This window comes from Hyla sarda, chromosome 12 (assembly GCF_029499605.1).
Source record: "Hyla sarda isolate aHylSar1 chromosome 12, aHylSar1.hap1, whole genome shotgun sequence".
In the NCBI taxonomy this organism is placed as follows: Eukaryota; Metazoa; Chordata; class Amphibia; order Anura; family Hylidae; genus Hyla; species Hyla sarda.
The window spans coordinates 67,726,576-67,798,664 of NC_079200.1; the positions used below are offsets into that span (position 1 = coordinate 67,726,576).

The 72,089-nt window shown below is 45.0% G+C and overlaps 1 protein-coding gene across 3 annotated transcripts; it reads right to left on the minus strand.

Moving 5' to 3' along the window:
• Positions 1–3,408: 3,408 nt before the first annotated feature.
• On the minus strand, positions 3,409–43,584 carry KCNK1 (potassium two pore domain channel subfamily K member 1). 3 transcript variants are annotated; one of them, XM_056548479.1, is made up of 4 exons: positions 43,564–43,584; positions 31,760–32,139; positions 20,872–21,267; positions 3,409–4,154 (listed from the first exon to the last, which is right to left on the minus strand). In XM_056548479.1, exons 2-4 carry the CDS (start codon positions 32,124–32,126, stop codon positions 3,883–3,885), a joined length of 1,035 nt encoding a protein of 344 aa, XP_056404454.1. In that variant the 5' UTR covers positions 32,127–32,139; positions 43,564–43,584; the 3' UTR covers positions 3,409–3,882. The 3 variants fall into 3 exon arrangements, with proteins under 3 accessions (XP_056404454.1, XP_056404453.1, XP_056404452.1); XM_056548478.1 differs by lacking the exon at positions 43,564–43,584 and adding an exon at positions 42,302–42,430; XM_056548477.1 differs by lacking the exon at positions 43,564–43,584 and having other exon boundaries at positions 31,760–32,674.
• Positions 43,585–72,089: the final 28,505 nt, after the last annotated feature.

The following is a 72,089-nucleotide window of genomic DNA, read 5'->3' on the forward strand; positions in this document are numbered from 1 at the left end:
AAACTTTTGTAAAGTCAAATAACCCTGCAACTGCAAATGAAAGATCAGTGTAATTAGTTGTGGATGCAAGTAGTACAATGGGCACTAGAGGGCGATGCACAACTTTATAAGGTGACCTAAACAAAGAGCCAGGGTATAGGAAGTTATATGACATCATGACACTACATAGGGCTTTGTATAAAAGAAGTTATTCAGTCTAAAAAAAAAATGTATCCCCTATCTGCCATCTGCTGGGATCCCCCGTGCTCTCCTGCCCAAGGCCGCGGCTCTCCCCCTGAATGAAGTGTGTTGACCACGGCACAAAGTGGTGACGGCCCCTCCACCTCCATGCATTTCTATGGTAGAGCTGAAGATACACGAACGCTGTATCTCTAGCTCTACCTTAGAAATGCATGGAGGTGGCGGGTCGGTCACCACTTTGTGCTGTGGTCAACACACTTCATTCAGGGGGAGAGCCGCGGCCTTGGAAAGGAGATCACGGGGGTCCCTACGATCTGACACTTATGGACCATGTTGGTCAAACCTGGGCATCTTCTGTATATAATTATAAGTCATACACTCAAGATTTTGTCTGACATAATGATAAATCTGGACCAATGTAATTATACTAATAAAATACGAACAGTTTTACTATTCATGTTATATTTAAAGGGGTACTCCGGTGAAAACCTTTTTTCTTTTAAATCAACTGGTGGCAGAAAGTTAAACATATTTGTAAATTACTTCTATTAAAAAATCTTAATCCTTTCTGTATTTATTAGCTGCTGAATACTGCAGAGGAAATTCTTTTCTTTTTGGAATGCTCTCTGATGACATCACGAGCACAGTTCTCTCTGCTGATGTTATTATATTAATAATAACGCTTTATTTATTGCTGTCCTTAGTGGGATTAGAGATGTCAGCAGAGAGCACTGTGCTCGTGATGTCATCAGTGTTCCAAAAAGAAAGGAATTTCCTCTGTAGCATTCAGCAGCTAATAACTACTGGAAGGATTAAGATTTTTTAATAGAAGTCATTTACAAATATGTTTAACTTTCTGCCACCAGTTGATTTAAAAGAAAAAAGGTTTTCACCGGAGTACCCCTTTTGTAGCACATTGGGTAAACATCCACAGTGCAAAGAGTAAAAGCAAATCTCTATTAGCAATGTATACAAGAGTTGATTGGTAAACTGGAGAGAGATGTAAAGTACAGGGCTCACATGGTCTTTACCCATTACAGAAAGGCACACAAAACTTTATTGCTAACAGATCTGTTCTCCTCAAGTAACACTGGTTATTGTGAACCATGCATCAATAAAACAACTTTCAGAAGGCCTCAGAAGTTGTGTAAAAAGGCTAAAGACATAGGTAGACATCAATCCCCAGTTATAGAAAGTGTTTTTTAAACTCTATAGCAGGCATCCAAGAGCACAATGGGTGATACTGAAAAAGTGACAGCAAAAGACCCACAGAAAACTACAGACTGCAAAACCTCTGTCCATGTGCCCACTAGGCTAAGTTTCCCCACAGGTTTGCTTTTTTGGATACTGCCACTGCAGTTTTTGAGCCAAAGCCGGAAGTGTATTCAAAAGGAATGGGAAATATAAAGGAAGGACTTATACTCTTCTTCCTGCTGGATCCACGTCTGGCTTTGAATCAAAAACTGCAGTGGCAGATTTCCAAAAAATGCTGGAAAATAACCTGTGTAGAAACTTAGCCTTAAAGAAACACTGAACAAGAATGCTGATCATGTGAGGATGACAAACGATGTCACTGCTATTAACACCCCCCCCCCCCCCCCAAAAAAAACCAAAACATATTCTTAACAGAAGATCTTCTCTTCCAGAAGATCTTCTGTCCTGAAGGTGTTTTTATTTTATTTTATTTTTTTGGGTAAACAGAAGATGTTTTTTCAGGGTAAACAAAAGTGGAACTCTGTATCGCAAATGCCCAAAACCTCATCCTATCCGTGAAACACGGGGGGAAGGGGAAGCATGTTTTGGGGCCACTTTGGTGCTTCAGGGCCTGGACAGCTTTGAATTCATTGTCCCCTTAATGATCAAGAGGTGGCTGAAAACATTTTAAGGGTAGCGTCCCACGTAGTGCATTTGCTGCATTTTTGATACTGTGGATGTGTTACTGCCCATCCCTAGAGTGTGCCCCCAGCTTTTTCTCCCCCGCTCGCAGCAGCTACGAGCAGACACAGATGGAGCTGCGAATTACACTTGATGCACAGATCTCCAGACATCGCGGCCACTCCCCCTGCTCCCTGAGCTAAGCCGAGAGCGACTGTGATGTCTGGAGTACACTGCACATGTGCACATGCGACATGCAGCTCATTCTGTGTCTGCTTGTAGATGTGGATTGCTGCTGCCAGCAGGACACGGGTAAAACAGCTAAAGGCACACTCTAGGGACAGGCAGTAGCGCATCCGCAGTGTCAAATACGCAGCGGATGCGCTAAATGTGACCCTACACCTACACTAAAGGAGAATATGAGAAAGGGCATCCATGACCTCAAGATAAAGAGACCATATGTAATGCAACAAGACTATAATCCAAAGTGCACAAGTAAATCCACTAAAAGAATGGATGAGTAGAAGATTTGTGTCTTGGAAAGTCAGAGTCATGACTGTAACCTAAGAAGATATTATGGCCTGACCAGAACAGGGTACTGCACACAAAGCATCCAAAAACATTGATGAACTGAAACAAAATTGCAGGAAGGAATGGTTCAAAATTCCTTGTACGAATCTTATTCACAACTATTTGGTTAAGTTTCAGGTTTGTTTGTTTTTTTGGTGTTTTTGGGAAAACTGCCACTGCAGTTTTTGAGCTAAAGTCAGAAGTGTATTATAAAGGAATGAGAAATATAAAGGAGGGACTTCTACTTCTACTTCCTACTGGATCCACTTCTGACTTTGGCTCAGAAACTGCAGTGGCAGATTTCTAAAAAAAACACCAGGAAAAAACCTTTGTAGAAACCTAGCCTTACAACTAAGGACTCCTATTAAAAGGGGGATATACAGGTTATTACATTCAATGTTTCACTAACTTTTTCTCCCTGAACTGTGGATGTTTACTCAGTGTGCTCAATTATAGACATGAATGGTACAACTGTTTTTGTTTAGTTTAGGTACATCGGGACAGATTTATCAATTTACACAAAACCTACATTAATAGTATCCCTCACTTATAACATTTTAGCATATAATGTTGAATTATTATTGTGGCAAGGACCTTTTTGTATGTTTATATGCAGATTTATCAATCTGTCTGAGCTCAGCTTTCACATCTGACATTGCTCTGGTAAAATAAAAGCTGAGCTGTCATTGGTTGTTATGGGCAATTCAGACAGTTTTTGTCTTAAATGAATATATCGGAGCCATTGTGGAAAGGGAGGGGGGATGGAAGGTGTCAAAGTTTGGCGGGTATCCCAACGAGACATATTTATTAAAGAGCATGAACCAACTTAATACATTTGACCAAAAATCCATCTTGTGTGCCTATAACCACACCAACAGGGAATCTGTCAGTATTGGTAAATTCCTCCCATTGTGGGACTTTGAGAACAACCTGTCCTAAGGATACACTTAGTTTTGCAGCAGTATATAATGATATGAACCAACCAATCTCTGTAAGACAACCCTCTCCCTCCCATCCCTTTGAACGTGACTGAATCTTTCCTTGTAGCTGCATCATCCATGGTCAGATCTCCATTGCTGTGAAGTAGATGTTAGCATCGGTCAGTGTAAGATCCCATAAATATGAATAAACATGACATAGCAGTGTTCTGCAACCAGATAAGGACTTGATGAAGAGACTAATTTGTACAAGAATTGTGCTAATATATTTAAAGTGGAGGTATACAGCTTCATGAAGAGCCCCCCTTCATCCTCCGGTTCACTGTTCATTATTTATGGAGGCGTCACTTGCGTAATTCACCACAGGCTGTAAAGCCACAAATGGTTCGCTCAGTTTTTGTTCCTCCTTTAAGGAGGTGACCTGATCGGAGATGGAGGAGAAGGCCAGCTGGTCGTGCTCCACTATATTCTCCTGATCCTCATCTTTCTTCTTTTTCACATAGAACAGTTTACGGAATATTTTCAACTCCTGAAGTTCACAAAACGTCTCCAGGACGACCAGCATCGCAATGAGACCCAGTAACAAGTAGCCTGCCGGGGGATAAGAAAGGTAAATGAATAGAGAGAAGAATTTATTAAATCAATGAACTTCTTAAAGAGGTACGCCACTGGAATTTTTTTAAATCAGCTGATGACAGAAAGTTAAACAGATTTGTAAATGACTTCTATTAACAAATCTTAATCCTTCCAGTACTTATCATCTGCTGTATGCTCCACAGGAATTTTTTTTTCTTTTTGAATTTCCTTTCTGCCTGACCACAGTGCTCTCTTTTGACACTTTTGTCCATGTAAGGAACTGTCCGGAGCAGGATAAGTTTGCTATGGGGATTTGCTAAAATGGACACAGGTGTCAGCAGAGAGCACTGTGGTCAGACAGAAAGGAAATTCAAAAAGAAAAGAACGTCTTGTCGAGCATACAAAAGCTTATAAGTACTAGAAGGATTAAGATTTTTTAATAGAAGTGATTTACAAATCTGTTTAACTTTCTGGCACCAGTTGATTTAAAAAAAAAATCTTTTCCAGCGAAGTACCAGTTTAAATGGGTTGGTCCTCTAAAAGCATTTAGCGTCTGTACACAGGATAGGTGGTCAATATATGATTACGAGCGTCTGGCGGCCAGGATCTCAATAACATAGGTCCTTAGGTTCCTGCTGTGCATGGAGTGGTAAAGTGGCATGCATGGCCACTGCTCCATTTCCCATCTATTAGAATGACAGGGATAGCCAAGCGAGATCTTCACTAGTCCCATAGCAGTAAATAGAACAATTGTTCTACACACAAGGGGCCCTTGGGGACCTCTGTACTCTTGATCATTGGGGCCCCAACTGCTGGACCTCCAACGATCATATACTAAAAGCCAATTCACTCTATGGAAATTCAGAGAGAAATTTCCTAGTGAATTTCCACAGTGGATCTGTGAGTGCACTAGTATCAGCTCTTATGTTCAGGGTAGCACTGCCAGGAACATAAGCGACATCCCATAAACTATAGTGGAGTCCCAGGCTTTTTAGGGCTTTTCATTCCATCGATTGAGAGAACATGTTCATTCTTTTGACAAAATCCAATTCCGTGTCAGTATTTTCAATCTGGAACTTTCGACATGGGAACAGAGCAGAAGAATACCATTGAAAACAATGGGAGGCTGCTGCAAGCAGATTTTGCATAGAATTTCCTCATGGTAATTCTGTGCAGAAATTTCGTATTGTGAACAGGGCCTTATCACTCCTGCTGTGGATTGATGGCAAATGCTTTCAGTGGGCCAAACCCTTAAATCCTTTAATTAGGCACTGTTAAAATCAAAAACTTTTTATATGTTGTACATCTTGGCAAAACATTAAACTTTCTAATATACTTCATAAAGAATTATCTCCTTTTTATAGAAATCATGGCTTATAAAAAGACCACTAGGGGTCCCCATACCGTCCAGAACATAATCCTGTCCGGCTGCAGCATCATCTTTGTCCCAGCTAAAGCACAGGATGGGACAAAGTCCAGAAAGTGAGAGCGGGACTAGCACTCCTCTGTGCTCACTCCAGTCCTATCAGACCGCACCATGAAAACAGAGAGTAGGCAGTTACAGAGCAGCCTGCATTTATTGGATGAAGAGACACAGCAGTCTGGTTGAGGAGGTAAATATATGGTGAGTGAGGGCAGGCTCAGTGCTTGCCTCGGACACGAGAAGTAGATGTCAGAAATGAGTGAGCAGCAGAACGGAGGGATATGTGAGCCAAATACAGAAGCTAGACAATAAAAAAAAGACATGACAAGCATTTGCATGACCTAGTGCGTAACATTTGGAAGCATTATTTTGTTCTGTGATATGATAGGTACGATTTACAGACTGAAACAATTTTCATTTTTGCATTTTTATTTTCTCTTTTTTGCCTTCTAAGAGCAATCATTTTTATTATGCTATCTACGGATCCATATACGGAGTGCTTGTTTTTTTTTGCAGTACCAATTGTACTGACATCTATCATTTTTCCATAGAATGTACTGCGAGACTGAAAAAAAAATATTTGTGAGGCGAAATTGAAAAAGAAAACATGCAAATTTGGTGGGTTTTGGTTTTACGCCATTCCCCAAGCAGTAAAAAATTACATTATCTGTATCCCTCAAGTGAGTAGGATTAAAATGATAAAACTTTTTTTTATTTTTGTGTTTTCGTTGCTATGTCAGGGCTATCTTTTTGTGCTCTAATCTATAGTTCTTTTTTACACCATTTTTGTGTAGCTCAGATTTTATTATCGCATTTAATGCCTTTTTTTTCTGGGATGTTATAGGACCCAAAATGCAATTTGGACATTTGGTTATTTTTTTCTGTCTTGGGCATTCACCCTGTGCAACAATAACATTATATTATCATATTACATGCGGCAATAGCAAATATGTTTATTTATTTACATTTTTTATTTGAAAAATCAGGAAAGGCAATTAAAAGGAATAAAACAGTTAAAATAGCCAGAAACAGAGATCTCTCTTTGCAGGCTATTAAAGGGGTTCTCCGGTGCTTAAACATCTTATCCCCTATCCAAAGGATAGGGGATAAGATGCCTGATCGCGGGAGTCCCGCAGCTGGGGACGCCCGTGATCATGCACGCGGCACCCCGTTTATAATCAGTCCCCGGAGTGTGTTCGCTCCGGGTCTGATTACGGGCGACTACAGGGCGGGCGGCGTGTGATGTAACGCTCCGCCCCGCAATGCAAGCCTACGGGAGGGGGCGTTATAGGCCAATAAAATGCCATGCGGCAGAATTAAAACAAGTAGAAACTTAGCCTTAAGGGGTTTAGGATAAAGACACAGCCAATTATATTTTAACATTTTTATAAAAATCATAACTCTTTTATATTTTCATCCACAGACCCATATGTGGACTAGTTTTTGCGCAATCAATTGAACTTTGTAATTAAATCACAAATTTTACCAGTAAATATATGGCAAAACAAACAAAACAGCAATCTTACAAATTTGGTAGGGTTTCGTTTTCACTCTGTACACTTTATGGTAAAAATGATGTTTTCTTTATTTTGTGGTTCAATACGATTAACATGATACCCATGGTTACATGTTTTTAATTATTATTATTATTATTGTACTGCTTTTAAAAAAGTAAACTTTTTTTTTTTTTTTTTTTTTTTTACAAAATAACTATATTCAAAGTTGCCCTATTTTGACCACCTATAACTTTCTTATTTTCCTATATACGGGGCTGTATGAGGGATCATTTTTTGTGCTATGATCTGTAGTTTTTATTGGTACTACATTTGCATACATGTGACTTGTCAATTGCTTTTAATTAATAAATTTTATTTTGAATGTTATGTGACAAAAAATCAGCAAATTTGAACTTTTTTTGTTTTTGTATTTTACGTTTACGCCGTATACCGTACGGGATTATTAGCAATTTATTTCGATACCAAATATGTTTATTATTATTATTATTATTTACTCTTTTTTTTAGGCTAAAATGGAAAAAGGGGCAATTTGGATTTTTATTGCGGGAGGAGCTTTTTTTTTTTTTTTGCTTTTTTACGCTATTTTTTTACACAGTTTAAGTCCCATAGGGGACTATTTATAGTAATCATTAGATTGCTCATAGTGTTCAGTGCTATGCATATGCTTATTGGCATCTGAGGGTGTAATGGCGGACATCAGTGCGATCGCTAATGTCCGCCATTACCGATGAATCCCTGGCTGCTGATAGCAGCCGGGACGTGCCGTGCATAAAGCGAGCATAGTTACTGTGCTCGCTTCATGTATAGGACATAAATGTATGCGCTGGTGCGTTAAGTACCAGGACGTATATTTATGTCCTATGTCATTAAGGGGTTAAATGGATCTTCTGTGAGGTTTCTGCTGCAGGTTCAATGGTGCTGGATTTTCTGCAGCAAAAAATCCACAGCAGACTTTATTGACTTCAACCAGGTCTGCTCTGGATTTTCAGCTGCAGAAATTCTGCTGTGAAAAATCTGATGTGAAAAATGCGCTGTGGCTAAATCTGCAGTGGAAAACTTTCAGAAAATCCACCCATGTAAACATACCCTAAATGGGTGAATGAGTGAGCAGGATTCCCTTCCTCCAGGAATCTGTTGTCTCTGCTCATAAAGAGACAGCTGTTTAGTCAGTAAATACAGGACTATCACATGCCAATAGGACTGACAGCAGGTGACTTGGAGTATCAAGGACATGATCGGATGTTACCTTGCAGCACCCTGTTTAAAGAATTCTCTGGTTCGGATTATATGAATTCATCGAAATGAGCAGTGTGTCATGTATCCCTGACTTTTGGTCCTCAGGGACTGATTTGCCATAGCACAAACTTTAAAGGGGTTATCCACCATAAGGTGATTTTAGTACGTACCTGGCAGGCAGTAATGGACATGCTTAGGAAGGATCTGCGGTTGTCTTGGGGCTAAATGGCTATGTTGTGAGATTACCATAACACTGTGGCTAGCTTTTTGTGAACTGGTATTTCCTGTTTGACTTTTCTTTTTTTGACTACAAATCCCATAATTCCATTTTCCTCCCTCCCACACATCAGCCACCCCACCCATTGAAAATAAATGAGCTGCATCCATCAAAAGACCTGTGGTTTTCAATCAGGGTGCCTACAGCTGTTGCATTAGTTGCAGATTGATCCCTCCACCCATTGAAGCAGACAGGTTCACTGTCATCAGCTGACTAGTGAGTCAGGTCTTGGCCGCACTGCAAGCTGGGAAAAATCTGAGATAACAGTCATTTTGTATGCTGTTAAAAATAAATATTGGGGTGAAAATCACATAAGAATTGTGAGAAAACAGTCACACACAGGTACAGACACTATATTATGAACTACACAAACTTTACAGCCCCTGTAGCATAGTCAAATAAAAACAAATTCTGGAATACCCCTTGTGCTATACTTAACTTTATTTATACTACAGTATACTTGATCAACCATTATAAAGGAGATTGTATGAAAGAAAAAATGAATTAATACTAGTGCTAGGTTACTATGTCCTTATTCCTTCACTGCAGCCAGTCCAAAGAGTGGAACCCTTGTAAATTGGAAAAGCAAACACAGATATACTAAAGACAGCGTGAAGTGGTCTGGGTAGTTTGTACTCCTAAGACTATGCCTACGTATAAAATATGTTGTTTATCATGAGCTGTCAGGAAGGGAGACAGAGTACGCTCCAATAAAATGAGTGTGCATGCATCATACTTGTTTAAAAAACACTTCTAACTATATGAAACCAGATGTTATTAAATAGTCAAAAACAGCACAATGGCAATAAGAAGTTGTTATACAGTTTACAATTGCCAATATCTATCTTCTATATCTTAATTCTTTTGTACTACAAGAAGCAGTACCAATATAAAAGGTGCTTACTTAGTACCTATGGTACTATTTCATTACTATGTGCATCAATATATTTATCAAATCTGCACAAGTAAACCCATGACGGAAAGGAGGTCTGTGCCGCCTATATAAAGGGATTATTATTATCACATCTTTTTCCCATGTAACATCAACAGATGAGTTATATTATTTGTACCTGCTGTTGTCTTAAAGTACTCAATAATCCACAGAATAAGATAGGTCAGTTAGTCAGTGTCTTAAAGGGGTACTTAAGTTTGGAAAACATTTTTTTAAATCAACTGGTGCCAGAATGTTAAACATTTGTAAATCACTTCTATTAAAAAAATCTTAATCCTTCCAGTACTTTTTAGGGGCTGTATACTAAAGAGAAATCCAAAAAAGAAATGCATTTCCTCTGATGTCATGACCGCAGTGCTCTCTGCTGACCTCTGCTGTCCATTTTAGGAACTGTCCAGAGCAGCATATGTTTGCTATGGGGATTTTCTCCTGCTCTGGACAGTTCCTAAAATGGACAGCAGAGGTCAGCAGAGAGCACTGTGGTCATTTCCATGGGAGTACCCCTTTCAATCAGGAGAAGACCCTGGCCTGTGGAATCTCAACTAAATGAAAAAAGATGATGCTGCGCTCCAGTTAAGCTAAGTTTCTACTTGTTTTTTTGTCCTGCGTTTTTGGTTTGAAAAAACCGCAAGAAAAAACGCCTGAAATAACACCAATGCAATTTCCGGAGTCTGGTGTTTTTTTCTGGCGTTTTTTTTCATTTGTGTGGACATTGCATTTTTGGCACCTTTGGCGTTTTTTTTTTTTTTTGGGTACCAAAAAAAAAAAGGATTCAGTAGTGATGGAAAAAAATGTTATAAAAATAAAAAATTTTATAACTAAATTTTAATAAATTTTTTAATAAAGTGTGTGTGTGTTTCACTTTTTTTTCTCTACTTTTTAAAAAAATTTTTTTAGGTAATACTACTACTCCCAGCATGGAACAGACTGTTCCATGATGGGAGTAGTAGTACATGTACTAATAGATATATCGCCCCGGGTGTTAGCCTGACACCCGATGCGATTGTCCATAATATAGCAGAGATGTGGAGCGGCTCTATACAGCGCTTGGATCTCTGCTCTGTACTCTGGCCAGTGACGTAAACAGAACATCACTCATTCATATTTTCCGCCCAGAGTGGGGATTGGCCGGATGGTTGCAGCCAATCACGGCTCAGAGGGAAATATGAATGAGTGATGTTCTATTCATATCACTGGCCGGAGTACAGAGCAGAGATGCGAGCGCTGTACAGAGCCGCTCCGCATCTCTGCTATAGACAGGACGATCACAGTGGGTGTCAGGAGTGATACCCGCTGTGATCTTTCCTTAACTGCAAGTACTACTACTCCCAACATGAAGCACACTCTGCTCTATGATGGGAGCTGTAGTACCTGCATTAATTTATTATTTATTTTATTTTATTTATTTATATAGCGCCTACAGATTCCGCAGAGCTTACAATTATGGGGTACAAACAAAGACAAGTATCAGACATAAAATTACACAATAACTATTCAAACAAGAGATGTGGGGATATATTGAGGATATGTTGAGGCCAATTAGAGAATGTTATAGGCCTGTCTGAAGAGATGTGTTTTTAGGCCACGTTTGAAACTATGGATGTTGTTGAGTCTGAGGGATTGAGGGATAGCATTCCAGAGAACCGGTGCAGCACAAGTGAAGTCTTGGAGACGGGAGTGAGAAGTTCGGATTATAGAATATGTTAGTGTGAGATCATTAGCAGATCGGAGAGAACGTGCAGGATGGTAGAAAGAGATGAGAGAGGAGATGTAGGGAGGTGCAGCATTGTGGAGAGCTTTGTGTGTGAGACTGAGGATTTTGTACTGTATTCTGGACTGAATTCGTAACCAGTGTAGTGACTGGCACAGGGAGGAGGCGTCGGTGTAGCGGCTGGAGAGGAAGATGAGTCTGGCTGCGGCATTAAGGATGGACTGGAGAGAGTTTGGAGAAAGGAAGGCCTATTAGTAAAGAGTTACAGTAGTCGAGGCGGGAGTGAATCAAAGCAATAATGAGAGTTTTAGCAGTTTCAATAGTGAGAAACAGGCGAATTCTTGAAATGTTTTTGAGATGCAGGTGACAAGAACGTGAAAGAGACTGAATATGGGGAGTGAAAGACAGATCAGAGTCAAGTATAACTCCAGGACAGCTAGCCTGCTGCCCGGGAGTTATGTTAGTACCACATACCGAGATGGAAATGTCAGGGTTAGGTACAGTATCAGTTGATGGAGAAAAGACAAGAAGTTCTGTTTTAGAAAGATTTAGTTTCAGATATAAAGAGGACATGATCTCTGAGACGGCAGAGAGACAATCACTGGTATTCTGTAGGAGTGCAGGGGTGATGTTGGAGGAAGAGGTATAGAGTTGGGTGTCATCAGCATAGAGGTGGTACTGGAAACCAAATCTACTGATTGTTTTTCCAATGGGGGATGTGTAGAGTGAAAAGAGTAGAGGACCCAGGACCGATCCCTGGGGAACCCCGACAGTAAGGGGAAGAGGAGAAGAAGTAGAGCCAGAAGACGAGATGCTAAAGGAGCGGCCAGAGAGATAGGAGGAAAACCAGGTGAGAGCAGAGTCCTTGAGACCGATGGAGCGGAGACTACTGAGGAGGAGTTGGTGATCCACAGTGTCAAAAGCCGCAGACAGGTCCAAGAGAATCAGTAAAGAGAAATTGCCATTTGATTTGGCTGTCAGAAGATCGTTAGTGACTTTGGTTAGGGCCGTTTCTGTGGAGTGAAGGGAGCGGAAACCAGACTGTAAGGGGTCAAGGAGAGAGTTCTCGGAGAGATAGCGGATAAGACGGGAGTAGACCAAGCGTTTCAGGAGTTTGGAGATAAATGGGAGATTTGAGACGGGTCGATAGTTGGCTGCATAGGACGGGTCCAGAGATGGGTTTTTCAATAGTGGGGTTATGATAGAGTGTTTGAAGGAGGAGGGAAAGAGCCCAGAAGAGAGGGAGAGGTTAAAGATTTTAGTTAGGTGACAGCTGATAGCAGGAGAGAGAGACTGGATGAGGTGTGAAGGCATGGGGTCACTAGAGCAGGTAGTGGGGCGAGCGGAGGAGAGGAGCCTGGAAACCTCATCCTCCGTTACAGGCATTAATAGACAGATCGCAGCGAGTGTAACATCTGACACCTGTTGCAATCTATCTATTGATGCAGGTGCTACAGTTCCCAGCATGAAGCAGAGTGTGCTCCATGTTGGGAGTAGTAGTACCTGCAGTTAAGGAAAAATCACAGCAGATGTCACTCCTGACACCCGCTGTGATCCTCCCGCTCTTCTATGGTCCCCTGCACTGACGTATATATACACATATTCATATTTCCCACAGAGAGCTGTGATTGGCTGGAACCATCTGGCCAATCACAGCTCTCTGCAGGAAATATGAATAGGTGTATTTATACGGCAGTGCAGGGGACCCTAGAAGAGCGGCTGGCCGCATCTAAACATTATACAGGAGGATCGCAACTGGCGATCTTTCAATTAGTACAGGTACTACTACTCCCATCATGAAACAGTGTGTTCCATGCTGGGAGTAGTAGTACTACCTAAAAAAAATTAAAAAATAAAGAAAAAAAAATAGAAAAACACACACACACACGCTACATTTTTATTATTGACGGCTACATTTTTAGGTCCCTGCCCGCACACATAAATTGATCACTGTTTAAAATTTTCTAAACATTTTGTAATAAAAAAGATACATTTCGTTAAATAGAATTTTTTCCATCACTACTGTATCTTTTATTTAATTTTTTTAACGGTACCCTACGAAATTTTATTAAAAAAGGTATCTCCATCTGCTCTGCCTCATCGTACCCTAGACACTGCATTTCCATTCTCTATGACTTATTGCTCTCCCCCAGTTCTCTCTCCCTCCCGGCTTATTGCCGTGCCTGGGAAACTGAGTTGGGTAAGACGTTCTCCTCTGAGGAATGGTCCAGGTGTTTCTTTCTGACTCATAAGGCAGTGATTGCCACCAAAGCCCAAGAAACCTGTTTCAAAGTTTTATCTCGTTGGTACCGTGTCCTGGCGATGCTTCATCTCTGGTACCCTTCAGTTCCTGAGGTGTGTTGGAGATGTGGAAATGCAGTGGGTACAGTGACGCATATCTGGTGGGATTGTGCTGCGCTGGCCCCCTTCTGGAATGCGGTTCTTCAAGTCATTTCTGAAGTGACGAGCGTCTTTATCCCTCGTACCCCAGAAGCTGTCCTGCTGTTTATGTTCCCGATGGTGCAGTCGAGCTACAAGCAGTCCCTAGCCCGACACCTTCTACAGGCAGCCAAAACGGTTATTCCTCGGAAGTGGAAGTCGCCGGATCCCCCACCATTGACGAATGGTTTGCGGAGGTCGCTCAAACCCGGCGTATGGAAGAGTTGCTCACTACCCTCCCATCTGACGCTGCCCGTGTGGAAGCCGTATGGCTTCCTTGGTCATTATTCTGCTTCTCTGACAGGTATAGGACCCTAAGATAGAGAGATACGGAAGCCCTCTGATACTTAGGTGACTAGCCACGCGCGTCTGGTCAGTTCTCACCTCCCCCCTGATTGTTGTCTTGCCTCTCTCTTGCTTTTTTTTTTGGTTACCCTTTTTTTTTGTGTAGTCCTACCTATTGTGTTGTCTCTTGTGACTTTTTTCTGCTCTAAGTGGCGTGATCTGGCTTCTACCCCTTCCTTCTGGCTTGCTCCTCTCTACAGCTTTGCCCATAACTATAGGTGCCCTCAGGTACCTGGTTCATTTTGCCTTGCTATTCCTCTCCTTGATCCAGCTGCGTTCCTCATTTCTATGTGTAATATGCACTATGCGCTTGTTGCGCTGCCTCATTATGATAACCCAGTTGTTATGCTGATTGCCCCTTTAGGTCTCCACTGGCCTTTGGACCCCTTGTTGTATTCCTCTGTTAATTTTGCATTGCTTTTGTGTACTGTTCATGCAACGTTTTCAATAAAACTTTTTTTTTTTTATTGGAAAAAAAAAAAAAAGGTATCTCCATCACTTTTCTGGATCGTTAAAGTCCAAATGAGAATAAAAAATGCCTGAAAAAAACGCCAAAGTTAAAACCCACATGGCGTTTTTCTTGGCGTTTTTTTTACTCCCATAGACTTCTATGGGAGAAAAACACCACGATTTAAGTGGAAAAAACGCCAGTAGCTCAACATGCTTTGATTTTGCTAAACCGCCAAGGAGCTGAAAAACGCCAAAAAAGAGTGAAAAAACACCAAAAGGATTTAGAAAAAAAAGGCAAGTGGAAAAAGAATTTTGAGATTTCTCATTGATTTACAGCTAACATCTGGCCGCAGCGTTTTTTGGCCGAAAAAACGCCATGTGGCAGAATTGGTGTTTTTCTTTGCATTTTTCCCCCCCCCCAAAAAAACAAGTAGAAACTTAGCCTTAGTGATGTCATAACATGTTTCGGAAACTATGGTGTCCTTCGTCAGGGTGACTATCTGAAAGGTCTACAGAGGGACAGGGCTCCTTTTTGTGTACTAGTTTTGAAGGTCTTTGTTACTATTATTGCTCACAATAATGTTTTATAGGTGAAATTATTAAAAACACATTTCATCTAACTTTTTACAGGAATCATCCAAAATGTGAACAGCCGCCCTGACACATCGCCCTGTGTAAATGGCTAATGTGTGGTTGACAATTATAAAATTAGAGGGCCGAACAAATCATTCAGCAATGGTTCCTGTGCCCCGGCCTGCGAGTGATTAAAAGCACAGATCTTGTTAAAAGGTGCTCATTATTGTTCAGCTGTCCACCAATGTAAAAGTGCCTTTACCAATGATTGTCACCACAGGTCCCAGTGATCTTGGTCTGGGATATTTCCTCTAGTCAAACATTTAGGCCATGTTTGTACATGCTGGTGAATGCATGTGTGGTGTCCCGGTACAGGACATGTCCTGTCCCTTTTGTCTGGAGTACCCTCAGCCAGAGTCCCTCCATGCTAGTGGGCTCTCCTGGAGGGCTAACCCCTAGCCGCCTCTCAATATGTCAATATGTTGAAATGCAATGTATAGATTTATATATTTAATTCAGATAGGATACCTCTGTATAGGACCTTAGAGGTCACGTGCCTTTAATTTATGTTATGCTATGGTTCAAGGACCTTTGGGTCATGTGATATACCCAGAGGTCAGGACTGACAGGTTCTGCTGACCAATGAGCTTTGTCCCTCCCCCTTAGTATATAAGGGGCTGCTGCCACTTAATTCGCTCTCTTCTCTTCCTGCTGGACTATCAGAGAAAGCACAACTCATATCTCATCATCAATTCAAGCTAGGCCTGAAGCCTTATCTTCCGCAGCCACTAAACGTGAGTCATCCAGCTCAAAACTACTAAAATCCAGTGTGACTACTGCAACTCAATCATCATAAAACCAGTAGCAAAGTGGCTAGCAAACCAAAGCTCATTGTATCTCAGAAGTCCCAGCAAACCTATGAGGAACCTGAACTACGGTCCTCTATACTGTTATCTGCAGTTGCATAAAATATGCAGTAAAGTTTATTCCGGTTTCATCAAATATCTGCTGTGGACATTCAATTATTTCTCCCTACCGTTTCTGGGACGGTTGACGGTAGGACCATTTATCTAAGGAAACCGCATCCTGGCATCACAACCGTTAAGGGTTAAATACAAACATACCCTACACTATTACCTGCACCACCTAGACACCACACAGGTATTTAAAGCCACATTCCCCTGTATACACCAATGGCCAGGCAAGGTTGCTTATATTGGCAGCAGCATCGTGTGGCCATTGGAGAACACAAGGGTGCATAGTTTCAGACATATGCATTTGCATGTGGTAACTTGGCCTCACTCTGCATAAATGTAAAGGTTTAGATTAATAGGGCTTTGTTCACATGGCAGATTTTTATGTCTGAACATCCCGCTGACAGCAGGCACTGTCACAACATACAGGTGCTAGGACCGCATGGAAATGCTCCATCTCCATAGACAGCTATACATTTCCGAGTGGATTCTGCAGAAAGAGTTGACATGTCAATTCCTTCTGCGAAGGCCGGAATAGAACATTACAGACAGATCTGGGAAAGGTAAAGGCCTGGACACAGACATGGCAAATTAAGTTTAATATGGATAAAATGTAAGGTTATGCATCTGGGTCGTAAAAACAACATGTATAATTATGTGCTAAATAATAAAATATTAGGTAAAACTGCTACCAAAAAGGACTTGGGGATGTTGGTGGACAGTAAACTCTACTTTAGTGATCTGTGCCAGCCAGCTTCGGCCAAGGCTAACAAAGTCATTGGAAGAGATGCATAGAGGCTCGTGACAAGGACATATAGTTTTGTATAAATCATAAGTCAGACTGCACATGGAGTATTGTGTCCAATTTTGGGCACCTGTAAATAAGGACATGCCTGAACTGGAGAAGGGCGACAAAGATAATGGTATGGAAGGATTACAGGACCAAGATTGGTTATCAAGCTCGGGGTAAGTTAGTTTAGAGAAAAGATGTCTTAAATGGGTTATCCAGGAAAAAACTTTTTTTTATATATCAACTGGCTCCAGAAAGTTAAACAGATTTGTAAATTACTTCTATTAAAAAATCTTAATCCTTTCAGTACTTATGAGCTTCTGAAGTTAAGGTTTTTCTTTTCTGTCTAAGTGCTCTCTGATGACACGTGTCTCGGGAACCGCCCAGTTTAGAAGCAAATCCCCATAGCAAACCTCTTCTAAACTGGGCGGTTTCCGAGACACGTGTCATCAGAGAGCACTTAGACAGAAAAGAACAACCTTAACTTCAGAAGCTCATAAGTACTGAAAGGATTAAGATTTTTTAATAGAAGTAATTTACAAATCTGTTTAACTTTCTGGAGCCAGTTGATATATAAAAAAAGTTTTTTCCTGGATAACCGCTTTAAAGGCGATCTGATCACAATATACAAATATATGAATGGACAGTACAGAGATCTTTCTAGTGATCTTTTCGTTCCTAGGCCGGTAACCATTATAAGGGGACATCTTCTACGTCTAGAGGAAAGAAAGTTTCACCATCTTCACCGATGGGGGGGAGGGGATTCTTTCCTGTAAGAGCAGTGAAATTATGGAACTCTCTGCCACATGATGTTGTAATGTCTGACTCAATTAATAAATTCAAGAGGGGGTCTAGATGTTTTTTCAGGAAATATATAATATTACAGGTTTTGGATACAAGTTTTATGTGGATAGAATGTTGATCCATGGATTTATTCTGGAGTCAAGATGGAATTTTTCCTCTGTCATGGGGCAATTGGCATCAGCCTCATGGGGGGAGGTTGCCTTCCTCTGGATCAACACAGTAGGGTTTAAGGTGCAACATGATGGACTATTGTTTTCTTTTTTTTCAACCTTACAAACTCAGTAACTAAAAGTTACTTATCGAATTTCCCGTTTCGATCTTCCCAGGTTTAATCTGATGTAATGACTGCTTTTGATCCTGTAGTCAATAATTTGTCTCTGTCTATGTCTCACCTCCATGTCTTATTCTGCTTGAGATGGCTGTGTCATATAGACCTGGGTATATTTCTTATACATTAACTCTGTCCTCTCTTTGTCAAGTGAATTTTTCAAATACATTTTGATGTAAATGTAAAGGAATTGTCCTCTTTGGGTTAGACCTTTAAAGTGTACCTGTCATTTGCAAAAATGTTTTATATAATGTAGAAAATAACATTATATGTATATTTGTAATATACACTATTGTCTGTGTGTCTCTGTAAAGAGACCAAATACAGGAAGTGTAGGCGGGCTAGCAGGGCTCTGTGCAGTGAGGACAAGCAGGGCTCTGTACACTGAGGACAAGCAGGGCTCTGTACACTGAGGAAAAGCAGGGCTCTGTGCAGTGAGAACAAGCAGGGCTCTGTACACTGAGGACAAGCAGGGCTCTGTGCAGTGAGGACAAGCAGGGCTCTGCAGTGAGGACAAGCAGGGCTCTGCAGTGAGGACAAGCAGGGCTCTGTGCAGTGAGGACAAGCAGGGCTCTGTACACTGAGGACAAGCAGGGCTCTGTACACTGAGGACAAGCAGGGCTCTGTGCAGTGAGAACAAGCAGGGTTCTGTACACTGAGGACAAGCAGGGCTCTGTGCAGTGAGGACAAGCAGGGCTCTGTACACTGAGTACAAGCAGGGCTCTGTGCATTGAGGACAAGCAGGGCTCTGTGCAGTGAGGACAAGCAGGGCTCTGTGCAGTGAGGACAAGCAGGGCTCTGTGCAGTGAGGACAAGCAGGGCTCTGTGCAGTGAGGCTCTATGACATGCCCCCAACTCACACAGCAGGATGATTGACAATCATTGACCAGGAGCCTGCACAGAGTCCTGCAAGTCCTGTCCCCACTTCCATTTGGACTCCTCAGGCATTAGATGCAGAGACAAAAAATTTCACCCAGAAAAATACACATTTTGTAACCAATGTATATTACAAATATACGAAACTATGGTTTTATCTATATTATATTAAAAGCTGTTCCTCTACCCTTCTCCATGCCAAGCAGCAATCATCAACAGCCAATATTCAAAGATCATGGCTCCCAAGCTGCAAAGTCTATGCTGTGCTACCTACCGAATATAACAGTCTATTATCAGTGTCTTGGTAGCAGACTATTTTGGGACTTGTAGTTTCAGAGTAGCTGGAAAGCAATATCAGGCCTAAACATTAGTATTTGCTGAGCGCCAGCAGAGTTTGTGACTCTTTCCTGGCAGTTCCAGCATATTCCAACCTTAAGTGGCAGTTTTGATTTTCGTTTAAGTGTTTGAGAAATAGTAAACAATAGATCGGTCTGATGATAAAACACTTTACAGGACAGGTTTTCTCCGGAGAGACAGGTTAGGCTAGGTTTACATACAATGGTTGCCCCCTCCCTTTAGGCTTACAGGATCCCCATGAAAAGAAAAAGCTGCACAGGACCAAACAGCTGGTTTAGTGACACAAGACACAAAAAGAATAACAATACCAGCCAACTGCTGCAAAGACACATAATAGAAAAAAGATGCACTATACCAACAAGATGCTGTAAAGACACTAGATAGAAAATAGGTGCACAATACCAATAGGCTTCAGTAAAGGCAAAGGACAGATAAAAACTGGACAATTATAATAGGCTATGGTAAAGACACTGCATCGAAAAAGGCTGCACAATACCAATAGGCTGCTGTAAAGATGCAGAATAATGAAAAACTGCATAATACAAAGGCTTACTCACATCTATACCACAGCAGTATGTTAGGATATACCGTATTTTTCGTCCTATAGGACGCATCGGCATATAAGACGCACCCAATTTAGAGGTGCAAAATCTAAAAAAATAAAGATTTTGAACCCAATAGTGGTCATCAACCTGCGGACCTCCAGATGTTGCAAAACTACAACTCCCAGCATGCCCGGACAGCCGTTGGCTGTCCGGGCATGCTGGGAGTTGTAGTTTTGCAACATCTGGAGGTCCGCAGATTGAAGACCACTGCATAGGAGGTAATACTCACGTGTCCCCGCCGCTCCGGACCCGTCACCGCTGCCCTGGATGTCGCTCCATCGCTGTCGCCGTGTCCCCGTCGCTCCGGAACGTCTCTGCTGATGGCCAGGTATCCACGTTCTCCGTCGCCGCCATCACGTCGTTACGCACGCCGACGCACGTACGCGACGACGTGATGACAAGGAAGGAGACCGCCGGCCATACAGGGGATCCCTGAACGGAGAAGACACCGAGGAGACAGGTAAGGTCCCTCCCGGTGTCCTGTAAGCACTAACCCGGCTATTCAGTCGGGCTGTTCGGGACCGCCGCGGTGAAATCGTGGCGGTCCCGAACAGCCCGACTGAACAGCCGGGTTAGTGTCACTTTCCCTTCAGATGCGGCGGTCAGCTTTGATCGCCGGGTCTGAAGGGTTAATACAGGGCATCACAGCGATCGGTGATGTCCTGTATTAGCCGCTGGTCCCGGCCGTTAATGGCCGCAGGGACCGCTGCGATAGGGGTGTATTCGCCGTATAAGACGCACCCACTTTTCCCCCCCCAGTTTTGGGGAAGAAAAAGTGCGTCTTATACGGCGAAAAATACGGTACCTAAATGTATGTTATGCTATACCCATCGACTTCCATTTTGCCAACGTAGTCAAAAGTAATTTTGTCCCCTGAATAATTGTCTACAGTTTTTTGTGGTATAGAAAAGTTCAGCACATACTACTTTTCTGCACCACCAAAATATCTTATAAGAATGTATATGTTTTTATTTTCCCAATATAAGTATATTATTGGGGTGATATAGGTCTACATGAATATATGTATAAAACATATATAATTTTTTCTGGTTTTACAGCTTTTCAGGCTACTTACATGTGATTCCAAATTTATAGAGCTGGCGAAATTTCTGGTTGTATCCTTCCCCCGGTACATAATCCCCCAATCCGATGGTACTTAAAGAAATGAAACAAAAATAAAAGGATTCCAGGAAATTCCAGTCTTCCTCCAATATGGAAAAGACAGCAGCCGGAATGAAGAAAAAGCAGCCAACGGTGATGAACCCCAAAACCAGTGAGTGGACGATGGCCACAATGTGTTTAGGGAAACCCCAGTGGAGGTGAATATAGAGGACAGGCCTCCGGGTGATATGGTTAATGATCCGTTGGACCAGTGCTGTAAACAGGAGTAGGGTGAAGGGGATGCCGATGACAGAATACAGAATGCAGAACGTCTTCCCTCCATCCGACAACGGAACTGTGTGACCGTAACCTGGAAAAAAAGAGGAGGATGTATCAATACATAAATAGTATGGGAAATAAATAAATAAAAGCAATACCATGGGGTTTCTCAAGTATGTCAGAAATAGGTGTGGTCTAACATTAATGTGGGTGGGGCATAATTTGGAAATCGGTGTGGCTTATTTACCTCAATATCAGAGACAGTGTGCTGCTAAGCTGATGTACCAAAGCCCATCATATGTCATACCTGCTAATCCATTGTATTTACAGTAAGTCTATCAGGCGTTACTTGAAACATTATGGTCATTTTTACACACTTCCGATATGTTAAAAGTTTAGATTGCAGTCCTGAGACCCGCTGCCATCGTGAGTTGTAGCCATGTAGTCTATAGAGCGCATGAGTCTAATCAGACAGCCGGCCGGGGAGCAAAGCGCTATAAGTCACAATCACAGTGGGTCTCAAGACTAAGACCTGGTGCGATCTTAAAGGGGTTATCCACCATAAAGTGATTTTTGTACAAACCTGGCAGACAGTAATGGACATACTTAGGAAGGATCTGCGCTTGTCTTTGCGCTAAATGGCTATGTTGTGAGATTACCATAATACTGTGGCTAGCTTTTTGTAAACTGGTATTTCCTGTTTGACTTTTCTTTTTTTTTTTTTTTTATCCCACAATTCCATTTTCCTCCCTCCCACACATCAGCCACCCCACCCATTGAAACATAACTGAGCTGTATCCATTCAAAAGACCTGTGGTTTTCAATCAGGGTGCCTACAGCTGTTGCATTAGTTGCAGATTGATCTCTCTCCCACCAAGCGATCGCTCCACCCATTGAAGCAGACAGGCTCCCTGTCATCAGCTGACCAGTAAGGTCAGGTCTCAGCCGCATTGCAACCTGGGAAAAATTTGAGACAACCTTCATTTTGTATGCTGTTAAAAATAAATATTGGGGTGAAAATCACAGAAGAATTGTGAGAAAACCATCACACACAGGTACAGACACTATATTATGAACTACACTAACTTTACAGCCCCTGTAGCATAGTCAAATAAAAAAAAAAATCCTGGAATACCCCTTAAAATTTTCACACGTCTGGACAACATATCAAGAGTTTGTTAAAATGATGCTTAATGCTTTAAATTGGTATTCCCATGTCAGACATTTATGGCATATCCACATGACTGTTAGATACGGGACAATCTTATCTCTAGAACCTTAGCCCACCTGACCCCATCCGGCCTGATTGCAAAAGCTGTAGATGTCAATGATTCTGAACACTGTTTCACATGGTTTATGTAACTCCAATAGCTGTTGATGGAAGTTGCGTAAACAACAGAGCACTACAAGCTTCTTTCACCAGAAGGAATTCCTGTGGAACCTTTGATGATGTAATTGTCTATATTCAGACAGTTATCATATATAAACAGTTACATTATCAGAGATTCCCAGGAAAAAGTCCTCTAATTCTCCTGAGATGCCTCCAGAATGGTGAAATGTGTGTTGGGGGGATGTCAGCAGGCCAGGGAAGGGGTAGGCTGGGTAGACAGCCGCAGTGGTGGTGGTTGCAAGTTTAATGGAAAATAGAGAGGAAAAAAAACAGACATGGTCGCATATCCACAACATGTACAGTGATCGAAGACTTCTCAGCAAAATGTGTTAAACTAACAGGTCACTAGTGTAGTCAATGATCATGAAGTGCAAGCCTGCTAGCCACGTCACAGCCACCTGTAAGTAGCGGGTCCCTAACATCCCTAGCATAAAATGGCACCGAACTGAGCGGCAACCACCACTGCCGTAACACCAGTGCCCACAGGGGGAACAACCTACTTGCAGAGCAGCCAAACCAGACCCTAGGGCCGTGCTACCCCACAGACACGGTACTGCGGCAGCAATGGACGCCGCACAGCTCAGCACCATTTTATGCTAGGGATGTCAGGGACCCGCTATTTACAGCTGGCCGTGACGTGGCTAGTGGGCTTGCACTTCATGATCATTAAAGGGGTTATCCAGCATAAGGTGATTTTTGCACGTACCTGGCAGACAGTAATGGACATGCTTAGGAAGGATCTGCGCTTGTCTTGGGCTAAATGGCTATGCTGTGAGATTACCAGAAAACTGTGGCTAGCTTTCTCTGAACTTGTATTTCCTGTTTTCAGTTTTCTTCTTTGCCAACAAATCCCATGATACCATTTTCCTCCCTGCCACCCATCAGCTACCCCACCCATTGAAACGTAAATGAGCTGCAGACCTGTGGTTTTCAATCAGAGTGCCTCCAGCTGTTGCATTACTTGCAGATTGCTCTCTCTACCCATTGAAGCAGACAGGCTCCCTGTCATCAGCTGACTAGTGAGTCAGGTTTCGACCGCATTGCAAGCTGGGAAAATTCCGAGACAGCAGTCATTTTGTATGCTGTTAAAAATAAATATTGGGATGAAAATCACATAAGAATTGTGTGAAAACATCACACACAGGTAAAGACACTATATTATGAACTACACTAACTTTACAGCCCCTGTAGCATAGTCAAATAAAAAAAATTCCCGGAATACCCCTTTAAGTACACTAACCACCTGTTAGTTTAATACATTTTGTTGAGAAGCATTAGAGTTGAGTGCATGTTGTAGATTGTCCACCATGTCTGTTTTTTCTCTTTTTGAATTCACATTAATCAGTGGCACTGCACCACTGATTCCAGCCCTTGGCACCTCTTATTATGACCAGTCACCGCTTACCGACACCACCACTTTAAAGGGGTTCTCCAGTGCTTACACATCTTATCCCCTATCAAAAGGATAGGGGATAAGATGCCTGATCGCGGGAGTCCCGCAGCTGGGGACGCCCGCGATCATGCACGCGGCACTCCATTTGTGCCTCCTCCCCCGTGTGACGTCACGCTCCTCCCCTCAATGCAAGCTGACGGGAGGGGGCGTGATAGCTATCACGCCCCCTCCCGTCAGCTTGCATTGAGGGGCAGAGCGTGACATCACACGGGGGTGGAGGCGTGACGTCACACGCTGCCGGCCCTGTAGTCGCCCGTAATCGGACTGATTACAAACGGGGTGCCGCGTGCATGATCGCGGGCGTCCCCAGCTGCGGGACTCCCGCGATCAGGCATCCTATCCCCTATCCTTTGGATAGGGGATAAGATGTGTAAGCACTGGAGAACCCCTTTAAACATGATCAAAACAATCAGTTTCCGGAGCCAGTGCTGCTAGAACTATCCTGCCCCAGAACGTTCTTGACAGCTGCTGCAGACTATTATTTAAAGGCAAATTATCATACACAGAGCATTGTCAGAACACAGCCATGTTGCCTTGTGAAAAAAATAAAAATAAATTATATGTGTACATATAAAATATGTATGCATGTATCTGCCCAGGACACCAAAATACTTTGTCCCGGCCCTGAGAAGAAGGAGACCCCTTGATGCATGCTCCAGTGACAGGGTCCATAAATAGATGCGTTGTCGTTGGTCATCCATAGGCCAGTGTGGTATCTGGTTGACATTACATTTTTTTGAATACCCCCAAGGCATGTAATAGTTCGGTCTACTACGCTATTCCATTCATCATTTTGACCTCCGTTTAACCATGACCCTCAATGGACATGTTTACTGTCTATATCAGCAGCTTTTCTAACAAACACTGTAAACATAGGGTCAAAAATTGATGTGAAGGGGCCTAAGCCTCTAATGTGTCATACTGTCTCAGGGAACCGCACAGACATATAGCTGAGGATTTGTGCAGGGACTATTGAGATAATCTGTATCATTAGAGAAAGAATAATCCTTTGGTGAAATAGCAGCAGTCTATTCCCACATATGAAATATCTCTGCACACAATATAATCCCTAAGATTACGAGATACAACAATTGGCGTCTCCACTTACATGGCGTCACCCTGCAAAACAGGAACCAGGAAGAGAACATGAAATACTTGGGATGTTGGTTGGTTTATCTCTAGCTGATAAACATCCTGATCCAACTGCTGTAAAACCCGTCCTAGCGTGCATTGAATCTTCAGCATTAAAGGGGTATTCCAGGAAAAAACTTTTTTTTTTTTTTTTATATCAACTGGCTCCAGAAAGTTAAACAGATTTGTAAATTATATAGGCACTATATAGGCACTATTGTGATCTTCGGCGCCTGCCAGCGCCCCAGCCATCAGTGACTGCCACCGCTCCCACCCGGACTCTACTGGACCAAGCCGCCTATGTTTGGAAACGCTGCACAGAGGACCTAACGCAACACAGACACCCAGGCATTGCGGGAATTACACCTATTGAGCGGGTTACCATTACAAAGACCGGTAACACAATCTTTAATTACCACAGACTGTTTGATATTGCATGCAAAAGGGACATATCTACCCTGAATATCCATAAGAGCAAAATAATTAATTAACATATCTTGCTTAACTTGCTTGTTTGGTACAGTTCCCATTTTTTGTCATAAAATAGAAGCTAATCTTTTACCAGTATTATTGTTCTAATTATCTTATGTAAAAACTATATTGTTAGGTTGCTTTTATTATGTATGTTCTTCTCACAAGGGCCCTGTGAGAAGTACCTAATTTTACTCATATTTTTAATAAATTACTAATTATTATTGAAGCACGATCCACGATTATTTATTTTCATTTACTCACCTAGAAGGTCCGGGCTACATTTAGTTTTTTAGATTTGTAAATTACTTCTATTAAAAAAAATCTTAATCCTTTCAATAATTATCAGCTGCTGAAGTTGAGTTGTTGTTTTCTGTCTGGCAACAGTGCTCTCTGCTGACATCTCTGCTTGTCTCGGGAACTGCACAGAGTAGAAGAGGTTTGCTATGGGGATTTGCTTCTAAACTGGGTGGTTTCCGAGACACGTGTCATCAGAGATCACTTAGACAGAAAAGAACAACTCAACTTCATCAGCTCAAAGTATTGGAAGGATTAAGTTTTTTTTTAATAGAAGTAATTTACAAATCTGTTTAACTTTCTGGAGCCAGTTGATATATTAACAAAAGTTTTTTCCTGGATAACCCCTTTATTAGAATGCTTAGGCTTGTAGTTTTACATTGGCCATGGTGATAGCAATATGGCTGCCATTAAAGATACTGCCATCCTGCTTTCTCAGACCACTGAATGGCAAATCTAGTTATGTAGTAAGAAACACCCTGTGCCAATATGACTGCAGCTGTTTATATAGCTGGTTATGTTAAATGTGGAATTACTGCAGTATGTGTCCCTTAGGGAAAGCTACTGCTCGGATTGTCTTACATCCTGACCTACAGATACAGGAATGGTCAGATGTTCTGCAGAGTCTGCACCATCTGCATTGTATAGGCTGGATGGGAGCAAAACATACAAAGCAGGAAAGGACTCTGCACAGTGTAGGATGCGAGTGGAGGTCACAGCACTGACTGGACACAACGTGCTAACAACACGGGCCCTGCCAGTAGGGTTGCAACCTGGCCGGTATTTTACCGGCACAGACGTTATTTTGGCCACCCTGCCGGTATTTTTATATTAAAAATACCGGCAATGCAATGACTGGTACTTACCTAACCAATCCTCCAACTCCCTGAATGTTGCACCATAACCTATATCAGTGTTTCCCAACCAGAGCGCCTCCAACTGTTGCAAAACTACAACTTTCAGCATGCCCGGACAGCCAACGGCTGTCCGGGCATGCTGGGAGTTATAGTTTTGCAACAGCTGGAGGCACTCGGGTTGGAAAACACTGACCTATGCTATATACTACTATATAGTCCAACATGCTGGGAGTTGTAGCATTTGTTTGGGGCAGCTTCTGAACCACAGGCTATATCAGGGCATGCTGGGAGTTGTAGTTAGTAACCAACTGCAACTCCCAATTTTAATGAAAAAAAGCGATCAAAAAGTCCCATCAAAACAAAAATAGTACTGTTAAAAACTACAGATCGGGGTGCAAAAAATAAGCCCTCATACAGGCCCATATAAGGAGAAATAAAAAGGTTTGTGTATGTGTATCCTGTGATGTCACGCATCTATAATTCCCTATGCAAATTAGCACGGCCTGTATTTTTTTTTTTGCAAGAAAGGTGGCAACCCTACCTGCCAGAGCAGGAAAAACCTGCAAACCTCTGTTCACCTGCAAACCTCTGTTCACAAAACAACAATTAGAACTACATATACCAGCACTGCCATCAGCGTTTTCTGAAGTCATGTGATGGGGTGGAGAAGACTTAAAGGAGGATTTGCCTATTGGGAGGACAATCGCAGACACACAACTTCAAGTCTAAACAGTGTGATCATAATGGGTTGAGTGGATGGCATGTGTTCTTAATAAAAGTGTGTCCGATCGTCAATGCTGAGTCCTGTAGGCTGGATGTCCTTCTCAGTATCTACTATTCTGCGAACATTTCAAGATTTAACCCCTTAAGGACTCAGCGTTTTTTCGTTTTTGTATTTTCATTTTTTCCTCATCACCTTCTAAAAATCATAACTCTTTCAATTTTGCACATAAAATTCCATATTATGGCTTATTTTTTTGCACCACCAATTCTACTTTGCAGTGATGTTAGTCATTTTACCAAAAAATGCACGGCGAAAAACAGAAAAAAAATTATTGTGTGACAAAATTGAAGAAAAAATTAAATTTTGTCAATTTTTGGGGCTTCCGTTTCTACGCAGTGCATTTTTTTGGTATAAATGACACCTTATCATTATTCTGTAGGTCCATACAGTTAAAATGATACCCTACTTATATAGGTTTGATTTTGTCGTACTTCTGAAAAAAATCCTAACTACATGCAGGAAAATTTATACATAAAAAATTCTCATTTTCTGACCCCTATAACTTTTCTATTTTTCCGCGTACGGGCCGGTATTAGGGCTAATTTTTTGCGCCGTGTTCTGAAGTTTTTATCGGTACCATTTTTGTATTGATCAGACTTTTTGATTGTTTTTTATTCATTTTTTTTATGATATAAAAAGTGACCAAAAATACGCTATTTTGGACTTTGAATTTTTTTTGCGTGTACGCCATTGACCGAGCGATTTAATTAACAATATATTTTTATAGTTCGGACATTTACGCATGCGGCGATACCACATATGTTTATTCTTATTTACACTGTGTTTTTTTTATGGGAAAAGGGGGGTGATTTAAACTTTTATTAGGGAAGGGGTTAAATGACCTTTATTAACTTTTTTTTCCACTTTTTTTTTGCAGTGTTATAGCTCCCATATGGGGGCTATAACACTGCACACACTGATCTTTTACCCTGATCCCTGCAAAGCCATAGCTTTGCATGGATCAGCGTTCTAGGGGCTCAACTGCTCAAGCCTGTAGCTTAGGCTTGGAGCAATCAAACGCCGATCGAACACGATGGAGCAAGGTAAGGGGTCCTCCGCTTGCATCTTAGCTGATCGGGACATCGCAATTTTATTGCGATAGTCCCGATCATTCCGACTGAGCTGCCGGGAAGCTTTTACTTTCGTTTTGGACACGGCGATCAACTTTGATCGCCGCGTCTGAAGGGTTAATAGCACGCACCAAAATGATCTGTGCCATGTGCTATTAGCCCAGGGACTGACCCAGTATGATGCAGGACCCCATTTTAAATACTGGGACCGGGTGCAGGGCGTACAGGTACGCCCTGCGTCTTTAAGAGGTTAAGACCCTTTCACTTTTTAACATATGTTTATGTTTTGGTGCTAAAATAAAAATGTATCGATTTTTCTTCATCACTCTACACTCATTATCTCATACTGAAAAAGTAAAAATAGAAGTTTAGACATTTTTGCTAATTTTGCTTGGATATAAGTATTCAGACCCTTTGCTATGACACAATTTTGCTCTGGCTCCTCCGATTACTCTACACTTCCTACACCTTGATTGGAGTCACTTGTGGTAAATTCAGATGATTGGACGGGATTTGGAAAGACAAAGCCATGTCTATATAAGGTCTCACAGCTGACAATGTATATCAGAGCAAAAACCAAGTCATGAGGTGGAAAAAATGGGCTGTAGAGCTTAGAGACAGGATTGTGTGGAGGCACAGATCTGGAGAAGGGGACAAAAACATTTCTGCTGCACTGAAAGTTTCCAAGAGCATAATGGCATCCATTATTCTCAAAGTTTGGAACAATTGGGACTCATCCTTGAGCAGGCTGCTCCGCCACATTAAGTAGTCAGGGGAGAAGGGCCTTGGTAAGAGAGGTGACCAATGACCGAATAGTCACTCTGGCTGAGCACCAAAGATCCTGTGTGGAGATGAGAGAAACTTCCAAAATGTCAATCATCACTGCAGTGCTACACCAATCTGGGCTTTATGGTAGAGTGACTATAAAAGCCTCCCTTGAATTTGCAAAAAATAAAATAAGCACCTAAAGAACTCTCATACTGTGAAAAAAAATATTCTCTGCTCCGATGTAACCAAGATTTAAGTTTTTGGCCTCAATTCTAAGTTACATGTCTGGAGGCCCAATACCATCCCTACAGTGAATAAAGGTGGTGCTTTTCAGTGGCTGGGACAAGGACACTGGTCCACTGACGGTCCCCATCCAACCTGACAGAGCTTGAGAGGATCTGTAGTAAAAAAAAAAAGACAAAAAATCCCCAAACACAGGTATGTAAACCTTATGGCCATCCCCATGAAGATTGGAGGCTGTTGCCACTGCCAAAGAGGGCTTCAACTTAGTACTGAATAAAGGGTCTGAATACTTATGTCACTGCAACATTTTAGTTTTTCATTTTCAATAAATTAGCAAAGATTTCTCACATTCTGTTCTCACTTTGTCATTATGACATACTGAGTACAGAATGATGGGGCAAACTTATTTTTTTTATTTTAACACAAGTCAGCAATATAAAAAATGTGAAAAGAGTCAAAGGGTCTGAAAACTTTCCATTTTTCGTGCTCCATATTCTGGGTGTAATTCTCGATATGTGTGTATATATATATATATATATATATATATATATATATATATACTGTTATTTTGTATATATGAACATTTCACAGTGCTGCTTATCTTGTTACTGATATACATTCTAAAGGTTAAAGTCTATGACAGTATCCTGTATATTTTTATTGTTGTGGGCGTGGTCACAGATAAATAGTCCACTGGTCACGTACACTCCAGAGAACTCTCTTGATCAAAAGAACCAATCATATTTAAGATTCTATTTTTCTAGTGCAGTAAGAAAATGGACACATCCCATTGGTTGCTATAATATATCTTCCTACTTTTGACCCAATCTGCCTATTCATTCACGAGACTTCACTGTCACCTCCAGAGCTGTATTCATAATCCAGCTTTTTTTCTGCTACCAGAGAACAGAGGCTGGGTTCACACTATGTTTGGCAGTAGTTCAGAATTATACATCAGGATTCCAGCAGAAAGGTATGCTGACCTATACTATAGCATACTCACAGTAGGCCCATTGAAATGAATGGACTGAATAGAGTCAAAAGCACACTAATCCACACTTTTAAATCACTCAGAATAAAAGTATACATTCAGAAAATGGATAAACTGAATGATCCCACTGTGGTTGTGGTTGCTGTGTTTTTGTATATACAGTATATATAAAACTGCTGGGAGTGCATTAAAGGGGAACATAACATGAGATCTTATCCCCTATGCACACGATAGGGAATAAGTGTCCAATCATTGGGGGGTCTGACCGCTGGGACCCCCCAGCGATCTCCGGCCTGGCGCCCCGGTGTTCTGACCATTTTTTGTTCAGAATAGTGTCTCTTCTCTTTCTTGAAGAGGCCATGGCCGACACGCCTCCTCCATGCATCTCAATTGGAGAGCCGGAGATACAGCGCTCATGTATCTCCGGCTCTCCCATAGAGATGCATGGAGGAGGCGTGTTGACCACAGCTTCCTGTGGATGTCAGTCTCCATGCACAAGGAGAGCCGGGCAGAGGGCAGGAGATCACGTTTGTCAGACCCCTCTTATCTAGGGGATAAGATGTTATGTACGGGAGTTCCACTTTAAACATAAAAATTAGTCATACTCGCCTACCCCGCTCTTGGCCCCTGCTGTCACTGCTTCTTTCTGGTTCTGAGACCAGTCTTCTCAGCAGGAATTGCCCACCCAGTTACTGAGTGAAGCAGGACACCGCTGTGGCCAGAGAGAGGCCAGTTCCTGCTGAGACAACTTGTCTCTGAATCAAGAAGCTGTGAACAGTTGGGACCAGAAGGTGTCCAAATGGGTAAATTATGACTTATGTTTAACATGTTCCTGCCATATATAAAAATAATTATGTCCCTGTACAACCCCTTTAAGGATAAGGATTAGTTGGTCAAAAATGAAAAATGAAGGTTAAGGTAAGGGTATAGGATTTAAGAAAGTTTTGATGCTCATTGGTCAGGATTGGGGAAATGGATCTACAGTTTTAGCTGTTCTTAGGGTTACGGGGTAAAGATTTGGAGTTATTGGGGGGTTGGTTAGGTATTTGGGTTAAAAGTTGAGGTCAGGATGTCTAGTGCCAATGTCACCCACTCACCCTTCATAACCGTGTTCATTGACCCCCATACCTGTGGTGGACAACACTGTACTGGCGAAGAACAACGACGACATGAAATCCCAATTCCAATTTCCAGACGCGTTATTCAATACAGACACCCCATAGTTGCTGGCCTCCAGAACTTGTCCCAAAAACACCTCCAGCTGTTCTTCGGACATACATTCATTCTCACTTAAGAATCGCCGCTTCAGCTCCTGCAAGTCTCTTCGGAGCAGATCTTCATAGGGCAGCTCCACAGAGGAGAACACAACCGCCCCAAATATCAGATAGAGGATGTAAGTGACCATCAGAAAACCAAAATACCATGCTGGACGATTCCTGTCCATCAGCCGGATGCACTGGCTACTGGCAACGGACTGCAGCATGACGATGTTCATCGGTCAAGGACTCCTGTGAAAAAGTAAAGTTGCCCTGGGTCAGTCTTCAGGTTCAACCATTGCTAGAAGCAAACATCACTGCTTGGCTACTGGGAACCACGGAGAAGTGAAGAAACCTAATGCTGGACCTGGGAGTTCTCTGTTCCTTTCTAGTTTCCTCTGCTCTCTTTCTATTCTGTGATAGAATTACACAAGATGCTTGTAGCTGATGTGGCAGCCGCCTCTCCTGGGTTGGCTTCGTCTTCCCACCCTCTCAGGTAATAATGACATGCAAGCTCATTTTTCCAGGGCAGCTGCAGATTGTAATGTACTGCAACCCACAGGGCGGACTCGACCTACAATCCTCTCTGCCCTCTAAATAAATATTGCATGCCTAGATAGAGAACAGAGAGAGGTGGAGGGGGTAACCCGGCACAGGAGGAAATGTGAGCAACGCAGATCAATGACTCTCTATGCCACTCCTCTTTGTTGGCAAGCCAGTTCTGCTGGTTCAGGCATGTGCTGTCTGTACACTGTACCTTGAACAAGCAGCGACCATTGGGGATTTCTCTGTCATCTGCCTTTTAAAGAGACACTAACGTGATAAAGTGACAAAGATTTCTGACTATATTGCTGTGACTTTTTAAAAGCAAACATGCGCTCCAGCATTCTAGACTTATCAAGGGACATTTCTGAAGTAATTTCTTTTTGCTTTGATTTATGGGACACATTTATAATGTTGCACGGGGGGTTGATAAATTTGGAACACGCAAGCAAAAAATTCATATTTCATAAAGCAGCAACCACTGCAAAGTTAAAAAACTAAAATGTGTACCCAAATCATTTAAGTCAAAATCACTTTAGCAAAAAGACATGCAAATTTTGCGCACACAGAGACATTTCTGTGACTTTTCTTCTAATGGTGCGTTCCCACAGAGCGCAAATTTTACGGCAGCAGCGGGAAATACGCTGCGTATCCCTTGCTCACTATACACACAGGGCTTTCCGGCGGCAGCCCTATGTGTGCAGTGAGTTTTGGAGGCGGGGCCGCGTGCCGGCGTGTCTGTGGTGCGCGGCCCCGCCTCCAAAACTCACTGCACACATAGGGCTGCCGGCGGAAAGCCCTGTGTGTATAGAGAGCGAGGAATATGCAGCGTATTTCCCGCTGCTGCCATAAATTTTGCGCAGCGTCAAATATGCTGCGTATACGCCCTGCGGGAACGCACCCTTAATCTGTTGCTAAATCCCCAAGCCCCCCCCCACCCCATTGTTACTTTTCATATGCACTCTGCACTTTACATATCTAGTTCTGACAAAGCCGTTCCTTCTTCCCCAGAGGATGACATTGAGCTTTAAAGGGGTACTCCACTAGAAAACATTTTCTCTTAAATCAACTGGTGCCAGAAAGTTAAACAGATTTGTAAATTACTTCTATTTAAAAATCTTAATCCTTACAGTACTTATCAGCTGCTGTATGCTTCACAGGAAGTTCTTATCTTTTTGAATTTCCTTTCTGTCTGACCACAGTGCTCTCTGCTGACACTCTTTTTTTATTATAAAAGTACAAAACTTATACAAAAACACAAAACAAGCTTAACCAGCTATAACATAAATAAGAAATACACTGGTACCAAAGAACAAAAACAAAACCCTGCCTAACCGGCCAGCCCAGCTTTACAAAAACCTAAAATATGCCAACCCACCTAACCGAACCACACTCACACACATAACAAAAATGAACAAAAAAAAAAAAAAATAGCGCTTGGCTTATCAAAATATGAAAATAAAATTTAGCACTACCTGGCTACAACTCAAAATCATCCATATTCGGGAAACACAAACAAAAAAAAAAAAAAAAATAAATAAATAAAAAAAAAAAAAAAAAAAAAAGAAAAAAAAAAAAATTATAAATTAAAATTAAAATACAAAAGCACAACTTGGCTTAGCAAAATATAAACATAAACATAAAATTTAGCACTACCTGGCTACAAAAAAAAAAAAAAAAAAAAAAAAAAAATAACGTAACAACATGAGAAAATCAAGTAAACCACGTAACATAATAACTGGTCCGACTGCCATGACTACTGTAATGCTGTAATATAGAAACAAAATGAAAACAATATATAAACAATATACATACAAAATCACATGAACATAATAATATAGTATTTAACTAAAAATAAATATATATACACTAAAGAAAACCTACAAAAACAATAGAAAACCCTACCAAAATCCCTACACTAAAACTGTACCCTCTCCCACACCACCCCTCCTGCACATGGGTCAGAGTCCATACCGTTCGTACACAAAGTCCTGTCCCTAACTGACCCATGTCAGGTCCCCAAAAGAAAAGCAAACACCACCACCCACAAATACACCCTCCCCACCTAGCACTCCTCCCAACCAACTTACACACAGACTTATACATACTAACATATACACACTAAACCAAAGCTACCTTTGGCCCAAGTTTGGTCGCCTGTAAGCCCTTCATACCATATCAGCTTAAAACAAAACAAAAAGCTAGCGTGTGCATGCATTAGCCCACCACCAGGAAGAAAGATGGCAGACTTGATACATCAAAATAATTTTAAACTCTTTCCCTAACTCCCCCCTACAATTTTCCCTAATTCTATCCCTCCATTAAAACTGACCCTGCTCTCACCCTATCACTATCCCTATAACACTGCCCCTAACCAAAATAAAGGTACTCTACCTAAAAAGGTCTAGTACCTAGGGCACATCAAAAGAAAAACCTCTCCACAGGAGAGAAGCCCTACTGGTACCAAGACTGCCATACTCCAAAGACCTGATCTTCCCGAGGTCACCGGTGATGTTCCTACAGACCTCCACCTCGGAGAGGACTTTCTGTTGGGTCGACACTAAACACCGTGCGTTCCACGTGTAGTACCTAACCACTAAACTAACTAAGAATAAAGTGCCCCGATCTCGGCCACCCAGGTTCCTGAATGCCCCATAAGCCCACTCCGGATAGGTTAGGCCGGCAAGTTGACTCCAGCCGATGGAAGCGCCCACCCTGTTGTAAACCCCTATATTAAAGGGACAATGAAGCAGGAAGTGGTCCATGCTTTCCAGCGTGTCCCCGCACTCTTCTCGGGGACATCCCCGGTCATCAGAGTTCCTGCACTTCAGGTTGTCCCTTACATATAGCTTCCCCTGAAAGCAGCGCCAGGCCAAGTCCCAAAACTTCTGGGGGATCCTTTTCATGTTTAAAAGGTACAACCCCACCCTCAGATCCCGACCTGGGCAGTCCCTGAGCGCCAGAGGCTTCTGGAAATGGGTCAACAGAACCCGTTTGTCAAGGAACTGCCTTGACTGGGTCCTGATCTCCCACACTCCCAGACCCCACCGACGTATCGCCTTCAGAGTCGGGGTAGCATAAGCCGGAAGATATCCATGGGGCGTGCGGAGGTCCTTCACTCGCCCTCCTCTCTCCCATTCCTGGAAGAAAGGCCGAAACCATTCCCTGCAGGAGAGTACCCACGGAGGAGCCCTCTCTTTCCAGAGGTTTGCGATGTTAGCTTTCAAGAAGGTGTTCGTAAAGAACACCACAGGGTTTACCATAGATAAACCCCCTAGTCTCCTCGTGTGGTACGTAACCTCCCTCCTGACTAGGTTCATCCTGTTCCCCCATAACAGTTGGAAAAACAGGCTGTAGATCCTAGTGTAGTAAGCCTCTGGCAAGATACATACGCTGCCCAGATAGATAAACAAGGGGAGCAGGTACGATTTGATCAGGTGTACCCTTTCCCTGAGGGTCATAGACCAACCCTTCCATTGGTCCACCTTCTGAGCGGCATCCTGGAGCTTACCATCCCAGTTTTTGGTGGGATAATCATCCTGGCCGAATGTGATGCCTAAGACTTTTGCTGATTCTTGGGGCCCTGGAAGGGTGTCCGGGAGATCAAACGTGGGATCCCCCCCTCCCAGCCAGAGACTCTCACACTTATCCCGGTTGATCTTAGACCCGGATGCCTCCGAGTAGCGGTCCACCTCCGACATCACCACATCGACCTCCTCCTGTGAGGAGACGAAAATAGTGACATCGTCAGCGTACGCCACCACTCTCTGGGTGACATCCAGCTCCGCCAGACTCATCCCGACTCCCGCCAACGGCCCACAATCTACGCTCCGGACGAAGGGATCGAATGCAAACACGTATAAAAGCGGGCTCAAAGGACAACCCTGACGGACTCCGGACCCCACCTCAAAAGAGCGGCCAGACCAACCGTTCACCAGCGGGAAACTCTCTGCCCCTGCATACAAGATCTTAAGCCAATTAACAAAAGTACTCGGTAAGCCATATCTCAGGAGGACGGACCAGAGGTACTCGTGGTTCACCCGATCAAACGCCTTGGCCTGATCCAGGGACAGCAAGTACCCCTTCCAGAAACCCGCACTACTCCGCTCCACTGCCTCCCTGACACCAAGGACAGCACTTAAGGTGCTTCGGCCTGGAACAGAGCAGTGCTGAGTCCCCGAAAGGAGCCGGGGTGCAAACTTCACCAGCCGATTAAACAGTATCTTGGCCAGAAGCTTCCTGTCCGTATTGAGAAGAGCTATGGGCCTCCAATTCTCAATTCGGCTGGGATCTTTACCCTTTGAGAGAAGAATCAGGGCTGACCTCCTCATTGACTTCGGCAGAGTGCCCGAGGAGAGACACTCATTGAATACCTCAGTCAAGAGGGGAGCTAAAGACTCCTTAAAGGTCCTGTACCACTCGGATGTTAAGCCATCCGGACCTGGCGACTTCTTAGGGGCAAGCCCCTCGATCGCCAGTCTCACTTCCTCTTCCCTGATTTCTTCTGCCAAAACAACAAGAGAGGGGTCTACCCCTGGCTCAGGAATGGTTTCAGCCAGGAAAGCCGACATCCTGTCTCGATCTAGATCCTTCCTTCCCAAGAGGTGCGAGTAGAAGGATCTGACGACCTCCAAGATCCCTGATCTGGACCGATTCAGAGATCCCGTACTATCAATCAGTCCTGAAATGACTTTACTACTCACTGACATCTTACAGTTTCTGTAAGGGTCGGGCGAGCGGTACTTCCCGAAATCCCTCTCAAAAACCAAAGATGCGTGCCTATCGTACTGACACCTCATCAGCAAGGATTTCACTCTGGAGATATCCTCTCGGCTACCTCCAGTCGAGACGAGAAGCTCGAGTTTCCTCCTCAGACCCTGATACAAGCGATACCTGTTCAGGGACCTGAGGCTCGAGAGCTGGCGGAAGAACCCCGCAACCCGCTTCTTGAATATCTCCCACCACTCTGACTTACTACTACAAAGGTCCAGTAAAGGTACCTGACTCTGAAGAAAATCCTCAAAGGACTGTCTTACCTCCGCTTCCTCCAGGAGGGACGAATTCAGCTTCCAATAACCTTTTCCCATCCGGGGGGTCTCTGAAACATTCAGGGAAAACAAAATCATACAGTGATCGGAGAACTCCACCTCAACCACGGACACTGCGGAAGAGACGGCTTCCTCCTTCAAATAAAACCTATCTATTCTAGACCTGCGACTACCTTGATGATAGGTGAAACCCGCGTGGCCCGAGGGGCTCCGGATGTGGGCATCCTCTAGGCGAGCTTCTCTAGTTATGCTAATCAGTGCCACACTATCGCAAGTCAGCGGACCATTGGAGCCTCTCCTATCTTGGGACCTCGTGACATTATTGAAGTCCCCTCCAAAGATCACCTGCCGACTCGTAAAAAGAAAGGGCTTAATCCTCATAAAGAGATCTTTACGGCCCCGCTTAGTTTGCGGGGCGTAGATGTTAATGAGTCGGAGCTCTTGTCCCTTCATGAAGACATCTAAGATCAGGCACCTCCCCATTTCTAATTCAATAACCCGTCGGCATTCAACAGGAGCGGTAAAAAGGACCGCCACCCCACTATACGACTCAGCCGCAAGAGACCAGTGGGAGGGGCCGCGCCTCCACTCTCTCCTGGCTTTTACCAGGGAGGCTAGATCCGACAACCTGGTCTCCTGCAGATACAAAATGTCGGCTTCAACACGGCCGAGAAAATCAAAGGCTGCAAATCTAGCCGTATCCGACTTTATGCTGGCACAATTAATAGATGCCAGCGTCAATGGGGTGAGTGCCGCCATACAGGGTGATTGAATTAGATGGCCTCACCCTTTATTTCTTTTTCCCCTTCTTTTTAGCCCCCTCATCCCCCGAAGACGACGAAAGGGCAGGACCACTCTTACATCTTTTTTTAGACTCCGATTGGTCCATAAGGTCCCCGTGTCCGTCCGGCCCCGGTCTAGCCCTGCCCTCTGAGGAAGGTGCCTCGACAGGACAGGGCCCAGTTCCCCCCAGAGGCTCTTTCTCCCGAGGCACCCCGCCCTCACCTTCCCCCTCCAAGGAGGGGGAGGAGATGGTATCGAGGACGAGGTACCGGTTTGACAGGTCAATCAGAGGGGGGGCAGCCAGGCTTCCGCTTTGGACCTGGCCCGTAGTACCAGGAGCTTCAGAGGGCTCTGACCTCTTCTTTCTCCCTTTCCTTTTGCCCTTTTCTTTCTTTTTGGGCCTCACCCCACTTTCCTCATCCACACTTTCATAGTGGGAGGAATCGGAAGGGTCGGCCATATTGCTTTCCTCTCTGTGAAGTCTCCTGATCTCCTCATCCAGCACATTCTCCACCAGGGCTTCAGCAGTTACAGGGCCAGCTTCAGGAGCAGGGACTGAAGCTACCCCCGCCACCTGGGCACTCTCCAGCTCCCTACTCCTTCTACGATTTTCCTCCCGCCTTAGTTGGGCAGGGCCCTTTTTCCTCCTCACTAGCCCTGTTGCGCCCCCATCCCTGCCCGTACCCTCCCCAGCCGAGGCAACGTCACAGCTCTCCTCAGCTGGAGCGGCCGCCGCATGGGCGAAGGCGCTAGGACAACGGCTGAAAGGCTGTCCGAGGACACCACACAGGTGGCACCGGATCTGCCGACAGGATGCGGCCAGATGACCCACCCCACCACACAAAGCGCAGACCTGCACAGTACAGGCTGCGCTAAAGTGGGTGGGGCTGCCACACCTGTGACAGACCTTAGGCTGCCCCTGGTAGAAGACCTGGATCCTATCACGTCCAAGGAAGGCGGCTGACGGAATGTGGGCAACCGTACTCCCTGAACGCTTGAGTTTGACGGAAAACGTCCAGGCCCCGGACCAGATCCCGTGCTCATCCAAGTTTTTCTTGGGCATGTCCGTCACATCCCCATACCGTCCGAGCCAGGTCATGATATCATAACAAGAAAGTGACTCGTTACGGGTCAAAACGGTCACCTTCTTGACAGCATTCTGACGGGAAATCGCCTTTACGGCGAACTCCCGCCAGCCGGGCTCGTTTTTTGCCACTTCGTAGTTCGACCAGAAGAGTTCAAGACCCTCCGGCCGAACGAAACTGACATCAAACTCAGACGAACCATAGGGGTGAATCAGAGCAAAGATGTCATTCGCCCTGAATTCCATCTGCAGGAGGAGCTCAACCACTTTTGCGCGAGGTGGGCACGCATCCTCGCCCCTCCAAATCAGACGAACCACATTCCTACGGTTATTGTCCTGCCCGGATGTCGGGAGAGACCAGACGACCTCCCCATTCCTCTCTCGGAAAGCCCCCAAACCATGCCTCTCTATCCAGAAAGACAGGTCGACCTCACCCCTTCCCTCTACCTGGATCGACCTGTCACCCCTGCGTAGAGCCTCCAGGAGGCGCTGTTGCAAATGGCCCCCAGGGCCGGACGGAGACGAGGACCCCCCTGAACCCCCGGCAGTGACATTAGCATAGCTCCTAGGAGCAGTCACTACCGGGGGGGCAGCCGGACCAGACCCAGAACCAGAACCATCAGCATAACCACTCACACCACTACTCCCATCTTTATTTACATCCATACAAGACCTCCCATTCATACCACAACTACTCCCACCATCCTTCACTCCACTGACACTCCTCTTATCCACAAGACTTCCACACTCATTCTCACATCCTGCACTCTTATGCTGACTAACAGATTCTGGGCTGGCTGGGACTTGTAGTGTTGCAGGTTTTATCACACTTTTCTTTTCTGGCTTAGCTGCCGGGGTCGATTCTGATAGTTCCTTCTCCTTGGCTGAAGTCACTTCCGGAGTCCGGGGCTGCATCTCCGGGCACACCCCAGCTCCTCCCACAGTGCCAGCACCTGCTTTGCCCGACTGCACGGGCTCTGTGGATGATGCCGGCGCACGGACACTCCCCCCCCTCACGGAGGAGTGCCCCGCAGCGCCCACAGAATACACAGTACTTGGAGGACCGCCCCCCGAGCACACAGACCTACCATTCTCCTCCACCGGCACCCGGACACTCCCCCCCCTCACAGGGAAGTGCCCCGCAGTGCCGGTAATGCCCACAGCACTCAGGGAACCGCCCCCCGAGCACACGGCAGCATAGCTTACCCCGCCACTGCCCACCATGAGCCCATCCTGCCCCTTCCTACTGGCAAGATGGGTGGGCTTCATATCTATTGCGTCCGCAGCCTTTTCTGACGCCATGCTGTATCCCCTATGCTGGCTCCGTTCCACCACAGAAACAGAGTCTGGCAGTCTGGGGGACCCAGCAGCCTGAACCAGCTTTGCAGCTGGCCCAGACTGCTGGAAAGGAACAAACACGTACTGCACTGTTTCCTGGGTCTTTTGTTTCTTTGCCTTACGTTTCACCACCACATCCTCACACTGGTCGTCCCCAAAGGTAAAGTTCTGGAGGTGGGCTGGGGACTCCTGCATAACAATCGCCCTTAATAAACCCCCAGCCGCACTCTCCACATCATCCTCCTCACTATCACTTGATGGTAGTGCCACCTGTGCTGGCTCGATGTAGCTGTCTTGGGTGTCACAGGGAGTAGCTACAGGAACAGCATCCATCTCCACCACTTGTGAATTTTCTTCCACCTCCTTTACACCTTCACCACCATCCTCACTTTCTTCACCGCCACTACTCTCCCCATCATCCACCTCCTCCTTACCTGGGGATTTCATGGCGGCAAACCGGTCTCCATTCACCAGCTTCTCCTTTAAGAGACCGCTCCCCTCAAGTATCTCTGCTCTCCTCTCGTCCAGCTTTGCAATCTCACTCTTCAGAGCCGTAATCCTCTTTTTCAGCTCTGGCCTATTCTTTTTGGATGCTGTGTTCGCCAGGTTCTGAGCAACACGAAGATCCTCTCTGGCCATCCTCATCTCCTTGCCACACTGGTCATATTCCGCAAACCGTGCGGCCATGCGGGAGCAGTATATTTCGCTTGATTCCTTGGGCCCTCTCTCAGCCCACATTTCCAAGCTTTTCCTCCGTGCCTTCCTTCCACCAGATTTCTGGCTTGCACCCGTTGCCGGGGGAGCAGAGCCTGCATTACTGCAGACTCTGCCAGATCTTCTCCCCCGGGCCGGAATGGCTGTTGCTGTTTGCTCCCCACCCCCCGCCAGCCTTGAAGAACGGGAGGTGGAGGCCCTGGGCTCCATGCAGGGAGGCTCTCCCCAGGAGCCTGACACACTCCTGGGAAGGCAGATGGATCACCTGCTCTGGTCTGATCTGCTGGAAGTTTGTGGAGCTCAATAAGGGACACACCCGCACGCTGCTCACACTGAACTGTTGTGTTCACAGGAAGTGCTCTCTGCTGACACCTCTGTCCATGCCAGGAACTGTCCAGAGCAGGAGAGGTTTGTATGGGGATTTATTCCTACTCTAGACAGTTCCTAAAATGGACAGAGGTGTCAGCAGAGAACACTGTGGTCAGGCAGAAAGGAAATTCAAAAAGAAAATAACTTTCTCTGTAGTAGACAGCAGCGGATAAGTACTGGATGGATTAAGATTTTTAAGTAGAAGTAATTTACAAATCTGTTTAACTTTCTGGCACCAGTTGATTGAAAAAAAATGTTTTCCAGTGGAGTACCCCTTTAACTTATATTTGAATGACAAATCTGCTTATTTCTGCAACGATACATCTTTCGCGTCTGTATGCTGCCAGAACGATTTGCAGTTTTGTTTCCCCGCTCTTCTGTTCACACCCATGACAGAAATGACTCAGTAGTGGAAGTTTCCGATTCAGAGCAGAACATTCATTCTCTGTTGTGGTCATAGGGAAGTGATGCAAGAGCCCAATGATTTTATAAACCTACGGGGGAACAACAAGTCCCAGTGTGGATGGATTTTTACCTGTTTTGCTTTACACAGTACACTCAAATAACCAATGGCCATTCAGAAATTCTAAAACTGGTAGTTTCCTTATACAGTGGTCCCTCAAGTTACAATATTAATTGGTTCCAGGACGACCATTGTATGTTGAAACCATCGTATGTTGAGACCATAACTCTATGGAAACCTGGTAATTGGTTCTGAAGCCACCAAAATGTTATCCAAAAATAGGAAAAAGTGAGGATTAAACAAAAATAAGTAGATAACTAAAAGAGATAAAGCAAATCCTTACATATAAAAGTAAGAAAGATCTGCTGAGAGCTGTAAATCACTGTCTAGGTCAGTGTTTCCCAACCAAGGTGCCTCCAGCTGTTGCAAAACTACAACTCCCAGCACAGCCTTTGGCTGTCCGGGCATGCTGGGAGTTGTAGTTTTGCAATAGCTGGAGGCACCCTCTTTGGGAAACACTGGTCTATGTAGAGGACAGGAGCTTCTTCAGGGTCCTGTACAGAACACACAATGTCCTAAAAAAAAGGAAAATGGAGCCGCCCTCACCTGATGCCCAAAGGAGCAGCTAACCCTGGCACAGGTAAAGAGTACAGAACATGTAATGCCTCCCTGCACTGTAGGGGGCACTACCAGACACCAGTCAGTGCATGCACTTTAGGACTAGAGGGGTTTTACCAGTAAATGTCCATTCTGATTGGTCGGTTCTTCCAGCCATTGACACCTTTCGCAGATTCTATAGCATTGTATGTTGAGTCTGGTTTCAAGTTACAATGGTCCAGAAAAGACCATTGTATGTTGAAACTATTGTATGTTGAGGCCATTGTAAGTTGAGGGATCACTGTATATAACTAGATAAGCTGGGACTTAAAATACGCATAGGGGAAGATTTATCAAAACCTGTGCCGAGAAAAAGTTGCACAGTTGTCCATAGCAACCAATCAGATCTCTTCTTTCACTTTTGGAAGGACCTCTCCAAAATGAAAGTAGCAACCTGATTGGTTGCTATGGGCAACTGGTCTACTTTTTCTCTACACAGGTTTTCATAAATCTACCCCATAGTGCATATGTGACATAAAGTTGTGTTATTTGGTGGAATTTATCATTTGCGCAGATTCCCCCGGGAAGCACACAAAAAATAAAAATAAAAAATTCTGAAAAATTACATGATAATGCGCAAAATAAAAATGAACAGGGTATGTAATTTGGCAGGTGCACGCCATTTTATAAAGAAAATAAAAAGTTTTCTGCACTTCTTGTCACTCGTAAACATTTACCTCGTTTCTCTAGCCCAGTGTTTCCCAACCAGGGTGCCTCCAGCTGTTACGAAACTACAACTCCCAGCATGCCCGGACAGCTGTTGGCTGTCTGGGCATGCTGGTAGTTGTAGTTTTGCTATGGCTTGCAGCACAATGGTTGGGAAACACTGCCCCAACCTAAAAAATCTAAAAATCCTGTAGGATAGTGTGTAATCTGCAGGGATCTGTGATATCTGTAGGTAATGTGTGCAATGTGCTGCAGGCAGACAAAGAAGACAGTGTGCAGAGTTAACCCCTTAAGGACCGAGGGTTTTTCCGTTTTTGCATTTTCGTTTTTTCCTCCTTGCCTTTAAAAAATCATAACTCTTAAAATTTTGCACCTAAAAATCCATATGATGGCTAATTTTTTGCGCCACCAATTCTAGTTTGTAATGACGTCAGTCATTTTGCTCGAAAATCTACGGCGAAACGGAAAAAAAATAATTGTGAGACAAAATTGAAAAACCCCCCCGCTGTTTTGTAACTTTTGGGGGCTCCGTTCAAAGTTGAACGCCGCGTCTAAAGTGTTAATAGCGCGCGGCACCGCGATCAATGCCGCACGCTATTAGCCACAGGTCCCGGCCGTTGTTAGAGGCCGGGCCCGACCTGCTATGATGCGGGGCCACGCCGTGGCCCCGCATTATAGATCGGGAGCAGACACATGACGTATCGGTACATCATGTGTCCTTAAGTAGTTAAAGGGGTACTCCAGTGGAAACCTTTTTTTTTTTTTTTTTTTCCAACTGGTGCCAGAAAGTTAAACAGATTTGTAAATGACTTCTATTAAAAAATCTTAATCCTTCCTGTACTTATTAGCTGCTGAATACTACAGAGGAAATTATTTTCTTTTTGGAACACAGTGCTCTCTGCTGACACCATGACCACAGTGCTCTCTGCTGACATCTGTCCATTTTTGGAACTGTTCAGAGCAGCAAATGTTTTCTATGGGGATTTTCTCCTACTCTGGACAGTTCTTAAAATGGACAGAGGTGTCAGCAGAGAGCACTGTGGTCATGATGTCAGCAGAGAGCGCTGTGCTTGTGATGTCAGCAGAGAGCTCTGTGTTTCAAAAAGAAAATAATTTCCTCTGTAGTATTCAGCAACTTATAAGTACTGGAAGGATTAAGCTTTTTTAATAGAAGTAATTTACAAATCTGTTTAATTTTCTGGCACCAGTTGATAAAAATAAAAATAAAATTCCACCGGAGTACTCCTTTAATGGCTGGAGGATGTTTGAGGATTAGGTCAGGGTGACGCACGGATATGAATATTCTGGGTGTAACTGATGATGTTGACTGGGAAGGTTCCATGTCACACAGCTGGAAGGTGTCTAAGATGAGATCCTCTGCAGTATCTTACAGCCCCATACTAGTATTTACTCTATATGGAGGAGGGGGAAGACATCTGTTTCTGGAGGGTCTTACATTCTGATCCTGTTGTGTCCGCCGTAATAAAAGTACATCCTAAAATGACTTGCTGTAAGTGGGTGTAGGTTCTTTACATATAAAGCGAGACTCCAGTCATAGTGAATAACACCATGAATGGTATCTAAAATATTCTCAGTTATAAGTTGAAAACATTTATAAAATGACACTTCATAAAACTCTTTATATTAATTTCACTATCCCTGCCATCATACTGCACTGATGAATAATATTGTGTACGAGCGATAAAGAGAAGTACAAGTGAAAACCTTTCTGAGCAAATGGGTGCCTGTCTGAACACAGTGCTCTCTGCTGACACCTCTGTCCACGTCAGGAACTGTCCAGAGCAGGAGAGGTTTGCTGTGGGGATTTTCTCCTACTCTGGGCAGTTTCTGACACAGACAGAGGTGTCAGCAGAGAGCATTGTGGTCAGACAGAAAAAAACAACTCCACTTCCTCTGGATCATACAGCAGCTGATAAGTACTGGAAGAATTAAGATTTTTAAATAGAAGTAATTTACAAATCTGTTTAACTTTCTGGAGCCAATGATATGAAATTTTTTTTCTCACCAGAGTGCCCCTTTAAAATACGTAGCTCTGAATTTCTCTGAACACAAACTGATCCACGTCGTAATGCATTCTACCACATTTAACGATTTATAGCAAAAGAGATCTAAATTTTGGATGTTTATCAAACTATTTGTCATGATACTTATCAGAGTTTGAACATTTTCAGCAGCACCAACTTGCTTATGTCTGGGGAACCTGAGGTCAGCAGCACCCATTGGAAATAGTGCTGGAAAAGCCACTGCAATATATCCCACAGTTGTCTCACTTTGATTCAGGGACCAAGCAACTGGGTTTACAATGTCCACATGTAGACAGGATTTTTCGTGCTGTCAGTCAAATAGATGAATGTGTGGCATGTTTGTGACCAACACTAGATCATCTGTTTTGATTGTTTTGATTCATTCTCGTCATCTGCCAAAAATATTCCCATTCTCAGCCAGTGATTCCAGTTCTTGGTGATCTATTTTTATGTCTCGATAAAACCCGCCATTATTCTTAAGGCAGGGACGTCCACAGAAATTTAGGGGGGCAGGAAGCTGATATATATAATTATATAAATGCCCACATAAGTATGCCAGACTGCCCAGGGCACTTATAGGAGGAACATCAAAAGGAAAGGGGCTCAAGCCCACTTTCTAGTCAACCTGTGCACGTCCCTGTCTTCGGGTATTCTAATGCCGCCATCACCCTCTGCCTGTTGATTAGGAAGTCAGTGTAGGTTTCTTCTGATTGTTTTCTGATTACCAACAGAAATGACAGAGCCTTTGGATCTTTTGACTTTGCTATTGTTAGGATTCGGCAGGCTGGAGGTGGATCCTCTGTGTCAGAGAGGGATTGGCGTGGACCGTACCGGTGGACCGGTTCTAAGTTGCTACTGGTATTCACCAGAGCCCGCCACAAAGCGGGATGGTCTTGCAGCGGCGGTAGCAACCAGGTCGTATCCACCTGTAACGGTTCAACCTCTCTGACTGCTGAGACAGGCGCGGTACAGAAGGACAAGGCAAGAGCAAGGTCGGATGTAGCAGAAGGTCAGGGCAGGCAGCAAGGGTCGTAGTCAGGGGCAACAGCAGAAGGTCTGGAACACAGGCTTGGGACATACACAAAACGCTTTCACTAGGCACAAGGCAACAAGATCCGGCAATGCTGGGAAGGGGAAGTGAGGTTATAAAGGCGTGGAGCAGGTGGGAGCTAATTACACTGATTGGGCCAGGCACCAATTAGTGGTGCACTGGCCCTTTAAATCTTAGAGAGCTGGCGCGCGCGCCCTAGAGAGCATCCCTGCCGGCAGTGTCAGTGCAGCGCTCCCGGTCAGCGGGTCTGACCGGGGCGCTGCAGAGAGGAGAACGCCCCGAGCGCTCCGGGGAGGAGCAGGGACCCGGCGCGTGGCGTAACCGTATCCCCCCCCCCCTTAGGACTCCCCCTCTTTTTGTCAGTTTGTCCCTTCATACGAGACGAGACCATTGGGAGCGACTCTTGAGTTTCCTTCCGGATGATAGAGAAGTCCTGGGTAATTTCATCAACGACAGGCAATCCAGAAGAAGTGGGAATGGGGAGGGGGGGCAGAGGGTGAAGCTTGCCACGGGGCAGAGTGTTACCAGGAAGGGGGCTATGAGGAGGCAAAATCTCAGCTTGCTTTTTGCTGAAAATATCCTGGTAAGCCTTGGGAGGGGCCGGTATGGGTGGAATCTCAGGAGTTAGACAAGTGGGAGCAGATGTGAGACATCGTTTGTGACAAGAAGGACCCCAATTTTTGATCTCCCCGGTGGTCCAATCAAGGGTGGGAGAATGACGTTGGAGCCATGGCAGACCGAGGAGGACTTCAGAGGTGCAGTTGGGCAGAACAAAAAATTAAATTTTTTCGTGATGCAGTCCAATGCTCATAAGCAGGGGTTCTGTGCGGTAACGCACAGTGCAGTCCAATTTTACTCCGTTGACGGAAGAAATGTAGAGCGGCTTGACGAGACGGGTCACTGGGATGCTGAACCTATTAACGAAAGAGGCCAAAATAAAATTTCCTGCAGAACCAGAGTCCAAAAAGGCCACAGCTGAGAAGGAAGAGTTGGCAGAAGGAGAAATCCGCACGGGCACAGTGAGACGTGGAGAAGCAGACTTCACACTAAGAGACGCCACTCCCACATGAGCTGGGTGCATGCGTGCATTTCCCAGACGCGGAGGACGAATAGGGCAGACCACTAGGAAATGTTCGGTACTAGCGCAGTACAGGCATACATTTTTATCTCTGCGACGAGACCTCTCTTCATGGGTCAGGCGAGACCTATCCACTTGCATAGCCTCCTCGGCGGGAGGCACAGGGGTAGATTGCAAAGGATTCCGGGAGAGAGGTGCCCAGAGATCAAGGTCCTTTTTCTGGCGGAGCTCCTGGTGTCTTTCAGAAAAACGCTTGTGGGTGGCCAAAAGGATAAGTTCAGACAGGTTAGCAAGAATTTCTTGTGCGGCCAGTACATCTTTGATGTTGCTGGATAAGCCTTTCTTGAAGGTCGCGCAGAAGGCCTCATTGTTCCAGGCTAGCTCAGAGGCGAGGGTACGAAACTGGATGGCGTATTCGCCTACAGAAGAGCTTCCTTGGACTAGGTTCAGCAAAGCAGACTCGGCAAAGGAGGCCCGGGCTGGCTCCTCAAAGACACTACGGACTTCAGCGAAGAAGGACTGGACAGTGGCTGTGGCAGGATCATTGCGGTCCCAGAGCGGTGTGGCCCATGACAAGGCCTTTCCAGACAGAAGACTAACTACGAAAGCCACCTTAGACCGTTCTGTGGGAAATTGGTCCGACAACATCTCCAAGTGTAGGGAACATTGAGACAGGAAACCACGGCAGAGTCTAGAGTCCCCATCAAATTTGTCAGGCAGAGACAAGCGGAGGCTAGGAGCGGCCACTCGCTGCGGAGGAGGTGCAGGAGCTGGGGGAGGAGATGGTTGCTGTAGCTGTGGCAGAAGTTCCTGTAGCATGGCGGTCAACTGCGACAGCTGCTGTCCTTGTTGGGCGATCTGTTGGGATTGCTGGGCGACCACCGTGGATAGGTCAGCGAGACTTGGCAGCGGCACCTCAGCGGGATCCATGGCCGGAACTACTGTTAGGATTCGGCAGGCTGGTGGATCCTCTGTGTCAGAGAGGGATTGGCGTGGACCGTACCGGTGGACCCGTTCTAGGTTGCTATTGGTATTCACCAGAGCCCGCCACAAAGCGCGGTGGTCTTGCTGCGGCGGTAGCAACCAGGTCGTATCCACCGGTAACGGTTCAACCTCTCTGACTGCTGAGACAGGCGCGGTACAGAAAGACAAGGCAAGAGCAAGGTCGGACGTAGCAGAAGGTCAGGGCAGGCAGCAAGGGTCGTAGTCAGGGGCAACAGCAGAAGGTCTGGAACACAGGCTTGGGACATACACAAAACGCTTTCACTAGGCACAAGGCAACAAGATCCGGCAATGCTGGGAAGGGGAAGTGAGGTTATAAAGGCGTGGAGCAGGTGGGAGCTAATTACACTGATTGGGCCAGGCACCAATTAGTGGTGCACTGACCCTTTAAATCTTAGAGAGCTGGCGCGGGCGCGCCCTAGAGAGCGGAGCCGCGCGCGCGAGGACGTGACAGCCGGGGACCGGGAAAGGTAAGCAGATTGGGATGCGATCCGCGAGCGGGCACGTCCCGCTATGCGAATCACATCCCCGCCGGCAGTGTCAGTGCAGCGCTCCCAGTCAGCGGGTCTGACCGGGGCGCTGCAGAGAGGAGAACGACGCGAGCGCTCTGGGGAGGAGCAGGGACCCGGAGCGCTCGGCGTAACAGCTATTTATTCTACTTCTTGTGGAAAATGAATAACATGGCAGAGTATCCAAATTGCCCTCCTCTAATTTTATACACAGAATGTCAGAACCCATAGGGTTAATCTGCGCTGAAGGTTCTTTTGTTTATTTTTGTTGCTACGATTATGCCCCTGTGTGTCTTGGTGTTGATTAGTGTCTGCCTATCAGAATATGCTGCAAGATACACAGGTGTATTTAACCCCTTAACGACAATGGACGTAAATGTACATCATGGTGCCGTGGTACTTAACGGACCATGACATACATTTACTCGCCGCCATGATCGCGAGCACCGGAGCTATCAGCAGCCAGGGACCCGCCAGGAATGGCGGACATCCGTGATCGCCTGGATGTCTGCCATTAACCCCTCAGTTGCCGTGATCAATACAGATCCCAGCATCTGCGGCAGTGCAGTACTTTGAATGGATGATCGGATCACCCGCAGCGCTGCCCCTCACCTGGCTCCAGCTGTCTCCCGGGGTCTTCTGCTCTGGTCTGAGATCGAGCAGACCAGAGCAGAAGATCACCAATAATACTGATCAGTGCTATGTCCTATACATAGCACTGAACAGTATTAGCAATCAAATGATTGCTATAAATAGTCCCCTATGTGGACTATTAAAGTGTAAAAAAAAGTTAAAAGAATGTCAAATAAAAAAGTTAAAAAATTAGAAAAATCCCCTCCCCCAATAAAAAAGTCAAACATAATACACATATTTGGTATCGCTGCGTGCGTAAAAGTCTGAAATATGAAAATATATTGTTAATTAACCTGTGCGGTGAATGGCGTAAACGAAAAAGAATATAAAAATCCAAAATTGCTGCTTTTTTTGTCACATTTTATAAAAAAAATTTTTTTTTAAGTAAAACCTAAGCAAAAGTGGTACTGATAAAAACTACAGATCATGGCGCAAAAAATGAGCCCTCATACTGCCCCATATACCGAAAAATTAGAAAGTTATAGGTGGTCAAAATAGGGCAATTTCAAACATACTAATTTTGTTAAAATGGTTTGAGATTTTTTTTTAAGCGGAGCAATTATAGAAAAGCATATAACGTGTTACGATTCGGCTAGCTGGATGTGGATCCTCTGTGTCAGCGAGGGATTGGCGTGGACCGTGTCGGTGGACCGGTTCTAGGTTGCTACTGGTATTCACCAGAGCCTGGCGCAAAGCGGGATGGTCTTGCTGCGGCGGTAGCAACCAGGTCGTATCCACCGGCAACAGCTCAACCTCGCTGACTGCTGAGAAGGCGTGGGACAGAAGGACTAGACAGAGGCAAGGTCAGACGTAGCAGAAGGTCGGGGCAGGCGGCAAGGTTCGTAGTCAATGGCGATAGCAGAAGATCTGGAACACAGGCTTTGGACAACACTAAATGCTTTCTCTGGCACAAGGCAACAAGATCCGGCAAGGAAGGGAAGGGGAAGATCGCGAGCACCGGAGCTATCAGCAGCCAGGGACCCGCCAGGAATGGCGGACATCCGTGATCGCCTGGATGTCTGCCATTAACTCCTCAGTTGCCGTGATCAATACAGATCACAGCATCTGCGGCAGTGCGGTACTTTGAATGGATGATCCGATCACCCGCAGCGCTGCCGCGGGGATCCGTTCATACAGCATGACAGCCGGAGGTCCCCTCACCTGGCTCCAGCTGTCTCCCGGGGTCTTCTGCTCTGGTCTGAGATCGAGCAGACCAGAGCAGAAGATCACCAATAATACTGATCAGTGCTATGTCCTATACATAGCACTGAACAGTATTAGCAATCAAATGATTGCTATAAATAGTCCCCTATGTGGACTATTAAAGTGTAAAAAAAAGTTAAAAGAATGTCAAATAAAAAAGTAAAAAAATTTGAAAAATCCCCTCCCCCAATAAAAAAAGTCAAACGTAATACACATATTTGGTATCGCTGCGTGCGTAAAAGACTGAAATATGAAAATATATTGTTAATTAACCTGTGCGGTGAATGGCGTAAACATAAAAGAATATAAAAATCCCAAATTGCTGCTTTTTTTGTCACATTTTATAAAAAATTTTTTTTTTAAAGTAAAACCTAAGCAAAAGTTGTACTGATAAAAACTACAGATCATGGCGCAAAAAATGAGCCCTCATACTACCCCATATACGGAAAAATTAGAAAGTTATAGGTGGTCAAAATAGGGCAATTTCAAACATACTGTCACGATGCCGGCTGGCAGGTAGTGGATCCTCTGTGCCAGAGAGGGATTGGCGTGGACCGTGCTAGTGGACCGGTTCTAAGCCACTACTGGTTTTCACCAGAGCCCGCCGCAAAGCGGGATGGTCTTGCTGCGGCGGTAGTGACCAGGTCGTATCCACTAGCAACGGCTCACCTCTCTGGCTGCTGAAGATAGGCGCGGTACAAGGGAGTAGGCAGAAGCAAGGTCGGACGTAGCAGAAGGTCGGGGCAGGCAGCAAGGATCGTAGTCAGGGGCAACGGCAGAAGGTCTGGAAACACAGGCAAGGAACACACAAGGAACGCTTTCACTGGCACTAAGGCAACAAGATCCGGCAAGGGAGTGCAAGGGAAGTGAGGTAATATAGGGAAGTGCACAGGTGATTACCCTAATTGGAACCACTGCGCCAATCAGCGGCGCAGTGGCCCTTTAAATCGCAGAGACCCGGCGCGCGCGCGCCCTAGGGAGCGGGGCCGCGCGCGCCGGGACAGAACAGACGGGGAGCGAGTCAGGTAGGGGAGCCGGGGTGCGCATCGCGAGCGGGCGCTACCCGCATCGCGAATCGCATCCCGGCTGGCAGCGGGATCGCAGCGCCCCGGGTCAGAGGACGTGACCGGAGCGCTGCAGCGGAGAGAGAGAAGCGAGCGCTCCGGGGAGGAGCGGGGACCCGGAGCGCTCGGCGTAACAGTACCCCCCCCCTTGGGTCTCCCCCTCTTCTTGGAGCCTGAGAACCTGAGGAGCAGACTTTTGTCAAGGATGTTGTCCTCAGGTTCCCAGGATCTCTCTTCAGGACCACAACCCTCCCAGTCTACTAAAAAAAAATTTTTCCCTCTGACCTTTTTGGCAGCCAAAATTTCCTTGACCGAGAAGACGTCCGAGGAGCCGGAAACAGGAGTGGGAGGAACAGATTTGGGAGAAAAACGGTTGAGGATGAGTGGTTTGAGAAGAGAGACGTGAAAGGCATTAGGGATACGAAGAGAAGGAGGAAGAAGAAGTTTATAAGAGACAGGATTAATTTGACACAAAATTTTGAAAGGACCAAGATAGCGTGGTCCCAACTTGTAGCTAGGGACACGGAAGCGGACATATTTAGCGGAGAGCCATACCTTGTCTCCAGGGGAAAAAACGGGGGGAGCTCTTCTTTTCTTATCCGCGAACCTCTTCATGCGTGAAGAAGCCTGTAAGAGAGAATTTTGGGTCTCTCTCCATATAATGGAAAGGTCACGAGAAATTTCATCCACAGCGGGCAGACCAGAGGGCAAGGGGGTAGGGAGGGGGGGAAGAGGGTGACGGCCGTACACCACGAAAAATGGGGATTTGGAGGAAGATTCAGAGACCCTGAAGTTATACGAGAATTCGGCCCATGGAAGGAGATCTGCCCAGTCATCCTGGCGGGAGGAAACAAAATGTCGCAAATAATCACCCAAGATCTGGTTAATTCTTTCTACTTGTCCATTGGACTGGGGATGATATGCAGAGGAAAAATTTAATTTAATCTTGAGTTGTTTACAGAGAGCCCTCCAGAATTTAGACACGAATTGGACCCCTCTATCCGAGACAATCTGCGTAGGCAACCCGTGAAGACGAAAAATGTGTACAAAAAATTGTTTAGCCAACTGAGGCGCAGAAGGAAGACCAGGAAGAGGGATGAAATGTGCCATTTTGGAGAATCGATCAACGACCACCCAAATAACAGTGTTGCCACGGGAAGGGGGTAAATCAGTAATAAAATCCATGCCAATCAGAGACCAAGGCTGTTCGGGGACAGGCAGAGGATGAAGAAAACCAGCGGGCTTCTGGCGAGGAGTCTTATCCCGGGCACAGATAGTGCAGGCTCGCACAAAGTCCCCAACATCCGTCTCCAGAGTCGGCCACCAATAGAAGCGGGAGATGAGTTGCACAGATTTCTTGATGCCCGCATGACCTGCGAGATGGGAGGAGTGACCCCATTTGAGGATTCCGAGGCGTTGGCGTGGAGAAACAAAGGTCTTTCCTGGAGGAGTCTGCCTGATGGAGGCAGGAGAAGTGGAGATCAGGCAGTCAGGTGGAATGATGTGTTGCGGAGGGAGATCAACTTCTGAGGCATCCGAGGAACGAGAGAGAGCATCGGCCCTAATGTTCTTATCGGCAGGACGAAAGTGAATCTCAAAATTAAATCGGGCAAAGAACAGAGACCACCGGGCCTGGCGAGGATTCAGCCGTTGGGCAGACTGGAGGTAGGAGAGGTTCTTGTGGTCGGTGTAGATAATAACAGGAAATCTTGATCCCTCCAGCAGATGCCTCCATTCCTCAAGTGCTAATTTAATGGCTAGAAGCTCTCGATCCCCGATGGAGTAGTTCCTCTCCGCTGGAGAGAAGGTCCTAGAGAAAAAACCGCAAGTGACAGCATGCCCGGAAGAATTTTTTTGTAGAAGAACAGCTCCAGCTCCCACTGAGGAGGCATCAACCTCCAATAGGAAGGGTTTGGAAGGGTCAGGTCTGGAGAGCACGGGAGCCGAAGAAAAGGCAGACTTGAGTCGTTTAAAGGAGTCTTCTGCTTGAGGAGGCCAGGACTTGGGATCAGCATTTTTTTTGGTTAAAGCCACGATAGGAGCCACAATGGTAGAAAAATGTGGAATAAATTGCCTGTAATAATTGGCGAACCCCAAAAAGCGTTGGATAGCACGGAGTCCGGAGGGGCGTGGCCAATCTAAGACGGCAGAGAGTTTGTCTGGATCCATCTGTAGTCCCTGGCCAGAGACCAAATATCCTAGAAAAGGAAGAGATTGGCATTCAAACAGACATTTCTCAATTTTGGCATAGAGTTGGTTGTCACGAAGTCTCTGAAGAACCATACGGACATGCTGGCGGTGTTCTTCTAGATTGGCAGAAAAAATTAGGATATCGTCCAGATATACAACAACACAGGAGTATAACAGATCACGAAAAATTTCATTGACAAAGTCTTGGAAGACGGCAGGGGCATTGCACAGTCCAAAGGGCATGACCAGATACTCAAAGTGTCCATCTCTGGTGTTAAATGCCGTTTTCCACTCGTCCCCCTCTCTGATGCGGATGAGGTTATAGGCGCCTCTTAAGTCCAATTTAGTGAAGATGTGGGCACCTTGGAGGCGATCAAAGAGTTCAGAGATGAGGGGTAAGGGGTAGCGGTTCTTAACCGTGATTTTATTAAGACCGCGGTAGTCAATGCAAGGACGTAGGGAGCCATCTTTTTTGGACACAAAGAAAAATCCGGCTCCGGCAGGAGAGGAGGATTTACGGATAAAGCCCTTTTTTAGATTCTCCTGGACGTATTCGGACATGGCAAGAGTCTCTGGGGCAGAGAGAGGATAAATTCTGCCCCGGGGTGGAGTAGTACCCGGGAGGAGGTCGATAGGGCAATCATAAGGCCTGTGAGGAGGTAGAGTCTCAGCTTGTTTTTTGCAGAAAACATCCGCGAAGTCCATATAGGCCTTAGGGAGACCGGTTACTGGAGGAACCACAGAGTTACGGCAAGGGTTACTGGGAACCGGTTTTAGACAGTTCTTGGAACAAGAGGGCCCCCAACTCTTGATCTCCCCAGTGGACCAATCCAGGGTTGGGGAATGAAGTTGAAGCCAGGGAAGTCCAAGGAGAATTTCTGAGGTGCAATTGGGGAGGACCAAAAGTTCAATCCTCTCATGATGAGATCCGATGCTCATAAGAAGGGGCTCCGTGCGGAAACGTATGGTACAGTCCAATCTTTCATTATTTACACAATTGATGTAGAGGGGTCTGGCGAGACTGGTCACCGGGATGTTGAACCTGTTGACGAAAGAGGCCAAAATAAAATTTCCTGCAGATCCAGAGTCCAAGAAGGCCACAGCAGGGAAGGAGAAGGCAGAGGCAGACATCCGCACAGGCACTGTAAGACGTGGAGAAGCAGAGTAGACATCAAGGACTGTCTCACCTTTGTGCGGAGTCAGCGTACGTCTTTCCAGGCGGGGAGGACGGATAGGACAATCCCTCAGGAAGTGTTCGGTACTAGCACAGTACAGGCAGAGGTTCTCCATACGGCGTCGTGTCCTCTCTTGAGGTGTCAGGCGAGACCGGTCGACCTGCATAGCCTCCACGGCGGAAGGCACAAGAACAGATTGCAGGGGACCAGAGGAGAGAGGAGCCGAGGAGGAGAAACGCCTCGTGCGAACAGAGTCCATATCTTGGCGGAGTTCCTGACGCCTTTCGGAAAAACGCATGTCAATGCGAGTGGCTAGGTGAATAAGTTCATGTAGATTAGCAGGAATTTCTCGTGCGGCCAGAACATCTTTAATGTTGCTGGATAGGCCTTTTTTGAAGGTCGCGCAGAGGGCCTCATTATTCCAGGACAATTCTGAAGCAAGAGTACGGAATTGTACGGCATACTCGCCAACGGAAGAATTACCCTGGACCAGGTTCAACAGGGCAGTCTCAGCAGAAGAGGCTCGGGCAGGTTTCTCAAAGACACTTCGGATTTCCGAGAAGAAGGAGTGTACAGAGGCAGTGACGGGGTCATTGCGGTCCCAGAGCGGTGTGGCCCATGACAGGGCTTTTCCGGACAGAAGGCTGACTACGAAAGCCACTTTAGACCTTTCAGTGGGAAACAGGTCCGACATCATCTCCAGATGCAGGGAACACTGGGAAAGAAAGCCACGGCAAAACTTAGAGTCCCCATCAAATTTATCCGGCAAGGATAGGCGTAGCCCAGGAGCGGCCACTCGCTGCGGAGGAGGTGCAGGAGCTGGCGGCGGAGATGACTGCTGAAGCTGTGGTAGTAACTGTTGTAGCATAACGGTCAGTTGAGACAGCTGTTGGCCTTGTTGCGCTATCTGTTGTGACTGCTGGGCGACCACCGTGGTGAGGTCAGCGACAACTGGCAGAGGAACTTCAGCGGGATCCATGGCCGGATCTACTGTCACGATGCCGGCTGGCAGGTAGTGGATCCTCTGTGCCAGAGAGGGATTGGCGTGGACCGTGCTAGTGGACCGGTTCTAAGCCACTACTGGTTTTCACCAGAGCCCGCCGCAAAGCGGGATGGTCTTGCTGCGGCGGTAGTGACCAGGTCGTATCCACTAGCAACGGCTCACCTCTCTGGCTGCTGAAGATAGGCGCGGTACAAGGGAGTAGGCAGAAGCAAGGTCGGACGTAGCAGAAGGTCGGGGCAGGCAGCAAGGATCGTAGTCAGGGGCAACGGCAGAAGGTCTGGAAACACAGGCAAGGAACACACAAGGAACGCTTTCACTGGCACTAAGGCAACAAGATCCGGCAAGGGAGTGCAAGGGAAGTGAGGTAATATAGGGAAGTGCACAGGTGATTACCCTAATTGGAACCACTGCGCCAATCAGCGGCGCAGTGGCCCTTTAAATCGCAGAGACCCGGCGCGCGCGCGCCCTAGGGAGCGGGGCCGCGCGCGCCGGGACAGAACAGACGGGGAGCGAGTCAGGTAGGGGAGCCGGGGTGCGCATCGCGAGCGGGCGCTACCCGCATCGCGAATCGCATCCCGGCTGGCAGCGGGATCGCAGCGCCCCGGGTCAGAGGACGTGACCGGAGCGCTGCAGCGGAGAGAGAGAAGCGAGCGCTCCGGGGAGGAGCGGGGACCCGGAGCGCTCGGCGTAACACATACTAATTTTGTTAAAATGGTTTGGGATTTTTTTTAAGCGGTTCAATTATAGAAAAGCATATAACATGTGTTACGATTCGGCTAGCTGGATGTGGATCCTCTGTGTCAGCCAGGGATCGTCGTGGACCGTATCGGTGGACCGGTTCTAGGTTGCTACTGGTATTCACCAGAGCCCGTCGCAAAGCGGGATGGTCTTGCTGCGGTGGTCGCAACCAGGTCGTATCCACCGGCAACGGCTCAACCTCGCTGACTGTTGAGAAGGCGTGGGACAGAAGGACTAGACAGAGGCAAGGTCAGACGTAGCAGAAGGTCGGGGCAGGCGGCAAGGTTCGTAGTCAATGGCGATAGCAGAAGATCTGGAACACAGGCTTTGGACAACACTAAACGCTTTCTCTGGCACAAGGCAACAAGATCCGACAAGGAAGGGAAGGGGAAGTGAGGTTAAATAGACAGGGAGCAGGTGGAAGCTAGTAGACTGATTGGGCCAGGCACCAATCATTGGTGCACTGGCCCTTTAAATCTTAGAGAGCTGGCGCGCGCGCGCCCTAAGGAGCGGAGCCGCGTGCGCCAGGAGATGACAGCCGGGGACCGGGACAGGTGAGTGACTTGGGATGCGATTCGCGAGCGGACGCGTCCCGCTATGCGAATCGCATCCCCGCCGGTAGTGTCAGTGCAGCGCTCCCGGTCAGCGGGTCTGACCGGGGCGCTGCAGAGAGAGGAACGCCGTGAGTGCTCCGGGGAGGAGCAGGGACCCGGAGCGCTCGGCGTAACAACATGGGTATCATTTTAATAGTATTGACCCACAGAATAAAGAAAACATGTAATTTTTACCGGAAAGTCTCTAGTGTGAAAACAAAACCTTCCAAAATTTGCTAAATTGAGGTTTTCTTTTCAATTTTCTCACATAGATAATATTTTCTCACATAGATAAAGTGTTTGGTTGCGCCGTACATTTTATGGTAAAATAAGTGATGCCCTTACAAAGTACAATTGGTGACGCAAAAAACAAGCCCTCATATGGGTCTGTGGATGGAAATATAAAAGAGTTATGATTTTTAGAAGGCGAGGAGGAAAAAAACAAAATGCAAAAATAAAATTAGCCTGGTCCTTAAAGGACGACTGTAGTGGAACATTTTTATATATTCCCGTGCCTGGGCCTCAAAAACAAACAAAATAAACGTATACATACCTTCCTACGAGCCCCCGTTGGTCCGGCACAGGCCTCACGGTCCGGCAGTGCTAACCTCATTCCACTTCCTGGGGACGGGGACGCCGCAGAGCTGTCGGTGTATCACCGGCCGCAGCGTTGTCCCGCCCGGTGATAGGCTGAGCCAACTGTCATGTAAGGAGCTCTGGCCGGCTTCTTACATGACAGCGGGCTCAGCCTATCACCGGCCGGGGCGGGACATCGCTGTCAGTTGTCCTTTAAGGCCAAAATGGGCCTGGTCCTTAAGGGGTTAAGGAAGCCTTTCACATCCAGGCTTTGTCTATGAAAGAGTTTTACTCCAGTAACCAGCAGTTATATCCTGTGATTCCTGTTATTTGTTATTTGATCTCAGCTTGGCTTTCTGACTTCTCTTCCGTGTTAGCCTCTTGGTACTTCGAAATTTCCTGTTACAGACTCGGCTAGTTGACTTTATTGTGTGTTTGTTTAGTATATTTCTGTTAGTTAGTGTGCCTCCTGACTGTCCCCGACCTGTGTCTATTTTTGTAGTTTATTATTATGTGTTGACTGTTACGGCCATCACTTACATAGGAAGGGACCGGCACCGTGGTTACGGACCCGCTGCCTAGGGCGGGTACGTGAGTAGGCAGAGACAGAGGCTGTGGATAAGTTCACGGCTGCACTCTTTCCCTGCCAGACGTGACATTTTCACAGGCCCAATACCTGCATTTACTGAATCATGGAGGCTATGACGGCTCTAGTGGAGCAAATGCAGGCTCTCACAAATTTGGTACATTCTCTGGCCGAACGGGTTCAAGCCCAGGAATAAGCTATCATTCAGGCTATGGCCAGATCTCCTGCTGTTTCTATTGAACCAAAATTAAACCTCCCTGACCATTTTTTTGGGTGACAGAAATAAATTTGTGGTGTTCAGGGAGAGTTAAACTGTATTTTCATTTAAGACCCCAGTCAGCTAGCACTGAAGTTCAGAGAGTAGGAATTGTTATTTCCTTACTTCAGGGGGATCCTCAGGAATGGGTGTTTTCTTTTCCTCCCTCTGCTCCTGAACTAAGTTCAGTGGATGTTCTTTTTTCTTCTTTAGGTCTCCTATATGATGAACCTGACTGTGCAGCTTTTGCTGAATCTCAGCTGGTTAGTCTTATACAGAGTCGAAGAACGGCCGAGGAGTATTGTGCAGATTTTCGTAAATGGTGTGCAATCTCAGGATGGAATGATCTAGCTCTTAGGTATCATTTCAGACTGGGATTATCTGATACTATTAAGGATGTGCTTGTTAGTTATCCCTCACCTGACTCCTTAGAACAGGCTAAGACATTAGCTGTACGACTTGACAGATGCCTAAGAGAGACAGAGAGAGAGAAGACGGGAACGGTCTGTTACTTCTGTTTCTCACTCTCCTACCACCATGTTGTCTCCTTCTACTATCTCTCCTGCCTCTGCTATCTCTCCGGTCTCAGAGGAACCCATGCAAATGGGTAAGTTATCCTCTCAGGAGAGAAGAACCATCCAGAAGAAAAACGTATGTTTCTTTTGTGGAGAAGCAAGACACCGCATACAAACCTGTTCCAAACGTCAGCAGCCGGGAAACGCCAGCGCCTAAATGACAATCGGGGATATCATTTAGGTGCACAGGTATGTCCGAAATTGTCTTTTAAATTTTTGTTACCTATTCAAATATTTTTTCTTGAAAAATCTATGGCTCAGCTGCCAACTTTTTATAAGATCTTTGAATCTTCCTTTGAAATTGTTGGAAAAGCCTATCCCTATTGCTGGAGTGGATTATACACCTTTATCTGGGGGTTGTGTCTTTTCTTCCACTCCAGAAGAAGGATTACTGGTGAGGTCATTGCATTTTGAAAAAAATCACATTTTTGGTTTTGGAAAATTTGTCAGTAAATGTGATCCTGGGTTTACCCGGGTAAAGAAGACACAATCCTGTCTTTGATTGGTCCGCAGGGGAAGTCATCAAGTGGGCGTCTGACTGTAATAATAAATGTATTTCCACTTGCATTGCAACTCTCGGTGTGGCACAAAGTAATCTACCCAAATTTATTTCTGATTTTTATGATGTTTTTCCTGAGGAGGCCTCCTCTGCTTTGTCCCCACACCGAGATTATGACTTTGCTATTGAACCTGATGCCAAGTTCCCTAAAGGGCGTATTTATAATTTGTCTGGTCCTAAAAGGGGAGCTATGAAGGATTATATTCAGTCAAGTTTGCAAAAGGGTCACATTCGTCCATCTGTGCCTCCAATGGGAGCAGGTTTTTTCTTTGTGGCAAAAAGGAGTGAGGGTTAAGGCCTTGTATCAATTATCAGGGTTTGAATAAGATTACTGTTAAAAATCAATATCCATTGCCTCTTGTTCCTGATTTGTTTAATCAAATACAGGGGACATGTTGGTTTTCTAAACTTGATCTTCGAGGGGCCTATAACCTAATCAGAATCAAAGAGGGTGACGAGTGGAAAACTGCTTTTTGAATATCTGGTAATGCCCTTTGGTCTAAGTAATAGCCCGGCAGTTTTCCAGAACCTGGTCCATGATATTTTTCAGGAACTTTGGGGAAAATTCCTAGTTGTTTATCTTGACAATATTTAAATTTTTTTATCAACTGGTGCCAGAAAGTTAAACACATTTGTAAATTACTTCTATTTAAAAATCTTAATCCTTCCAGTACTTTTCAGCTGCTATATGTTGCACAGGAAGTTCTTTCCTTTTTGAATTTCCTTTCTGTCTGACCACAGTGCTCTCTGCTGACACCTCTGTCCATTTTGGGAACTGTCTAGGGCAGGAGAGGATTGCTATGGGGATTTGCTCCTACTCTGGACAGTTCCTAAAATGAAAAGAGGTGTCAGCAGAGAGCACTGTGGTCAGACAGAAAGGAAATTCAAAAAGAAAAGAACTTCCTGTGTAACATACAGAAGCTGATAAGTACTGGAAGAATGAATTTTTTTTATAGAAGTGATTTGCAAATCTGTTTAACTTTCTGGCACCAGTTGATTTAAAAACATTTTTTTTCCAGAGGAGTGCACCTTTAACCCCTTAACGACAATGGACATAAATGTACATCATGGTGCCGTGGTACTTAACGCACTATGGCGTACATTTACGTGGCAGGTCTCGGCTGCTATCAACAGCCAGGGACCCGCCAGGTCCCCTCACTTGGCTCCAGCCGCCTACCAGGGTCTTCTGCTCTGGTCTGAAATCGAGCAGACCAGAGCAGAAGATGACCGATAACACTGATCAGTGCTATCCCCAATGCAGTATTAGCAAACAAAGAATTGCTATAGATAGTCCCCTATGGGGACTATTAACCCCTTAATGACGCAGGACGTATATTTATGTCCTGCAACGGCTCCCGCGATATGAAGCGGGATCGCGCCGCGATCCTGCATCATATCGCGTCAGCCGGGACCCGCGGCTAATACCACACATCGCCGACTGCGGCGATGTGCGGTATTAACCCTTTAGAAGCGGCGGTCAAAGCTGACCGCCGCTTCTAAAGTGAAACTGAAAGTGACCCGGCTGCTCAGTCGGGCTGTTTGGGACCGCCGCGGTGAAATCGCGGCGTCCCGAACAGCTGACCGGACACCGGGAGGGCCCTTACCTGCCTCCTCGGTGTCCGATCGACGAATGACTGCTCCGTGCCTGAGATCCAGGTAGGAGCAGTCAAGCGCCGATAATGCTGATCACAGGCGTGTTAATACACGCCAGTGATCAGCATAGGAGATCAGTGTGTGCAGTGTTATAGGTCCCTATGGGACCTATAACACTGCAAAAAAAATGTTAAAAAAAAGTGTTAATAAAGGTCATTTAACCCCTTCCCTAATAAAAGTTTGAATCACCCCCCTTTTCCCATAAAAAAAATAAAACAGTGTAAAAAAATAAATAAATAAACATATGTGGTATCGCCGCGTGCGTAAATGTCCGAACTATTAAAATATATCATTAATTAAACCGCACGGTCAATGGCGTACGCGCAAAAAAAATTCCAAAGTCCAAAAAAGCGTATTTTGGTCACTTTTTAAACCATTAAAAAAATGAATAAAAAGTGATCAAAAAGTCCGATCAAAACAAAAATCATACCAATAAAAACTTCAGATCACGGTGCAAAAAAATTAGTCTTCATACCGCCCTGTACGTGGAAAAATAAAAAAGTTATAGGGGTCAGAAGATGACATTTTTAAACGTATAAATTTTCCTGCATGTAGTTATGATTTTTTCCAGAAGTGCGACAAAATCAAACCTATATAAGTAGGGTATCATTTTAACCGTATGGACCAACAGAATAATGATATGGTGTAATTTTTACCGAAATATGCACTGCGTAGAAACGAAAGCCCCCAGAAGTTACAAAATGGCGTTTTTTTTTCGATTTTGTCGCACAATGATTTTTTTTCCGTTTTGCCGTGCATTTTTGGGTAAAATGACTAATGTCACTGCAAAGAAGAATTGGCGACGCAAAAAAAAAGCTATAATATGGATTTTTAGGTGGAAAATTGAAAGGGTTATGATTTTTAAAAGGTAAGGAGGAAAAAACGAAAGTGCAAAAACGGAAAAACCCTGAGTCCTTAAGGGGTTAAAGTGTAAAAATGAAAGTAAAAAAAGTTTTTTAAAAGAGTGAAAAATCCGCCCCCCCCAATATAATTGTAAAATGTCCTTTTTTCCCTTTTTACCCCCATAAAGTGTAAAAAAATAAAATGAATACACATATTTGGTATCGCCACGTGTGTAAATGTCCGAACTATTAAAATATGATGTTATTTATCCCGTATTGTATTTATTTGTCACATTTTATTTTAAAAAAATTATTAAAAAATTTATAAACGTTTTATATACACAAATATGGTATCAATAAAAAGTACAGATCATTTTTTTTTTTTTAAATCAACTGGTGCCAGAAAGTTAAACAGATTTGTAAATGACTTCTATTAAAAAAATCTTTACCCTTCCAGTACTTTTTAGCAGCTGTATGCTACAGAGGAAATTCTTTTCTTTTTGAATTTATTTTTTGTCTTATCTACAGTGCTCTCTGCTGACACCTCTGTCCGTGTCAGGAATTGTCCAGAACAGCATAGGTTTGCAATGGTGATTTTCTCCTCCTCTGGACAGTTCCTTATACAAGCATCAGGTGTCAGCAGAGAACACTGTGGACAAGACAAAAAAGAAATTCAAAATGAAAAGCATGCAGTGCTAAAAGTACTGGAAGGGTAAATATTTTTTAATAGAAGTCATTTACAAATCTGTTTAACTTTCAGGCACCAGATGATTTATAAAAAATGTTTTCCTCCGGATAACCCCTTTAAGGTCCATAATGCTTTCCATCACTCTTTACTTAAATTGTATGTGCCTTCACTATCTTTTGTTTCTGATCCTCCTCCTTGAGTTGAAATCGATCGTGAACTGGAGTATGAAGTCTCCAAAATATTGGACAGTAGTCGGGTGCAATACTCTGTCCAATATTTGATCCATTGGAAAGGGTACAGTCCGGAGGAGAGGTTGTGGGTTCCAGCGTCATCCATTCATGCTCCCACCTTGGTTAAGAAATTCCACGACACTCAGCCTGACAAACCCTGACCCAAATTTAAGGGTCCGGTGGCCCTTCCTAAAAGGGGTGGGGGGGGGGGGGTACTGTCAGAACCTGTAGGGTTAATTTGCTCTGAAGGTTCTTTTGTTTATTTTTGTTGCTACGTCTATGCCCCTGTGTGTCTGGGTGTTGATTAATGTCTGCCTATAAGAGCCCTCCTGCAAGATACACAGGTGTATTTAAGGAAGCATTTCACATGCAGGCTTTGCATATGAAAGAGTTTTACTCCAGTAACTAGCATTTATATTCTCTCAAGAAGGCGCTGGTACCCGGGGATAAAGGTAAAGTTCTTTTATTTGCAACGCGTTTCGATCCCGAACCGGGATCTTCGTCAGGCAATCTTCGTAATGCCTGACGAAGATCCCGGTTCGGGATCGAAACGCGTTGCAAATAAAAGAACTTTACCTTTATCCCCGGGTACCAGCGCCTTCTTGAGAGGAACCCATTTACGGATTATCTCTATTGCTACTTACCGGACTGACGAGTGTCACACCGGGCTTGTTCCTCGTGGCAGCGGTTTCCCTTGATCTTCCATACACTGATGCTACTGCAGGTGTTGTGCTCTGAGCGCAACACCAAGGGGTAAGAACCCATCTTTTTGTTAACTCTTATCATTGTTAAACGGTCCTCACTAGGGGCGCACCTCCTGTGTTTTTTTCGTTTGTATTAGCATTTATATCCTGTGATTCCTGTTATTTGTTATTTGATCTCGGCTTGGCTTTCTGACTTTTCTTCCATGTTAGCATCTTGGTACCTCAACATTTCCTGTTACAGACTCGGCTAGTGGACTTGGACTATATTGTGTGTTTGTTTAGTATATTTCTGTGCCTCCTGACTGTGCCCGACCTGTGTCTGTTTTTTTAGTTTATTGTGTTGACTGTTACGGTCATCACTTACATAGTAAATGATTGGCACCATGGTTACAGAACCGCTGCCTAGGGTAGGTACGTAAGTAGGCAGGCAGTAGGCTGTGGGTGAGTTCAGGGCTGCACTTTTTTTCTGCCCAGACGTGATACAGAGATGGCAGAATAAACATGAGAAATTAACTGTTCTTCCCCTATGGAAAGTTGTTAAAGGCAACTGGGTTTAGGTCCAGGATCAAAGTCTTTATACCTTTAGTTAAAGAATTTTTGTATTTGGAGCATTTTTTGACATTCAACATAAACCAAGAACAAGAGAAAAAACACACTCAACCAGTGCTCAATGGGACATCTGACTGGCAATGCAATCTGAATATTGCATATAATTGTTCCCTATGGGCACTAAAACATAGTTTAAAAAAGCAATGAATGTGCTTGAACTCCTTCCCTAATAAAAGTTTGACTCACGCCCCTTTTCCCATGTTTCATAGGACAATGGTGCCCTGGCATCACAAAGCGATAAGGTATTTCTCCTAACACCACAACACGGTGATCACACAGTTCCTCCATATAGACATGATGACATCACACAGTTTCTCCATATGGACATGATGGCATTACACAGTTTCTCCATATGGACATGATGGCATTACACAGTTGCTACAGATCTGTTTACTGCACATCCGTGATGAGAATCTCCCGTTCCGCTACATGCCAAAGGAGATGTATTGTATTGAGATCTGATGACTGTGGAAGCCATTGGAGTTCAGTGACCTCATTATCATGTATGAGATGATGTGATGTGACATGGTGCATTATCCTGCTGAAAGTAGTCATCAGAAGATGGGTACAATGTGGTCATAAAGGGATGAACATGGTCAGCAACAACACTCAGGTCATGTTTCAATATTGCTTAATTTGTATTACATCTCTCTGTAAACCCTAGAAATGGTTGTGCATGAAAACCTTAGATCAGCAGTTTCTGAAATACTCAGATGAGCCAGTCTGGCACCAACAACCATGCCATGTTAAAAGTCCCTTAAATCCCCAATACATTCTGATGCTTGGTTTGAACTTCAGCAAGTTGTCTAGACCTTGTCTACTGCCTAAATACATTCCATATAATTTGCTGATTAGTTGTTACTGTCATTAAAGCCCTGATCACACACCTTTTTACAGTTTCATGATAGCCCCTCCTATTGATTTATGATGGTTTATTGTTTGTATGACAAATCAGGGAATGAGTCAAATGGGTGCACACTGAATTTTAACCTCCTTCAGGACCAAGACAATTTTATTTATGTTTTTTTCTCCCTCCTCACTCTATAATTGTTTTGATTGGACTTTTTTTTTATTTGAATTTTTTTTTTTTTTACTACATAAAATGACCAAAAATGCGCATTTCTGGACGTTGGCACTTTTTTACGTTTACGCCATTGACTATGCTGATTAATTAACATCATATTTTTATAGTTCGGACATTTATGCACGCTGTAATACCATATTTGTTCATGTTTATTTTTTTACATTATTTTATTTAAAAAATTGCTAAACGGGAGGCGATTCAATCTTTTATTAGGGAAGGAGTTCAAGCACATTTATGACTGTTTTTAACTATTTTTTGTCCTTATAGGGAACCATTATATACAATCTTCAGACTGCACTCACAGTTCAATGTTGTGCTATAGCATAGGAGCACCGATCAGATGGCGAGGAGCCAGGTAAGGGACTTCCCGCCATCCTCTCAGCTGATCGAGCCCCTGTGATTTTGTTGCGGTGGTCCCGATCTAGCTTGGAACCAAAATTACCGCATTTAGATGCTGTGATCAACATTCATCGTGGCGTCTAAAGGGTTAATACCAGTCATATAGGGTTCTCAGCTGCTGAGCGTGCTCCTTTCTACTGGAGCTGCGCAGGACATACATTTACGTCCATTTGCGGGAAGGGGTTTAAAATGTCATCAGGTGATGGGTGGGATTATACAGTCAAGGGGTGTTGATGCTTTACATTGTGGGGCATGTATGCCTCATGAACCCCTCCTCCCGATTGTATAATCCCATCCACTATTAAAGGTGTATCAAGAAACTGGAAAAATGTATGTGATCAGGGTATTCTACATCACAGAGTTAGGCTGGGTTCACACTACGTTTTGTAACTACGGTTCCCGTATACGGCTGGGAGGAGGGGGGGCGGGGCTTAATCGCGGCGCTCGCACTCAGCCGTATAGGGGAACCGTATTTTAAAAAACGCGGTCGACCACGTTTTTGCCTGCGGTCGGGAAACCGCATACGGCCGAAAAAGCAGCCGACCGGAGGCTGCGGTTCACTCCGGTCGGCTCATAGACATGCATTAAATAAGGTTCCCCTATATGGCTGAGTGCGGGCGGCGCGATTAAGCCCAGCCCCCTCCTCCCAGCCATATACGGAAACCGTAGTTACAAAACGTAGTGTGAACCTAGCCTTAGTCTCTGGTGTTAGTTAGGAAGAGCTGCATTTATGTAATCTAAGTGATTATGAACCTGTCTATCTCAGGGTATTATCTCATCATTGGGCAGTGGAATATATATATATATATATATATATATATATATATATATATATCATGGGCGTAAATGTTGGCACCCCTGAAATTTTTCAAGAAAATGAAGTATTTCTCACAGAAAAGGATTGCAGCAACACATGTTTTGCTATATACATGTTTATTCCCTTTGTGTGTATTGGAACTAAACCAAAAAAGGGAGGGAAAAAAAAGCACATTGGACATAATGTCACACCAAACTCCAAGAATGGGCTGGACAAAAATATTGGCACCCTTTCAAGATTGTGGAAAAATAAGATTGTTTCAAGCATGTGATGCTCCTATAAACTCACCTGGGGCAAGTAACAGGTGTAGGCAATATAAAAATCACACCTGAAAGCAGATAAAAATGAGAGAAGTTCACTTAGTCTTTGCATTGTGTGTCTGTGTGTGCCACACTAAGCATGGACAACAGAAAGAGGAGAAGAGAACTGTCTGAGCACTTGAGAACCAAAATTGTGGAAAAATATCAACAATCTCAAGGTTACAAGTCCATCTCCAGATATCTAGATTTGGCTTTGTCCACAGTGCACAACATTATCAAGAAGTTTGCAACCCATGGCACTGTAGCTAATCTCCCTGGGCATGGACAGAAAAGAAAAATTGATGAAAGGTGTCAACGCAGGATAGTCCGGATGTTGGATAAGCAGCCCCAAACAAGTTCCAAAGATATTCAAGCTGTCCTGCAGGCTCAGGGAGCATCAGTGTCAGCGCAAACTATCCGTCGACATTTAATTGAAATGAAACGCTATGGCAGGAGACCCAGGAGACAGAAACAGAGACATAAAAAAGCAAGACTACATTTTGCCAAAATAAACTTGATTAAGCCAAAATCATTCTGGTAAAACGTCTTGTGGACAGATGAGACCAAAACGGAAATGGAACGAGACCTACAAAGAGAAGAACACAGTACCTACAGTGAAATATGGTGGAGGTTCAATGATGTTTTGGGGTTGTTTTGCTGCCTCTGGCACTGGGTGCCTTGAATGTGTACAAGGCATCATGCAATCTGAGGATTACCAATGGATTTTGGGTTGCACTGTAAAGCCCAGTGTCAGAAAGCTGGGTTTGCATCTTGGATCTTCCAGCAGGACAATGACCCCAAACATACGTCAAAAAGCACCCATAAATGGATGGCAACTAAGCGCTGGAGAGTTCTGAAGTGACCAGCAATGAGTCCAGATCTAAATTCCATTGAACACCTGTGGAGAGATCTTAAAATTGCTGTTGGGAAAAGGCGCCTTCCAATATGAGAGACCTGGAGCAGTTTGCAAAAGAAGAGCTATCACGCCCCCTCCTGTAGGCTTGCATTGAGGGGCAGAGCGTGACATCACATGGAGGCGGGGGCGTGACGTCACACGCTGCCCGCCCTGTAGCCGCCGGTAATCAGTCCCGGAGCGAACACGCTCCGGGGACTGATTACAAACGGGGTGCCGCGTGCAAGATCACGGGGGTCTCCAGCGGCGGGACTACCTCGATCAGGCATCTTATCTCCTATCCTTTGGATAGGGGATAAGATGTCTAAGCACCGGAGTACCCATTTAAGGACGTGGGGGCGTATGCATACGCCCATGGGAATTCCGGTCCCCGCCACTAGCCGGTTGGGGACGAGACCGGAATGCCTGCTGAAATCATTCAGCAGGCACCCTGGCACATCGCCCAGGGGGGTCCTGAGACCGCCACATGTCGGCGATTGCAGAAAATCGCATGTCAATTCAGACATGCGATTTTCTGCTATTCCGGGCTGATCGGGTCTCTGGTGACCCGATCACCTGGAAAATAGGGATGATCGGAGCTGTCATAGACAGCCCCGGTCATCCTGAGGGCTAGAAGTGAGGTCACAGTGCTGCGATCTCCTCCTATCCCCTGCCATTGCTCAGAACTGATTCTGACCAATGGCAGAGCAGGACAGTGGATTGCCATGGCAACCCCCGTTCTGCCCACCCCTGGATGTCGAGGGGAACATGGACAGAAGATGGAGGCCGGATACCTGCAAAGAAGATGCCTGAGGACCCCGGATCTTCGCTGGAGACTGCTGGATCCTGGCTCAGGTAGGGAAGCGACGGTGTGGTGTGGTGGTGGTGGGGGGAATTGAAAGTGAAAGTAAAGTGATCTTTACTGTGGCAACCCCTAGGAAGGCCAAACTGCAACTCCCAGCATGCCCAGACAGTCAAAGGCTGTCTGGGCATGCTGGGAGTTGTAGTTTTGCAACATCTGGAGGGTCACAGTTTGGAGACCACTGTTACAGTGGTGCCCAAACGGTAGCCCTCCAGATGTTGCCAAACTACAACTCTCAGCATGCCTGGACTGCCCAGGCATGCTGGGAGTTGTAGTTCTGTAACATCTGTCCCTTCAGATTTAGCAAATTTCATGACATTTTTGAAAATTGCTGCTCTACTTTGAAGCCCTCTAATTTTTTCAAAAACCCAAAATATGTCCATTTTATAATGCCAACATAAAGTAGACATATTGTATTTGTGAAGAAAAATAAAATGTATTTGGAATATCCATTTTCCTTATAAGCAGAGAGCTTCAAAGTTAGAAAAATGCAACATTTTCAACATTTTCATGAAATTTGGGGATTTTTCACCAAAAAAGGAAGCAAGTAACGCCAAAAATTTACCACCAAAATAAAGTAGAATATGTCACGAAAAAACAATCTCAGAATCAGAATATTCAGTTAAAGCATTTTTGCGTTATTAATTCGTAAAGCGACGGTGGTCAAAATTGCGAAAAAGGACTCAGTCCTTAAGGTGAAAAAGGGCTGCGTCCTTAAGGGGTTAAAGTAGAAGTTACAGGTCTGTGAGAGTCAGAAATCTTGCTTGTTTTTAGGTGACCAAATACTTACCGTATTTTTCGCCGTATAAGACGCACTTTTTCTTCCCCAAAACTGGGGGGAAAAAGTCGGTGCGTCTTATACGGCGAATACACCCCTATCGCGGCGGTCCCTGCGGCCATCAATGGCCAGGACCCGCGGCGAATACAGGACATCACCGATCGCGGTGATGCCCTGTATTAACCCTTCAGACGCGGCGATCAAAGCTGACCGCCGCGTCTGGAGGGAAAGTGACACTAACCCGGCTGTTCAGTCGGGCTGTTCGGGACCGCCGCGATTTCACCGCGGTGGTCCCGAACAGCCCGACTGACTAGCCGGGTTAGTGCTTACAGGACACCGGGAGGGACCTTACCTGCCTCCTCGGTGTCTTCTCCGTTCAGGGATCCCCTGTATGGCCGGCGCTCTCCTTCCTCATCATCACGTCGTCGCGTATGTGCGTCGGCGTGCGTAACAACGTGATGGCGGCGACAGAGAGCGAGGATACCCGGCCGGCAGCAGAGACTTTCCGGAGTGACGGGAACGCGGCGACAGCGATGGAGCGACATCCAGGGCAGCGGTGACGGGTCCGGAGCGGCGGGGACACGTGAGTATTACCTCCTATGCAGTGGTCTTCAATCTGCGGACCTCCAGCAAACGGCTGTCTGGGCATGCTGGGAGTTGTAGTTTTGCAACATCTGGAGGTCCGCAGGTTGAAGACCACTATTGGGTTCAAAATCTTTATTTTTTTAGATTTTGCACCTATAAATTGGGTGCGTCTCATACGCCGGTGCGTCCTATAGGGTGAAAAATACGGTATTTTACCAAGGAATATACCAATTAATTCATTAGAAATCCTACAATGTGATTTCCTGTATTCTTTCCCCCCATTCTGTCTCTCGTAGTTGAAGTGCTAAATGCTTCCCCCCCCCCCCCCCCACTGTATTTAGTACATACAAAAACAATGTTTTAAATTCCCCAACATGTAAAACAGGAAATGTGAACAGGGACACCTAGCGTCCACAAACACTTACTACACCCAGTCAACTGAGATTTAAATTAAAAAAATGTTTGAAGACATTGGGGGAGATTTATTCTAAAGGAAGAGTGGTGCAGTTGCCCATAGCAACCTATCAGTGTTAATTTTTCAAAAAGGCCTATGAAAAATGAAAGAAGCGATCTGATTGGTTGCTATGGGCAACTGCTCTTCTCTTCTGCACAGGTTTTGATAAATCTCCCCCATTGTGTGGTATTTTTTTTGCATTGCAGTATAATCGCTTATTATACATTAATGTCTGAAAGCTACAAGTCTATCAAACCTGTTTCTAAAGCTATTTATTATATGTTTTATTATATATTTTACCCTATATGGTATTTGATTTTTTTTGCATTAGAACACATTTCCTATTGATGCTCATGGCATGGATAATAAATAAGAGAACACATGCGTTATAGGGTGAAAACATCCAAACTTATTTTATTAGACACATTTTAAACATTTCACAAACACTTAAAATCATTTAAACTCCATGACAGATATACAGAGAAAATGACCCAGATGGACAAGCACTAACAGTGGTAGCTAATTGAGTGACATTGTAAATATATTCACCTACCAAATGGAAACATCCGTGGCGGCGTTACCAGCAGGACCAGGAAGCCAGTCCCTTGTGTATATTTGCCATCTTTTTCTCATTTTAAATGTCACGTGCATACAGCGCTGTAGCTAGCTCCTTTTGCGCCCGAGGCAAGCCCAGAAAATTGCACCCCCCCAAAAAAAAAAATTATAAGTTTAAAAAGTGGTTCTGGACCTTCCATCTGAATGTCACAGCTGGAACTAAAACTCCTCAGACCAGGCAAAATTCCAA

Excerpts from the sequence above, each read along its gene's own strand:
- KCNK1 (XM_056548479.1), bottom strand. The coding sequence starts at position 32,126 with ATGAACATCGTCATGCTGCAGTCCGTTGCCAGTAGCCAGTGCATCCGG. Across the intron at positions 21,268-31,759 it reads TACAGTGTTGTCCACCACAG|GTTACGGTCACACAGTTCCG; the intron begins GTATGGGGGTCA and ends CTTTTTTTCCAG. Across the intron at positions 4,155-20,871 it reads CTATAAATTTGGAATCACAT|GCTACTTGTTACTGGGTCTC; the intron begins GTAAGTAGCCTG and ends ATCCCCCGGCAG.